A 72,089-nucleotide genomic window follows, 5' to 3' on the forward strand; every position below is an offset into this window, starting at 1 on the left:
ACTGTATGCTCAATAAACACAAATTGATTTTTATACCATCTCCAAGTCAGTTGGTTATAGAACCATTCTTAAAATGTCAATGTTTCTCTTTGTTTTGAATTTGGATTATGAAACAAATAAGTTATGTTCCCCTAATAACAGGTCACAGGATTTTGACATACCTGAAGCATGAATAGAATAACAGGTAGATGTTTGTGATTTACAGGATTTTCCTAAAAAGCAATTGAGTTCCTACTGATTACTTATATTCAAATCTTAAGGAATGACTAATATGGATAATAGCTTTAGTAATAAAATAAAACATAAATATTCTTCTGTTACATGTCTAAAATAAATTATTGTACACCAGTAAGCCACCTCTGTTGTTACCATGACAAATATTCAATACGGTAAAATTTTAAGTGAGAACAGCCTATGAATAACTACCACCCCTACTCCTCACATATCAACTCCTCCAATTGCTGGAAACATAGAGACTTTTACTCTTCCAGTTTTGCAAATTGAGTCAGAATTTTTTTTTTAAGAAATCCTTATGCATTTAATTATAAATTCAAACCTTAACTGGCCCATGAAAAAACCATAGTACATTACTAGGATTCAGATTTTAATCAAAAATAGTTCAGAACTGTGAATACCTTAGCTGACTGATTAATGTATAAATATTAATTTTTAAATATTAGAATAATCCAGAAAGAAACAAGTCTAGTTTATTATTGATTGCATCATCAACCCCTGATTACTCTAGAAAAATTACTTCCCAAATTATCAACAATGTCACTGCTCTACAGATTTGATGTCTCCTTCAGCAATCTTACTGATAGCTAATTCAACGCTTACTTATTTTTAACTGCACCTGTATCAGTTTACTTTGTATGCACAGAAGTCCCTTGAAACCTGAGCACTTAACCCTTCTCCTGTTTTCAATGCTAAAGTGAAAACTCTCCCTACAGAAGTTAGCATTTAGAGAAGTAGGCCAATTTGCTAACACCAAGTAACTATTCTTCATTATTTATTTTGGAGCATCTAAGTAAAAAGCAGTTCATTATTTGTCTTGAAGCATTGCTAACTACGAGATATTTGCCATACTCATTCAAATGTAAATACATAGACATAATGAAAAGTTCAAAGTATATTGTCCCAAACCAAACCTATCTTAACCTAGCAGCTTGTGAATTATATATTCAATTTTTTTAAAAAATCCAATTTCACTTACTTAGTACAAATCCTCCTGCAGTTTTTGCATTGAACACAGGAGAAATAATAGATAACCTCTTGTTTCAGAAGTAGTTTCGTTCTTAGTAAGTTAAGATTTGTCATATTCCTCTCCAGCTGAGTATTAGAGACAAGGCTTGGATTTAGGGAGGTAGAAAATGACAGCTTAATAAAATCAGAGTATCTAAAGTGAAACTCTTTAAGCAGTAGTTTGGACCAGAGAGGAAAAAAAGTATATCACTAATACAGGTACAACATATTAACACTTGTCTGTACATGAATCTGGGATCTGAGTAGGAAGAATTTTTCACGAAATAACTTATTCTAAACCTGAACTTCCATGGCTATGTATATCAGATTTATAAGACCTGTGGTGTTAAAACTAACAAATATATTTTTTTTCAAATATAATTTTATAATAAAAATAAGTTCAAAGCTGTTATAAAGACACCCAGTAGATGCATATGCAAATCCACTATAGAATAAAAATTATAAAACTATTTTTTTGTTTTCTAGAATATAAGCAGAAGTGTTTAAATAATGTCATTCATTACAGAAAAAACATTAAATGCCTGTGAATAAAATATAGCAAAATTTGTGCAAAACCTCTACCATAATAAATACAAAACACAATTAGGAGTTTTTAAAAAATTGTGGATAAACTTTCTTGAATTAGAAAACATTCAAATATTTGAAAACTCTGTATTTTAAAACTGTCCTATTAGTTCCAATGAAATCATGTTCAGAATCCTATAAAAGTTTATACATGTGTATAAAACCACAACTTCTTTTTAAAGTGTACATGGTAATTAAGTCCAGAAAAGTCAAAAAAAAAAAAAAAACCTAGAAAAAGAAACGCAAAGCTGAAGAAATTAAAGATTTAGATAATGAAAATCCATTATAACTATGTAGTATTTTAGAAGTTGTGGTATTTAGTATAAGAATAGACAACAAACAATAGAACATATATCATTGGTCTTCGGATAAATAACCACAGCAAGAAAAGGAGAAAGTTATCTCTTAAATGGTTTTAGTTTAACTAGACATACAGTATTTTAAAAAAGGGAATGATGACCCTTGATGATTATCATATGCAGAAGTCAATTACAGATAAATCATAGACTTAAAGGAGAAATATAAAACAATAAAGCTTTTAGATGAAAACATACTTATTACCCTGGAGCAGGCAAAGTTTTTAACAAAATACAATGTAAAAGGATATTTGATGAGTTAAATTCCATTATTAATTAAAATGCAATATTATGAAGGTGAAAAATCAAACCAAATAGTGTGAGAAGATGTAAACAATGCATATATTTAACAAAGACCTGTACCCACATAATATAAAAGCCCCCACAAATACCCAGAAGACAGCAGACAGGCCAATAAGCAATGTGTAGAAGGCTTGTACAGGATCTTCAGATGAGGATTTTCCAATGGTCAATATCCATATTAAGAAGTATTAGTATGTTTATTCATCAGAAATGAAAATTAGTTACTACACAGCCAAAAGAATGGTCAAAATAAAAATGACACACAGTACTAACGTTTAATGAGGGTGTAGATCAATGGGAATTTCCATGAACTTCAGTTGGTAGTATAAATCACTTTGAAAATTTGTCCTGCAAAGTCTACTAACATGAAATGTATATTTACTGGACCAATTGCCAAAAGGTAATTGCTCTTATTCCAGAAATGCATGCACATACACATGCATGGAGATACTTGTAATAGCACTACTTATAATGACCAAACACTGAAAAAATAAAAGCATCCACAAAAGAATGCCTAAGTACACTGCAGAATAAAGGGCATTGAACAAACTTCCCAACATACAACAAAAAAGGATAAAATCCCAGGCATAACTTGAAGAAATAAAGCTAGAGATAAAATAATATGTATGATTTTATATATAAGGTTTTAAAAATAGGCAATACAAAATGTAAGGTGTGAAAAAGCATACTCAATTGGTAAAACTATACCAAAAAGGAAGAAAATATTTATTTATCATTGCCATCAAAATAGTAGTTGTATCCAGTGGGGAAGAATTTTAACTGCAAAGAGTCATTCAGGGGCCACCTACAATGCTGGTAGTGTTTTACTTCTTGATCAGATGGGCAGTATTCAAGGGTGACTTTAGGATAATGTGTTGAAGGGTACATACCTTTTTGTGCACTCTATTTTTGCATATTATATATTTCATTGTGAAAACTTTAAAATTTAAAAAAATTACAAAATATGTGTGATTTATTAAGAGATGTTTCAGGTTAAGTGGGCTGTCTGATTCTTAGGGAAAGATTGACAGGTCCTGTGAAAATGACACATTGTGTCATGATATGTAAATTATGCCAATGTCAGTTTTGAAAAGCTTATTTCTAAGATCAATTGAAGGGATGTTAGCAAGGAAAACAGTTTAGTTTGAATTAGAACGACAAAATCGAAGTGGCATTTATAATAATTAAGATAATTATATTTAAAATTGGAGTCAAAGACATATTTCCCAAAGAGGATATCTCAAATATAGAGATAATATGATCTGCTTTTTGTCATTTGCTTATTACATTTGCTTATTATATGTTTGCTTATTACTCCCTAAGGATTTTTCACATATTTCTTCCACATTGAATATATCACAATTTACCTGCTTATTATTTATTTAAAATAGTTTAATCTTTGGGGCGCCTGGGTGGCTCAGTTGGTTAAGCATCTGCCTTTGGCTCAGGATGATCTCAGGGTCCTTGGATGGAGCAGCATCAGGCTCCCTGCTCAGCTGGCAGTCTGCTTCTCTCTCTGCCCTTCCACCCACCATGTTTGCATAAGCACTTTCTCTCAGATAAATCAAATCTTTAAAATATAGTTTAATCTTTTACATTTTTTTGCCTAGTTAAAATGTTTATATTTTCTCCTAATGTGATATCATTCAGTTCAAATGTCTGTAGTATTTTTTTTAAAGATTTATTTATTTATTTATGATAGACATAGAGAGAGAGAGAGAGAGAGAGGCAGAGACACAGGAGGAGGGAGAAGCAGGCTCCATGCCGGGAGCCTGACGTGAGATTCGATCCCGGGACTCGGGGATCGCGGCCTGGGCCAAAGGCAGGCGCTAAACTGCTAAGCCACCCAGGGATCCCCTGTCTGTAGTATTTGAGGACCTATTGACAAACATTTAAGCCTACCTTTTTTTTTTTAACCCAGGTAATATGATTGTGAAACAAGGAATTCAGAATGAAAACATTCTTCTTTTTTTTAATAACACTTTTGACAGATATTTAACTCAAAGGAGCACATTCCCCCTTAACTTTATAGATTAACCAGAAGAGCCCTAAAATCTTTATCACTTAATTTCACACATGCATATTCTCTAACTAAAACTCTTAGGATCAAAATAGCCCAGGAAGCACTGCTTTAATTATTTTTATTTTTTCAATAATTCTAAATAGTTCTTTCTTCTAACAGAGCCTTTCTGTGTTTTAGTTTGCTGATAGGTTAAGAAGCATGATATGAATTAAAAGTTCTGTGCTTATATGCTGTTTGACAAATTGAAAGAGATTTCTTGACTGTATGATTTCTCTTACTCTTTTATTTGCTACTACATACCAGGATTCTTAAAGAAAAAAAGTTCAAGTATATAAGACCATGACTCTTAAAGAAAAATTTTTTAGTATATAAGGCCAATACTTAAAAACTTTAAAGTATATAAGGTCTTTTCAAATGAGTACTTATTAGCCAGGATTTACAGACTATACATTGGTAAAGCTGAGCTCAGTTCTAGGTAGAAGCCGCAACAATCATTTCTACCATTTTGTGATGGATGTCATGAAACAAAGGATATTTTACCTATTACTTTTATTCACTTATCTGATTTACTTCCTTTAACTTTTTTAAGGCGTTCATTTATATTTTACAAAGATGTTGGCTTATCTGTTAGAATACTTCTCAAACTTATTTCATCTTGGTAACTGGGAGGTCATGTGTAAGAGAATTGAATTGTGAGAGTTTGGGATGAATATTTTACACTAAAATGAATATTTTACACTAAAGTTATCTTTTTCTTAGCCATGTGAAGTAGGCACAATTTTAAATCTGTTGGTCATAGAATCAGTGGTGGATTGGTAAATATTATACCTGTGAGTTTCCTAAGACTGCCAGTAAGATTAAGATTAAAACAGATAAGCTAAATTTGCATAAATATACTTTAGGTAGACAGCTATATTTCTGAAAGCACATATTCTGAGTCTTGGATCTGAGCCAAAGGCATAGAGTCACATTCAGTGCTTTGCACTGGATGTAGATGGTCCCGTAGGTTTACTTCAAAAATTTTTTGGAGGTTTATAGGATTGGATACTTTAAATGAAGAGATAATTTTTAAGACTGCTTAGTTTCTGTGGAAGAGTTTATTTAGTTTTATAAACTAGTACATGTCAGTTATGCACCAATTGACAGTTAAGAGAGTATTGAGATTTATTATGAGAGATGCTGTGTAATCAATTTTAAATTATAGGACACTAATATAATTAGATTTTTAACACATAAAAATTATAAGGAATATTTAGACACTTAATCGGAATTTTAAAAGCCAGCGATAACAAGTTAATAATTGTGACAACTAATAGAGTATCTATATAAATGTCACTATTTTTATTAATTGATATTTAATTTGCTCTAGCCTGCCTTGGTAAATGTTAATTAAATGCCAGAAAATTCCTTATAATTTTAACATATTAATAATCTTATAATTATGTCTTTATTGCTTACATAATTATGAGTTAATTACACAGCTACTAGATTTACTGTACCCTTTATAGAGAGCTCAAGACTACCCATTTTTCTCCACAGGTCAATAAACTTGATTGCCTGTTAACCACTTTCAGTCATAGAACATCAAAAGCTGTTTGTGAATAAATATACACTTCTATCCAACACAGTGAACATTATGTATCAAACTAAGAAAAATGATATAATGGAAATCTGCCATAATTCCTTTTATTAATCTATTGTTTTGTACCTTAGAAAGTTGTGTCAATTTAGGAAAACAGGGGAATTGTTTCCCAGACTTTTCTAAGATGATGTCTATAAAGAGTATTTCCTTTTAACATGCTTTTATATGTATAGTCTCAATTTATAGCTACAGTAGCTTCATAAAATTCATTTATCCTCCTTTGACCAGTAAGGAAACTGATGTAGAGATTAAGAAACTTTTCCTCTATAATCCCATATTATTATTGCTTAACCCACACATTGACCTTTGTCCCTCTCTATTCCTTTGCATTTTTACCACACCACCTTCCCTTCCACCTGACTGTCAACTTCCAATCTAGGAAGTTGTCAGTATCTTTTTAATCCCTATTGTTGGTAGATAACATATAAAGAAGAGAAGCATAAATATATAGATAGATAGATAGATAGATAGATAGATAGATAGATAGATAGATAATTGGTTCTTCAACGAATCCATGTTTCTAACTCAACTTTGTACCACTGTGGTCAAGCTTAGTGATGACGAGGCCCATGCTCTATTCACCTCTGGACTCCTAGTTGAGGCTCTATGTCAGAACATTTGACACAGATGTGTAAGTGAATTCAAAACTTTAAATCAACTTAAGTCCATTTCCTACTTCCCTTGAAGTTCAAATGGAACACCAACAATAATCCTCAGATTTTCAACCTGCTGCTTTCTGACCAGTGGAACAATATTTTCTGTTAGAGAGAGACCTTCTGTAATCACTTCCTCATAGCTGCCTCTCATTCTTAAATTTCAACTCATTCTCTGCTTATTCTTTCTTACTGCAGAAGCAGTGATTCTATTTTGTTTTGTTTTGTTTTTTGGGCAATTCCTCCATTTATGTTCTTGATCATCTCTATTTTTATCCAGTATTTATAGCCAACCACTGATTTCATAAAAAGTACAAATGAAACAGATATACCACTAATTAAGCAATAAACAGCATAATTTGCATGTCAAACATCAGTGAATAGAGGAGAAACCTCATTATTATGTACTTTATATTTACAGAAATATTTTATAGACAAATTTAGATTTAAAAAATTTTAATTACATGTCCTAAAATAAAGCAATTATAACTCAACACTCTAGAGATATTAATACATAGTATTAATCCTTTTTCAACATACTGCATCATGATGTAATAGGAAAAAATGAAACTGGATATTATGACATATGCTATTAAAATTGTGCACTGGAAAATAAGGTAAATGTATGGAAAGCTTTTTAGTCTTTTCTAATTCTAGATTTAAAATCAAGATATTCTACTGTACATAATACATTAAGTTTAGAATAGATTGTTTTTTTAAAATATATATTTTTAAAGATTTAATTTATTTATTCATGAGAGACACAGAGAGAGGGAGAGAGAGAGGCAGAGGGAGAAGTGGGCTCCATGCAGGGAGCCCAACGTGGGACTCGATCCCAGGTCTCCAGGATCATGCTCCTGGATCAAGGAGCGCTAAACTGCTGAGCCATCAGGGCTGCCCAGAATAGATTGTTAAATAAACAACAATAACTTATTCTATCTTCTCATTCTTGATAGTATAAAACAGCATTTTATTCATGATTATACAAGTTTTATCAAAGTGATTCATGTATCACATGAAATAGTCTGTATTTTCAGACAATGTAAGAGAAAAGTTTTACAGGAATCAGTACAGAATCTGCTACTTAGCTGATTACCAATTCCCTTCATAATTTGATATCACACTACTTACTCAATACACTTTCTCAGCTCTCTTCAACATGTAAGTAGTATTCTAATCTCATACTACCTCCATAATTTGCTATTCTACAGCTTTGGCCAAAAAGATTCTACTAACTTCTGAGGATTCAGATTATTCTTATTTTTAAAGAACCAACCAAGTCTTATATTTTATCATCTTTATGGCATATTATCAGACATTTTGGTCTTCACTAATCTTTAACACTAACATCCCTCAGTAAATAGTGTTCATTTATCGATCACCCCTTTTATTTTTTAAAGTTTATTTTTATTTTTGATTTGTTTATGATAGTCACAGAGATAGAGAGAGAGAGAGAGAGAGAGAGAGAGAGAGGCAGAGACATAGGCAGAGGGAGAAGCAGGCTCCATGCACCGGGAGCCCGATGTGGGGTTCGATCCCGGGTCTCCAGGATCGTGCCCTGGGCCAAAGGCAGGCGCTAAACCACTGCGCCACCCAGGGATCCCTGATCACCCCTTTTATATTGTTACTTTTTCATGTGCATTTTTAATTTTTCCCTAACTATATCATTAGTCTTTTTGCATTAATGACCAAGACTTCAGTTTCTGTTTTGTCTTTAACAGCCCCAGGTATTGTATTATCCATTCAGTAGGCAATAGGCATTGTTTAATTTTTATTGGAATTTTGTAAAGGGCAGCATTTTTTTAATTCTGCTGTTCTTTAGTGAAATGCAATGAATTACCTAGAAGCTTGTTGAAATAGAGACTCTACAGGCCTATCCTAGATCTGAGAATCATGGAGTAAGGCCCAATACTTTTCAAAAGGTGCCTCACTGATTCTTATGCATATTATAGACTGGGGCAACCGAGTTTGTATCTAGATTTTTAACATATAAACATTAGTTCTCACCTTATTTTAGTGTTGATGAACATCAAAGAGAAAAGGATACTGTATTTCTCAAACACTTTTTGAATCTTTAGACTAACTAGATATTATTAGGATGAGTACCTGTACTTCTGTTTCTACATATGCCTTCTTTTTAGGTAACATTTACTATATCGTAATAAGAAACTATGAAACACCAGTGAAAAAAGCATTTGAGGATCTTTTTAAAAAAGAACTTTAACAGTTATTTTATATTTAAAATCTTCATATATCATTTACCACTTATCATTGAAGGAATTTGAATAAAAAGTCATGCATTTATATTAATAGAAGCAGAGAAAGCACTTTATGAAATCTAAAGCAAATTCACTTAGAAAACAAGGAACAAATAAAAATAAAACCTCTTAACAGTGCATTGAAATCTAGTTTGTATAGTGAAAGAAACACTTCACATGCTGAACAAATTAATATTAAATCATTAAAAGTAGACCTATTCCAAAAAGGTAAATTATGAAAGAAAATTTAATGTATATCACTTTGTTCTCCCTAAAGATATATACCTTTCTTAAGAGAGAAAGAACTTACATAAAATGTAATTAAGAAAAAATGGAATTATCCTCTTTGTTTTCTTGTCCTTTTTTATGGGTAAGGGCCATGTTGAACATTTTATTAGGGAAAAAATTGTCTTAAAAGACTGCATAGGTGAAGTTCCATTCTAGGGTAAAAATTAAATCTTATAGGAAACTAATTTCTCAGAAGCTTTTCTGAAAATGATTGAAACTTGAAAATGATTTTTTCAAAAGCCCTAACCATTACCTTTAGTTTAATTCATCCAGCCACTAATCAATCCAGAGCTTCATGAACATTCTTTACAAAGGAAGTTGGTTCATAGATACAAACTTCAATTTTTAATTTATTGACTTTTACTGTATATATAGAGATAATATACTTTCTAGGTATGCATTTAATTTTTAATTTATACTTCTGCCATTCTGAAGGCCATTGGGTATCTTCCTCCTGCTACAAAGGCACCATTCCCAGAGGACTGGACATTTAGGCCCTGGAAATGAACAGCTGCACAGAGTAGTGGTTTCCAAGGCTCACATTAGTACCACGCTAATCCATGTATATTTGCAAATTGTTATGATCATTGCTCAGAAATGGCATCAGTTGCAGCTGCAGCATTCTCAAAATATTTCAGACTTGTGATGGCTGGAACAACAACACAGAAATTATAATCATCTGACATCCATCACCACCGCTTCTTCACTTGATTGCACCAGTCAACAAATCCTGGGCAGGAAGACAGTGAAATAAGGAACAGCACAAGCCCTGTCTATTAAAGAAATCTATATTTTTTTTTCCTCTGATTCTCACTATTCCAAATCTCTGCCATCGCCCTTCTTCCATTTCAAACAGTATTCAATACACAAATAGAAAAAAATATGATTTTTCAAAATGTCCATTAATGCGCTACTTCTTAAGAACTGAATCAACCACAAGCTTCTAAAAAAACCTACGCCCATGTAATGTGAGGTTGTTACTCAATATTATTCTCAATGTGATTTTATTTTCAATGTAAACATATTTATCTGCCTCTTTTTCTTTTCTTATTCTCCCTCTTTGTTTTCTTTTTTCTTCTTATTGGGTGACTAAGTATTCTCAATGTAAAGGATAGACAGGATTTCTTTTTCAATGCTGCTGTTTTATCTATTACCTCTTAATCCATTTACTACGGTTCAATAATTTTCTACTAAAGGCCATTCTAGGGCAGCCCTGGTGGTGCAGTGGTTTAACGCCGCCTGCAGCCTGGGGTGTGATCCTGGAGATCCGGGATGGATTCCCATGTCAGGCTTCCAGCATGGAGCCTGCTTCTCCCTCTGCCTGTGTCTCTGCCTCTTTCTCGCTCCCTCTGAATAAACAAGTAAATCTTAAAAAATGAAATAAAGGCCATTCTGATATTCGATGTCTATAAGATCACTTTAGACAATTTAACTTGTTACATTTTTAAAAGGCTCATTTATAACCAGAGTTACCTCTTTCTGTTTAATCTCTCAGACAAACTAAGCAACTTTATAAGGTCTAACACTGAATGAAGTCCTTTTACTTAATATATGCTAAATAAATGTTGTAGAATGGACTAATGGATGAATATATAAATATTCTGATGACTGTTATAAAAGTATATTTTGTCTTTTCAAATTAAGATTCAATTAGACAAAAGAAATATCCTAGTGTTGTAGCATGTAATACAAAATCTTTCATTTCCTAGACTTTTGCTTATTATCCCTGTTGCAAACTCCATCATTTACCACACCAGATATCATGATTATTTTTAAAGATTTTATTTATTTATTCATGAGAGACACACAGAGAGAGGCAGAGACATAAACAGAGGGAGAAGAAGGCTTCTCACAGGCAGCCCAATATGGGACTCGATCCCCGGACTCCAAGATCACACTCTGAGCTGAAGGCAGACACTTAACTGCTGAGCCACCCAGGCATCCCTACCACACCATATATTATACCTGAATAGCCTTAGATTTTAAGTGTAGTATCTCATGCTTTGTACATGAAATTTTCTCTGTGAGAAGTCTGTTCACTAATAACAAATCTCAATAGAAACTTTCTCCAGAAACCTATTTAAATCATACAATTCATTTTTTTAAATAAAATTACAGAGCTGGGCAAATATTACTAAAATCTAATATAGAACATTTTCATCACCTCAGTTTAGATTCTCTTAAGTATTCCTATAGATTTGTGATACTATTTTGTTCAACTCCATTCCATCTTTACTATCACCTTCCTGCTTTGTACTACTGTTGTACAGTATACCTATATAATATAATAAAATTACTTGTATACATACCTAAATAACACAATTATATACATATTATTATATTTAATTTTTAGTCAGTTAAGAGCAAGGAGCAAAAAAATGTAAGTTTTTTCTAACTCTATATGGTTTTTATATGAAATATATATATTAATTTTTTTACCAGAACTTATTTTTTGTTTGTGCCTTTGAACTTATATCTGCTGTTACCTGCTTTCAACCGATAGAATTTTCTTTCTTTACTTCTTATATCATAGATATAACAAATTGCTCAGCCAGTGAAGCATCTGCCTTTGGCTCAGGTCATGATCTCAGGGTCCTGGCATTGAGCCCTGCATCAGGCGCCCTGCCCAGAGAGGAGTCTGCTTCTCCCTCTGCCCCATACTCATGCTCTCTCTCTCTGAAATAAATAAATAAAATCTTTAAATAATATATTTTATTTATCTTTAATTTTCAATATTTAACTGTGCTGTTACCTGAGTATGGATCTCTTGGTATTTACCCTACTTGGGGTTCATTATAATTTTGGATGTATATATTAATATTTTTGTCAAATTTGGAATATTTGTATCCATTATTTTTCAAAAATTTTCTTCTGTTATTTTGTCTCTCTTCTCTCCTTTTGGAACTATGCATCTATTAGTGTTCTTAATGATGCCCCACATTTTTCTTTGCTTCACTTATTTTTATCTCTGTTCTTCATACTGATCATATCTATAATCTATCTTCAAGTTTTCTCATTCTTTGTTTTGCCTCCTTAAATCTATTGTTGAGTGTCTGGTGACTTTCATTTTTATTAACTGGTGACCTTCTCCCCTTTTTATTAAATCATAGCCCTATATAGGAAACTACAGGGAGAGGGAGCTTCCTTGTTTGCTACACCCACTAATAGAGTTTCCATAGACAGAGCTGAAGAATATCATGGGATTAGATTGTGCTTCAAATGCTATGACTCTTGCTATTCTCACTAAAGTGTAGAAGATTTCCTCAAGTGAATGTTTCTTTGTTTACTACATATCCTCAGGACAGTTTTCAGACAGTTTAATTACTATCATCATCATCATCATCATCATCATCATCATCAATACAACATGGCCAAGTGGGGCTTAATACAGTTATGTAAGCATTTCTTTTCACTAATGTGTCTATTAACATAATCCACTACATCATTAGACCAAAAAAAAAACTTTTTAAAATATTTTGTTTATTTGCAAGAGAGAGAGCATGAGCAGGGTGAGGAGCAGAGGGAGAAGCAAACTCCCCTCTAGGCAGGGAGTCCAACATGGGGCTTGATCCCAGGACTCTGAGATCATGACCTGACCTGAAGGCAGATGCTTAACCCAATGAGCCATCCAGGCACCTCTAGACCAAAATATTTTAAAACATATATGGCAATCTCCTTAGAATCTTAAAACTCAGTGATGAGATACACACTTCAAAAAAAGTCTCATTATTTTCTCATAAATATATTTTGCAAGCATAATTTTACTTATCTATATATTTACCTATTATTTCAGCCAAGAAACAACATAAAGGCTTCCTTTATCATCACAATGAATAAAAGTCTTCTAAGTGTATGTAAAAGAAATGAGGGATAGACATTAAGCAGGAGAAAGTAAAATTATTCTTACTTGTAGATGATAATTCATTTTATTTTGAATGCCCAAGAGAATTAGCTAAAACTACAAGTGATATGGTAATTCAATAAGGAGGTGGGTAGCAGCAACTAGTGAGGTAATAAAATTAATGAAACAAATTATTTTGTTTCAATAAAGAAAATACCTAGGAATCAATAAGAAACACAAGATCTATTGGAAGAACAATTTTAAATGCTACTAAAAGTCACAAAACAATACTGGCACAAACATAAAGGCATGGTTGTTTTATCTAAAGTTGCATGGCAGATAGAATGGAACTCTAAGCTGTGGATGATTATAGTTAACTGAATAGCCAATCTGTTTAGTGACCAGATATTTTCCCATAAGGGTTGAGTAGTTTTGTGACATCTTTATCACACTAATGCACCATTAGAATGCAGTCCTTGTTAGAGCAAACACAATAAAGAACAAGCATATTCTGAACTATGAAGACATATTAGAATTCTGTTGGAAGACAACTCCCTAAAAACTGAACTGCAGTTTTGGGGGTGGGTAACGTTTTTTAAACACCATTATTGAACTTCATAGATTCCTCACCACCAACAACAACCCAACCAGGAGTGTAATTATTGATGCATAATAATTCCTAGAATAAATTATACTCTAAGGCACTGGATTGTCTTCTAGGATAAGAGAGTATATATAGCCTAATCTTACAATGAAGTTTAGTGAACTCTATTTACTGTTGTTAAAAAAATATATATAAATATATATATTTATATTGACTTTTACTTGTAAGGTTAATTAACTGTATCTTAAAAAGGTATTCATCTTTCTATATAAATGATATCTGAATATAGTGCCTCCATGTTTGGGTAATGTTAATAAAGCATTTTCTTTTTCTGGAGTCCAGAATAGAAATGTTTCTGTGGTTCTGCTTTTACAGAGGAAATTTATTATATTAGGCCACAGCTGTAAATTTTCTCTCTCCAATCCTATAAATTTCTTCTAAATGTTTAATGGTTTATAACTGTAATTATTCTTGTGTGCCAACATTAAACTTTAAAAAGTTTAATTTGGAGACTATTCGGAGAAACTCATCTTTTTTACAGCCTCATAAATAGTTCTTTGATGAAATGAGCAGAGGCTCTGTGTCTGCCCGAGGTGAATACAAATGACACCACATAGACTATACTTATGGGGAAGAAACAAATGCATTGATGCCTAAAGTGATCAGCTGGTGTTCAACAGCAATGGGGAATGATATGTTCAATGATGGGAAATGACAGGGTTCTCAGCCTTAAGTCTGTCCTTCTCCTTGTCCCTGCATTTTCTCTTACACCTTATTTTCCTGAAATTTTAAAATTCCCAACTAGTTCTAATATACAGAAGATGGTGTAGGGGTAGTTCCCATGGGACATACAAATTCCTAATCCAGAATATATAGTTCATGGCTTCTATTTAGCCAATATATCTCAATGACACTTTTAAATACTATCTAATGGAGAGTGCAAGGCTGTATTATATATTGCTAAGAGTATATCTTCTTTGCAAAATTCAGTTGCTACATTGTACCAGTTCTGGAATTAGGGTGAATGAGAAGAACTTCTTTAGTTTCTAAGTAAGCTATGAAAATTTAGATAAATATTGGAAATTCTCAAGTGAGCAGTTATACACAGAATGCTTCCAAGTGTGAATTTATACACATTAGTGCTTTTAAGTTCAATTAAGATAGAATAACCAGTCAGTTTTCTTTAACTAAAGTCAAGGGACAAAAATTGAAAACTTTTCCTACCTAGAAATATATATAAAGATGTGGGCATACTTTGAATAATATTGAAATTTTAGTTTTCGATTTTCAATTATTAGATCATTATGTGTTAATCTATATTTTACCACAAAGCAGTGCATTTTTCATTCTGTAGAACTATTTGAATTGAACATATTCTCTAATTAATTTAGAATATATTAACATCCTACTTTAACCCAAAAAGTATTTAAGATGACAAATAATTATATATATATATCTTAATCTTTCTTCTTTTTTAAAGGGATTTTATTTATTTATTCATGAGAGATACACAGAGAGAAAGGCAGAGACACAGGCAGAGGGAGAAGCAGGCTCCATGCAGGGAGCCTGATTCAGGAACACCTAAAACGAAGGCAGACGCTTAACCACTGAGCCACCCAGTAGTCCCTTAATCTTTCTTCTATATATTAATATATACATATGTTTGTAGTATATACTTTTCCTAAATTTAAAACCAACACATAATTAAAGAATAAAAACATAGGGAAAATAGATTTAAGCACAACTAAAATAATCTATTTTCCTTTCCAAGAGAGTCAGTTCACCCTACAGGTATAATTCACATAGGATGAGAGTTGCTTAGCCCAATGAGACCTATGTCAGATTTCTGACTTACAGAAATGTCAGAGAATAAATTTGGTCTTTCAAACCACTAATTTTGTGGTAATTTATTATAGCAATAAAGAAAAATAATACAATAAAAATGCAGCATAGGTGTTACATATAAAGATAAAACATATGAAAAATGTAGCACAAAGGTTGAGAAGGGAGAAATAAGATAGCAAAACAGAGAGTTTTAGAGAATGAGCCAACCGAGGAAATAAAGTAGAATCATAAAAACATATAAAATAACCCAAAAAAGTTAGAAAAAGAGAAAAGGGGGACAAAATTGATAAGATCAATAGAAAACATACAGGAAGATGATAGATTTAAGGGTAAAGATGCTGATGATCACATTAAATGTAAATATACTCCAATTAAAAGTCAGATAATGTCATATTGAATAAAATACCAGACATATCTATATGCTATTTTCAAGAAATACACTTTAAACATAAACATAAGCATAAAATTTTAAAATTTGTATGGGAAAAAGAGATATAGTGTGGTTAACAGTAATCATAAAAGGATAGGTGTAGTCACACTACTATCAGACAAAATAGATTATAGAATATCACCAAAAGTAAAATGACTATTTTATGATAATAAGAGATCAATCATTCTAAAGTTATAACAGTCCTGAGCATTTACACATTTAACAGAACTTCCAATACATGAAGCAAAAATGATAGAATTGAAAGGAGAGAAAGCCAAATCCACAATTAAAAACACAGATTTTAAAACTCTTGTCTCAATAATAGACAGAGGAGACAGAAAATCAGTAAGGATATATAAGATTTAATCAATATTATCAACAAAATTAACCTAGTTGACGGAGATTCTCAATCATGAACAGAATACACATTCTTTCCCTAGACACATGAAACATTTGCCAAGATAGAATACATTCTGGGACATAAACAAGTCTCAGTTGTTTAAAAGGATTCAAAGCATAATTTTGTGACCAAAATGTAAATAAAGAGGAAATCAAAAACAAAAAGGTCTCTGGACAATCCAAACATAAGCATCAAAGTGAATATTTAAAAAACATTCTAAATTGAATGAGAATGAAATACATAATAAAATTTATGGGGTACTCTTAAGAACTAAAGTAATTAGTAGCAATAAAGGCTTATACTACAAAAAATATGTCTAAAACTAATGACCACAGTCTCCATGCTAAGATACTATAAGGATAAAATACAATTAAATGTAGATTGGCAGGGAAAAAAAACCCAAAGCAATCAGAATAGAAATATGAAATCAATTAAATAGGAAAAAAGAGAAAACCAATGTAACTAAAAGATGCTTCTTTAAGCATGTCAATTAAAAACCTTTCTAATTAGATGAATCAGAAAAAAAATAAAATGAGAGAAGACCAATATTTCCAAAATTATGAGAGACATGATATCATCAGATACTCTACAAATAATGTTCTTTTATTATGAACAACTTTACACCAATTTTTCGAATTACGAAATATTCGAATTCGAATTACGAAATATTATGAACAACTTTATGCCAATTTTTCAAACTAGGATAAAATGGAATGTTTGTTGACAGGTACAAACTGCTATAGAGCATTCAAAAGAATCTAAATCTGTCTATGAAAGGAATTGAATTTGCATCTAAAAACCATTCCATAAAGAAAATGCCAGATCAAAATTGCTTCCCTGGGGTATTCTACCAAACATTTCAGGAAAACATAATAACTAATATGTAAAACTCTTCTAGAAGATAGAAGAGAAGGTAATTTCGTATGAATTCTATGAAGCCAGTATTACCCTGATATCACAACCAGAAAAAAATAAATAAAAGGAAATAGAACTACAGTACTCTTCGTGAACATAGGTGCAAAAATTTTAAACAAAAATTTAGAAGAAAAAATATATCAATATATGAAATATACGTATTATTCATGAAAATACAGGATTCATCATTGTAATAAAGTGTTAGTTTAATATGCAAAATCAATCAAAACGTGATTCAACATATTTATGACTTTTTAAAGAAAAAAACGTGTGACTTACTTCACTCAGCATAATACCCTCCAGTTCCATCCACGTTGAAGCAAATGGTGGGTATTTGTCATTTCTAAAGCTGAGTAATATTTCGTTGTATACATAAACCACATCTTCTTTATCCACTCATCTTTCGAAGTAAGTCAGTCGGAGAAGGACAAACATTATATGTTCTCATTCATGTGGGGAATATAAATAATAGTGAAAGGGAATATAAGGGAAAGGAGAAGAAATGTGTGGGAAATATCAGAAAGGGAGACAGAACGTAAAGACTGCTAACTCTGGGAAACGAACTAGGGGTGGTAGAAGGGGAGGAGGGCGGGGGGTGGGAGTGATTGGGTGACAGGCACTGGGGGTTATTCTGTATGTTGGTAAATTGAACACCAATAAAAAAAAAATGTTAAAAAAAAAAAAAAGGAAAAAACGTGTGGACATCTAAACAGACATAGAAAAAAAAGTTTGCTTAATATTCAACATTTACCCAGATGAAGATATCTCGAACTGAGAATAGTCAGGAACTTTCTCAACCTGATAAAGGGCACCTAAAAAAGCCCTACAGCTAACATCATAATTAATGGTGAGAAACTCCATTTTTTTCTAAGATTGGTAACAAAAAAAATATTTCCTCTCCTACCCATCATTGTACTAGAAGTCCTCATCAGTGAAATAGGGAAACAAAGAAAATTAAAGTCATACAGGTTAGAAAGAAAGAAATAATATTCCCTAATTTCAGATAATGTGATTATGAAGAAAATCCCAGGTAATCTACAAAAGAATCACAAAGCTAGTAGGTGAGTTTAGTAAGGACACAGTATAAAAAGTCAACACTGGAAAAACCAATTGTATTTCTATTTACTAGCAATGGGCAATTGGGAACTAACTTTTTCATATAAAAAAAAATTCAATAGTTTCTTTCATCATTAAAAGTATCACACTATCTTTTAATTTCCCTGCCATAATTGTTTTTCCCATTGGCTGATGTTGTTCTGGCATACCTGATAGAAAAAGGAGGATTGTTTCATCTCTCTGACAGGAAGAACTATTTCCTTATTGGGATTCAATTGAAAGTATCTTTCCTGATCCTCTTTACTAGGGTTTTACCATCTATTTACATTCATCTGAATCAAATCAGTAATTAGAAATCACACAGTAGGTTAAACTGGGGAAGTATGAAATAAAGAACCACAAAACTCCTAAAGGACTGACTATAAGTGTAAGGAAACTCCATATGGTGCCAGAGGGATAAGAGATAGTATCCAAAGGAAGGAAAACCTTGGATTTCTGACGTTGTTGGAGAAGGTTTAATTTGGTCTACTGGTTAGCAGAGAAGTTTAGTGGTTTGTCCAAACCAGACCCGGGCTGCAGTCACTGGATAAGCAGGAAGCAACATCCCTATGCTGAGGGTGAAGCACCTTTCTGGCAACACTGTAAAAAGTAGCACAAGGTCCTGCCTGAGAAGCCATGTGTAGATACAGATGAGAAATCTCTTTAGAGCTGATTTTCATGTACAAGGCCTACCTACTGAAGGTTATTGCCAGGCCTAGCCTAGGCTACAATGTTGGAGCAGAGATCAACTGGATATTCTCACCTACATACAACTAGCCCACCAAACACCAAAAAGAAAATAGCTGTGAAAGCTGTTTCTAGACGCACTCCACCCCCACCCCACGCTCCGCCGCCTTGCCCCAGGTCTCTCTAACGCCCTCTACCGAGAAGCATAATATGATGCTCACCACGCAGAAGGGATGTTTAGAGTTTTGTTCATATGGGTCAGCATATATTGAAGGGCAATTTTGGAGTATAGGGGCAAAAATGGGTACTGGCATACCCTTTAGAAACCTACAGCCTGCACTTTACATAAATGAAATGGAAAGTGAATTATCCAACTGTGTGCTATATAGATAAATTTCCACAGTCATGATCGATAAGGAAATACAAATATAGATAAAAAAAGTCTTCTTAAAATTTTATCCATGTCTTTTAACCAACACATTTACGACTGCATTTGCTACATGCATACACTGTTCTTTCATTTCTTTTATATTTGTATTCTCATAATTTGTACAGCTTTTCCTTTTATTTAAGATTTTATTTATTTATTCATAAGTGACACAGAGAGGCAGAGATATAGGCAGAGAGAGAAGCAGGCTCCTTGCGGGGAGCCAGATGTGGGAGTAGATCCCAGGATCCCAGGATCACAACCTGAGCTGAAGGCAGATGCTCAACCACTGGGGATGCCACCCAGGCATCCCCAGCATTTCCTTTCTGTATGCAACCTCATCCCCTTTACCTTCTGGATTTTTTCATGACCTCATCATCTCTTAATTTTTAAAACAGAATTATTGAGGAATAACTGACATAAAAAAACGTACATATTTAAAGTGTACAATTTAATAAGTTTTGACATATGGATGTAACTGGAAAATCCTGACAATCAAGATAATGAACATAATCATCAACCCCAAAGTCAGTGCATGCTTCATTGTACTCCCTATTCTTGTTCCACCCACCTTTGTGGCTCATCTGGAAGAGCCACAGATTAGCTCTCTGTCATCATAGGATTTACTTATTATCTTTTTAATAGCTCTAGAATCTATAATGATATCATTTCTCTCATTTCTGATTTTGGTAATTTGTGGACACTCATCTTTTACTGATCAGTATGACTAGAGGTTTATCAATTTTATTGATCTTCTCAAAGAACTAAGTTTCAATTTCATCTCTTCTATTATTTTTCCTATTCCATTGGTTCCTGGTCTGATTTTTATTATATTATCTATTTAAATGTAATGTAATTGATTTTTTTATCTTGTAAAGTGAAAGATGGGATCATTGATTGAGATCCTTCTTCCTTTCTAATATATATCCATTTAATGATATTGTAAAAATTTTTATCAATTGTTAAAATTTTCATCATTATTTTATAGCTGAAGCATATCCCACAAATTATAGGTTGCATTTTTATTTTCATTTTGCTCAATATACTTTCCAATTACACTTTTGATTTCTTTCTTGATACACTGATTATTTGACAAATATGTTACTTAGTTTCTAAGTATTTTGGAATTTTTCAAAGATCTTTCTGTTACTGACACCTTCCATCTTATATATATATTCACACATTTGGCTCTTGAATTATTTGTGATATCATTTTCAAAATATTCCACTCTTGACAATATATCCTAACCACCATGTAATGATACAGCAGGATATTTTAAAATCAGTAAGAAGTCCAAGTAAAGTATATATAATAGACCATATAAAAGGAGGTAGAAAACACACACAAAAAATAGTTTGACTAAATTCCACATGGTATCCATTTAAAAGGAATTAATTTAAGCTCATGTTACACTCATTAATGTAAGTTCACATAACACTTGAGACAGACAGCTGACTAGTAAGCATGTCAATATTTAGTTCTTACACAGTTCAGGCCCCCAAAATCTGTTTGAATAATGATCATTTAATAACAACTCATGTATGTTATAACTAGATCTCCATGAAATTCCATTATATTTATTAAATAATATATTATTAACGTAAGGTATTTGTTGGGGACAACTACATACTGGCTATATTGCTTTATATACTCAAAAATGTCTTTTAAGAAATCATTAAAGTATGTATTTAACCTCAGTAATGATCCTATTAAATTTCAATTTAATGCCTAGTTAAGTATGTTTAGGGCAAATCATTCAGGCTATGCCCATAACAGACAAAGTGAACTAAGGAAGGAAAATAGATATCTGAATAATTTCAGCCAAAAGTAAATTTTAAGACCTACATTAACTAGGGGAAATGTACTCTTTGATGATTTATTTTATGTTTTTAAAGATTGATTGATTTATGGAAGTTTATGTTCCATTAAAATTATAACAGAGGCTCTTCAGGATAGTAATATTTTCTTTTGCTTCTATATTCTTTGCAATGACATAGATCAACTCTATCGGGATACATAGAGGCCATGTACAATAAATTCTTAATAAAAACTACTTAACCTGAATTAGAAACGCTAAATGGTATCTACATAGCAATATTTTTTGTGGATTATGGAATTGTATAGTTTTTTATTACAAGTTTTAAAAAATATTATTTTTTTAAGATTTTATTTATTTCTTCATGATAGAGAGAGAGGCAGAGGCAGAGGGAGAAGCAGGCTCCATGCAGGGATTCCAATGTGGGACTCGATCCTGGAACTTTAGGATCACACCCAGAGCCAAAGGCAGGCACTCAACCACTGAGCTACCCAGGCATCCCACAAAATATTATTATACCATAATTTTCTAAGTGTCATTAATGTAAAAATAATTCAAGAATTTACCCTAGTATTATCTGCAATTGTATAAGCAACCATTAAATACTTTAAAATTCTCTCAACTATATAACAAAGTATGTTATTAATTTATTTGACTATCTAAAATCATCAGTCATGGGCAGCCCTGGTGGCGCAGCGCAGCGCCTACAGCTCGGGGCGTGATCCTGGAGACCCCGGATCAAGTCCCACATCAGGCTCCCTGCATGGAGCCTGCTCCTCCCTCTGCCTGTGTCTCTGCCTCTCTCTCTCTAGCTGTGTCTCTATGAATAAATAAATAAAATCTTTAAAAAAAAATCATCAGTCATATGTTAAAAGATAAACTGAGGCATATTAATAATGTTAAGAGTTTATTCCATACTAGGGGTGGTTAGGAGCACACCTCAGATAGGAGCTAGGGGAAAGATACGTAGAGAAGTTTCAGAAGCAAAGAAAGGAAATTATTTGATTGGCTATAGCTTAAAACCTACTTAACTGTGATTAGTTTTCCTTAAGTTTGGATTTCTTAACATTGAAGCATTCACAGGTTTAGGTTTTGGTTTGCCTACTTAGGCCACCAAAATATTAAAACCACTGTAGTGTAGTGGCTTCCTTGTTTAGTTAATTTAACATATAATATTTATTTTCCATTTATTATGTAAACACAATTTTTCTGGATGCTGAATCATGTTTGAAGATTAAAAGTGTATAGAAATCTTTTTTTTATTTAAAAGGGGTAATACATATGCAAATAAGACCACTAAAAAGTACAAATATATTGTGATAAATGCAAAAAACATGTGTATAGTTGAATATCTTTGGGTGTTCAGGGAAATAGGCAATTATCTCTAAAGGAAAGAATGAAAGGAGGTTTTGTGATAGGAGCGGCATTTGAACATATTCTTGAGAAACTGGTAAAATTTGGAAAATACAGAAAACAGCAAATAAGGAACTGGAAATACTCCAAAAGAACTAAGTTATGGGATTGGAAACACTTTATATGAGTCCAAGACATATTTTCTGACAGAAAGAGATGATGTAAGAAGGGAAATAGTGCAGATCATTAGCTATTGTCACCATTGACTGGCACAGCGAGTGAAATGAATTTCCAGGTAAAGAGTTCAGGTATTGATGAGGTTAATTAAAATGAATATTTTATATTAATTTTTAAAGAACATATATATTTAATAGCCCAGATATTTCCACTGACTTTGTGTAACTCATATATTATTTGTTTAAACAAGCATGGGGCGCCTGAGTGGCGCAGGCAGTTAAGCATCTGAGTCTTGATTTCAACTCAAGCTCTAATAGGATAAGCCCCATGTCAGGGTCCATGCTCAACAAGGAGTCTGCTTGAGATTCTCTCTTCTGCTTGCCCCCCTCCCACTTGCACAACTGTACACTTTCTCTCTCTGTGTCTCTAAAGTAAATACATAAATATTTTTTTTGAAAAAAGCTTAAATATACTTTGGCAGGGAAAAGAATGAAAAGTAAAATGTTTATTTCAGAAAAAAAAAAAAACTAAGATTAAGAGGACCCCTGAGAACATTAATCTCGTGTCAAATTTTATTCCATAATCTTTTAAATAGCTATTTTAAAAAGACTTGTGATGTCCAATCAATGAAGAAAAACACAAAAAACAAAATGTATTTCTCTAAAAGTCTATGTCCAATTTTTTCCTTAACTCTTCTTCATACACTATTTCTGCCACATTATTCACCTCCAGTCCCCACTCTTTCTATGGTAAAATAAGTTCTCATAAAAAGTGATCTATAGGGCAGCCCCAGTGGCTCAGCGGTTTAGCGCCGCCTTCAGTCCAGGGTGTGATCCTGGAGACCCCGGGTCGAGTCCCACGTCGGGCTCCCTGCATGGAGCCTGCTTTTCCCTCTGCCTGTGTCTCTGCCTCTCTCTTTCTGTGTGCCTCTCATTATTAAATAAATAAAAATCTTTAAAAAAATGATCTATAATATCATTGAAATTGATGAATTAGTGAGTTAACATGTAAATCACCACCTTGGAAGAAGAGCAGGAAGAGTCCTAGGTAATTCCCCATAAGGATTAAATGCTAATACTGAACTTTTGGCATCAATAAAGTCAGTTGGTGTATTAGTTAGGACTCTGGTTTGCAAGTGGCATCAAATTAAGACCAAACAAGCTGGGCAGCCCCGGTGGCGCAGCGGTTTAGCGCCGCCTGCAGCCCGGGGTGTGATCCTGGAGACCCCGGATCGAGTCCCATGTCGGGCTCTCTGGATGGAGCCTGCTTCTCCCTCCGCCTGTGTCTCTGCCTCTCTCTTCGCTCTCTCTGAATGAATAAATAAATAAATATTAAAAAAAAAAACAAGCTTCAAGGGGGATTTATTGGTTGATATAACCATAATGTTAAGTGCAAGGTTCACCTAAGAGGCAATTAGATGGAGGCGCTCCAACAGTGTCTCATTACCACAGTATTTTCTTTCTTTCTTCTTTCTTTCTTTCTTTTCTTTCTTTCTTTCTTCTTTCTTTCTTTCTTTCTTTCTTTCTTTCTTTCTTTCTTTCTTTCTCTCTCTCTCTCTCTCTCTCTCTTTCTTTCTTTTTCTTCTTTCTTTTTTTTTTTCTACTCTTAGCCTCTCCTTTCTCCTGATTCACTCCATATTCAGGGGGATTTTCGGTCTTTCCAAGACACTCATAAACAGCTTTGGATCTGATATACCTCAGCTTGAATCAGGTGGTAAAATGTAGGTTTCTTTCCCAGAAATTCCATTAACAATATTAGTATTACCTTGTTTCATTGGTTCTGATTAACTCATAAGTGTCTGTCATGATGAATAGTGAACAGGATGCTCAAATAAGCCTGGGCCCAGGACATCTGCTCCATTTACCACCTGTGGGTTGAAGTGATTACAAGTAGGAGAAAAGGTATTTTCTGGAGTGAGGGGGATGGGAATTGTTGGTGCACCTTTCAGGAGAAGAGAATAAATGCCAAATAAACACCAAACAACACAACACACCTAAAACTTAACTGATCCCAAACTGACAGCTGAAAATTATTTTTTTCCATAACTTCATTGCTTTTGCAACAAAAGTTGAATGGTGTTTTGTCAAAACGTGAAGTTGACTTTGATTAAAATTTCATGACTTGTGAATTGTTTGTGCTTTCAATAATAGTGTCAGGTGTGGGCAATTTATGTGGCAGTATGAAATATTCGTGAGACTTCTTTCTCAACAAGAAAACTCATATTTTGTTCAGTGTCAAGTTTCAGATTTTATGAGAGGCTATACCTGCTATCCCATTTTATAATTCAGGCTGAGTCACTTTTACTTTATCTTTCCCTTTCACTGTTCTTCATTGGCACTATCAAATGAGGCCAATTGATTCCTGGTACAATTTCTGGACCCAGATACTTCCTTTCATTATCGAAATGTGTTATCTTTTGCAGTACACTTATTTTTGAGAGTAGTCACTTTTTTAAAAAGTATTTTTTAGAAGAACATTTGTAAAGGTCTTGATTGAGTTCCTACAAAAGAAGACTTCATAATATTTATTTTCACTGGAAATTACAAGAATCACTTCTCATCAAGTATTGTATTCAGGATTCTGAACCAGCTGCTTCAACCTTTTATACCTCAAATGTGTGGTCTCATCACACTGGAAACATCCCACCATATTATTAGTCAAAGAACTAGAGCAAGAGAATTTGACACCTCATTATGTACAGTACAGAATAAATGGAGAACCATATATACTTCTTAAAGTGGTCTAAAGATGTTGTTAAGCCTCCCTAAGTTTTCATACAGTATTTAATAAATCTGAACTGAATTTGTGTCACTGTATTGTTTTCTCATCATACTATTTATTTTTTAGAGACACACTAATATTTGAAATGTTTAGAAATGTTATAATGCTATTTTAGATCTGTTGGACTTTAAATTTGATCTCCATCAATAATGTTATCCTTTATCTTTTATGTTACTCTTTATCCTTTATGTTACTCAAGAGCTCTCCCAGATATGCTGCTTACATGATTCTTTGTTCAGGATCTCTTCTTACTGGAAACCCTTCTTTACCTTCATGGTAGTTATTACAAGGACTCCATTGATAGTTCTGTTTCTATACTCTTAATACCTTATATAATACTTCTATGTGAAATTCTGTGACCAGGCACAAGCAAACACTCACTAAAGGTCTCTGTTCTATTTAAACTAAATGTAAGACTTCAGGGAAAAAATGTCTGTTCTGTTATTGTTCATGTGTTTTCTCTCCTATGGGTTATCAGCAGGGAATCTACATATTCCAAAAATTTTTTCAAGCTTTATATAAATAGTTGTACTTTTTTTTGCTCATCTCCCATCTTTCTTCTACATGAACTTGAAAAATTTGGGATATTTATGTTGAAGTCATAATATATTGTCTCAAATTGATTATTGACTATAGTCTTTATTTTTTATTTTTTTTTTAATTTTTATTTATTTATGATAGTCACAGAGAGAGAGAGAGAGAGGCAGAGACACAGGCAGAGGGAGAAGCAGGCTCCATGCACCGGGAGCCCAACGTGGGATTCGTCCTGGGTCTCCAGGATCGTGCCCTGGGCCAAAGGCAGGCGCCAAACCGCTGCGCCACCCAGGGATCCCGACTATAGCCTTTAAAGCTGAAAAAAGTCAAAAGCAAAAAGCTATACACAATTCTATTTATTTATTAGAGAAATCTCAAAGACATAAAATAGAATGTTATATTTTTCTGCCAAATTTTTGTCTTTTTCCTACTAAGCACCAAAAATGGGGAAGATCATTTCAACTGAAGGGGAGCAGAAGTTGTCACCCCAAAATATTCCTCTGTGGCATAGGATTATTTTAAGCTCATTATTTTTAAGAAGCAGCAAACACAGAGCAGAAGCTCTGAAAATGAGAAATTAACCCTTTGTAAGAGAAATTTCCATTTATAAGGGAGATTTCCATTTATAAGGGCATCTTCCTCTCTCTACCAGGAAGAAAATGACCAAATTTCTATAAACACTTAGCAGTGAAGAAGGCATCAACTTAAATCTGGATAACGAACATGCTCTTGTTAATGTGCTTTCCCTGATGACTTCCCCATAACTCTTCTTGTTACTCAGTTTTTCTGACTATCTCATATGTACAACAGGAGATATACGTGTTATTCAATTCTGTGTTTTTTCCTCCTATTAATCTTTTATTACCAGCAGTGGTACAGGGCAGAAATGGGGAGGTCTCAGCAAGAAACCTAGAAAGGTAATGGGAAAATTATTTTTCCTCCCTTACACAATCCAACCAAGGACTGAGTTAATCTCAGATGGTGTTTCAGAATTTGTTAAGAGAATTGATCTGTCTGGATTGTCTATGACATCCACCAACTTCCCCCACCCCTTTTTTTGTGATGTGTTCCAGTTGGGTAGGGGCTGGTGGCTCAGATGGTGAAAGAATTCACTCAAGGAAGAACAAAGGAGATGGATTTGTTGTACACACTACAAGGGAGCAATGAGCTAAGGAGAGACTTCCATGAGGAGGTGCTGAGAGGCTATAGTTACAGGATCGAATGAGGAAGTATGGGAACATATGAAATTTTCCCTTTTTATTTTGGTAACCGTGTCTGGTTGTAAGTAGTCATTGGTTATTTAGGGCTTATGGACATCCTGAAGTGGGTTGCTTAAGGAAATTTTGTATTCAGCTTGGTGATCACTTTAGGCTTGCTGAAGTTTCCATTGCTCAAGCCTATTGCCCCAAAGCAGGCTCTACATTTATTTTATAAATACCAAACCCCCTTTTCCTCCTTATCTTGGTACTATGTAGCTACTGAAATTTCTGGTCAGCTTTTTAGCATTATATACAGGCTTTATGTTCCCCTGTTTTGTGTATTTTATGAATAACAAACAATTTTAGGAGAAAACTGGCATAGTATCAAGTGTATTTACTTAATCCTTTCTTACTTTTGTTTTTTTTGTGTATGTTGTATCCAATTCCTCGTTCCTGCAGCAGGCTGGAACTTTTTTTTTTTTTTTTTTTTCTCTATATGGCCCCATAAAATTGCTTAAAATTCTGGTAGTTACTTTTTTCTTGGTAGTTATCCTGTGGTGGACATCTTAGACTCTCGTTACATGAGCATAAAAAATCTGCAAATGCTCTGAGAGAAAAGTGGCAAATGCAATATTGGATTTGGGTCAGTGAACTCTTCTTCCTAGGATTTTGTCCTCTTTAATTTGACTGGCTTGAAGCTCATTAATGCTTATAAGTAAATGCTTATAAATTTCTTTCATATTTCATTCAGTTTTGTTAGGTTTTCTCAGTGAGGTATTAGTCTGCTAAGACTGATCCCATTATAGCCAGAAGAAGCCCCTTAATTTACTCTCAAGTATATGTTTTTGTTAAATATGTATAGTAGGTGTACACGTATGCCCACCTGTTGTGTTAAACCTATATATATGGCTTTTTACCATTTCTAATTCAATGTGTTTAGTAAAGACATACATAATTTTGGGAAGAAATACATCTTTTGGATTGCATGGATAAATGAACATTTATTTTTGGAGACATGCGTATGTTATGAGTAGATACAAACTTTTAAAAAGTGTTTCAGAGTATATAGTTTGTACCCTATGTGGCACAGACATCCAAATAATAGTACTGGCTGCTTCTCTCTGGAAAAAAAAGGGGGGTTAGGTAAAAGTTCTAATGATGCAGTAAACATCTTTGCTGCATACCCAGTAGCTACTTCCTCCCCACCACCTTCCACCTCCAGCTGGTGTTAGTAGAAGTGCAGAACCCCAATTTTGCTCAGTTACTGAGTATCTATGTATTTCAGCTGGCAACTTAGAGGGGTAAAATTTCATGTCTTAGCAACGCACAGTAGCCCTATTTCCCTTGCCAATGACTGGATTAGAAATAAGCCTTTAATGCAATTCTGGCTAAGGAGATTCACTGAAAATACTTTATAGCTTTAGGGTAAGTTTATCTTTTAAAGGGTATGTGAAGATTAGATGCTCTTCTAGCTCTCTTCTTGTCTTTGGGTAGTTATGTTGGAAAAGGTGATTTCTGGAGATTTCAGTAGAACTTACAAGCAGGAGCCCTAGAGTAAGAAATAAACCAGCAGGTGTGAGAATGCTAAATTGGAAGGAACCAACATCCATCAAAATTGAGATGAGTTATTGAAGTGACTTGGCCTAGAAAGGTCTATCATTGGACATCACAGTAAAGTAAGGTAGTGTGGCCAAGTTGCATAATTCACTTTAAATTATATCAAAGTAAAAAGTATTGTAATTTTAAAAAGGGCATCTAAGGATACCATATTACTGGTCTCATATTTAATTTTGATTCATTAAAAAACCAAGAGCAGTATCACAAAATCAGACTGTTGGCTTCAGCTGGATTCAGTATGATGGGTGAAAAATTGGGGTTGCCATTTTGCCTTTCAGGGGCTTCTATTTCCTTTGATCAATGAAAGCTGTATATGTTTTGATTTTTCTGATTATTGCTTTGTTTCCAGATGCTTTGTTTCTAGATGCATAACTTATGTCCCTGCTAATGCTTCTCTCTCACCTGTACCATGCTTTGTCCCCTCAACCTGCAAAAATGTCACTTTTGTTCAGTGTCTTCACCAAAATGAAGTCTTTTCTTACCTCTGCCAATAAAACTACTTTTTCTTCTGGATTTATCTAGCACATTTCTTTTTATACCTTTCTTATGCCTACTGTATATTTTGCTTTATATTTTACTCTGAGTTAACAATATGTAAAGTCAAAGACTACCTCATGTATACAGTGAGATTCTTGAAAGAGGTGGAGGTTTTTCATTCATCATTGTTTGGACAGGGCCTGGTACATGGTAAGTATCTAATAAGTATTGATAGATAGTAATGATATTAGAATACCTATTTAGAAATAAACAAATTTCTATCTGAGACTCTCTCTCAGCTCCTTAACTAGAAATATTCACATTGCACATGTCTCTGAGAGTGGTTACCCCTTTGGATCCAATTAATGTTTAGCTTTTGCTTGCAAGAACAATTCAGTCCTGAAAGTAGTATCAACCATAAAAATGAGATACAAAAATTAACTTTTTTTTTAAACAACTCATTTCCCCCATGGGAAGAAAACAGGTAGAAAAGTAAATGAAATTAGCATTCTTATCTTCTCTCCCAGCATAGATCTTAAGGCAGTCTGGATGAGTTTGCAAGATTAACGTGCTAGAATTTCATATAAGAATTGTTCGCAGCTCCATGGATGAGTTTAAATGTAATTCAGAAATATCATGAAGGAATTTAATTTCCTAAAAATGAGCACAGACATTGCAAGGATTAGAATGCAAAACACCACCAATTTTCAGTAAGCATTTGCTGGAATTTACCTTGCTGTATACAAATATTCTGTAATTCAGTAGATACTGGTTATTTTTCTATCAGAGGTAGTACTTGGTTTAATTTTTTTCTCTACACACTGAGAATCTGTGGTCTTTTAATTTAGAGAAGAAGGGCATGCTGCCTGGGGCCTCCCTCTTGAATAGCTTTATTCCAAAGGGGACACATTTCCTGTGCTTTGAAATTCACAGTCTTATTCCTACTTGCAGAAATAGATGAAATCCATGTCCAATAGAATCTAAGAAGAAAACAAATTGGGAGACTTTGTAGGTTGTTCAGCTTAGTTTTCTAATTCCTTTAATAATCATGATGTGGATATGAACTATTAACATTGCTGAGTGGTTACTATGTCTCAGGTATCATGCTTAGTACTTAACCTCCATTATTTCACTGAGGATTAGTAGACATCACCATGTACAGTAAGCTATGTACCTTTGCTTTTGTCATTCTTGAAAATGAACAAGAAAAAACGATCTAGAATCACTCAGTTGGCCTCTGGTCATTCTCTAGCTTACATCCTTTACTACAAATCATTTTGTAACTATAAAAATGTGTGCAAATTAGTCCATCACATTAATTTTACATTATATTTTAATTGGTGTGCCTAACTGATAGTATTGTAAGGACTTGAAATGTGGGTAAAATTCTTGAATAGAGTGTTTTTTTTTTTTCTAATTTATATATTCAGTGTCATCAAATCCCTACTAGGTATTTTCATTTATGTTATCCACAGGATTAACTAAATTGCTAGACTTCAGGAAAGAAAAGTAAATAAAATATCAGGGAAATAAGAATAAAACGTGAAAATGTTTTCATAAATGATAATGGGAACGAAATGAGCTGAACTGTTTGGTTTAGTCTTTGCAATGAGCTGGCTCATTGCAAAGAGTGTGGGTGGCTCTGAGCTTCAGCTTCCTCATCTGTAAAATGAAGAGGATTGAATTCCATTTTCTTTAATATCCATTAATTTAAAGTATTACATGGTACTAGGGAACAAAAAGAAACTAATTTTTCCTGAGACTTGAACAAAATTGAACAAGTCAGTTTGACATCTCCTGAATATTTTGACACAGGAAAGGAAAAATAATTTATCCAGAAATATTGAAAGACCAAACTTATGAATGATATGTAGACTTATGTTGATTCCTGCTACCTATAATTCAAGGATGATGCTGTAATAAACATTAGATAGGAAGTTCATTGGAGTTTTTATAAGATTGAAAAAACTTGGCTTTCTGCACAAAAGAATAGTCTATTCAGTCACTAAATATATGAATGTTGATGTCTTTGAGACTCACAACCAATACAAGAACCATTCACTTCAAGTATTTATGTATGACAGTGGAACAGCCTTGCACTGGGCTCTCTTTTCACATCCTTGGTTGAAAATTTTTACTTTCTACAGTATCTAAGGATGTGAAGTTATGCACTCAAAGGGCTTGCAAACCATTCTTCTTTTGGTTTTCTAAATTCTTTAATTTAAAAAATAATAAAATGGTAGAGGAGCTTAAGTGGCTCGGTGGGTTAAGTGTCCGACTCTTGATTTTGGCTCAGGTCTTGATCTCAGGGTTGTGAGATTGAACTTCGCATCAGGCTTTGCACTAGCTATGGAGCCTGTTTAAGATTCTCTTTCTCCCTCTCTGATTCCCTCCCCCCACTTAAAAATAAGAAGGTTAAAAAAATAAAGACTTTAAAAAATAAAATGGTATTTTTAAAGACAAAATTCACAATATATAATTACTTTATAGACACAGAACTCACAAACTTGTCATTTTTGGTCACTAAAACACCATTGGGGGAAAAAAACAGTAATAAGCAAAATGTTTTTGAGCCACAAAGAGATAGTACGGAAAATGCATACATTAATACCGAGTCTGACAAAAAAAAACCACCCTAGGTTTTCATTTCAGACGTTAAAAATAATAGCATAGAAATGACAGCTAGAGACAGATTGTTTTATATATCATCAGTATATAAACACTTATTGAGCACTTACTACTTGGCATTTATTATCCTAGGTGTTATATCACCATAATGAAATATAATTATTTCATAAATTATTACCATGAATTATTATTTATTTCTGCATCATAGATGATAAACATGATGCTCAGTAAGATGATGTAACTTACCCCAAGTCACACGGCTACAAATGATATTGCCAGGATTTAATTTCAGTCAATTATAGTATAGGACTCATACATGATGCCATGACATTTTATCAGTTTGATAATATGTAATTTAAAAATAGAGATGACATAAGGAAATTTTAAAAACCCACTGATTATGGAAGGGACAAATTTAAAGATGAACTAAGATTTATCTATTAACATATTTACTGTAGTTATGCATTAATTATTCCAGCAAATTATTTTACACTTGGATTTCTATAATTTGTGGATGGCTGGAAAAATTTTCTTAATTTACTGACTGCAGTTTTTCTCATATATAAAATTGGGTTGTTTTCATTGTGGGAAATGCTATGATAAATAAGTGTTTGTAAAGGATCTAGTACAATGATCTGGAATATCTGAACATGCAATACATGGTGGCTATGACTAGTAGTCATTAGTGACAATGTACTATAGCATGCGCTCAGATTCTGGTTCTTAGATTCAAATGGATCATACCACATATTTTGCTTGATGCTTATGTCAATCAAAGTATTTATAATGTACTTTGCAATTGTTTTATATATAAATGAAGGACACCAATGGTAATACAAGAAAAAATTGAAAGCACTAATGTTTTAGAAAAAGTTTGCACAGATATTTTTATCCCTCCCAATATATTTGAGGATAAAACAAAATCATAATCTGTTTCCAAGACTAAGATAAGTGATTATTAGTTTAAAAGCATCATCAATACATAGTCAGTTGTTTAAGGTCATATTCTAAAAGGTGATGCATTGTAAATGCTCACATTAAACGTAAATTGCCCATGTCAGAGACAAACCTTTTATATGGCACATAATCACAGATAGTATTGCTTATTTTACAACCCCTTGGTAAAATGTTATAAATATTGAATCTATCTAGAAAAAGATACTTTTTTTTCTATGCCAGTTCATTCTGAAAAAAATGTCCCTTCTTTAATCTTGAAGTGTTGAACCCTATAATAAATAGATAAGCTATTTTTTCAATAGTGAATGCTATTCATTGTGGCTACATTTATTTTCATCTAGTTGAGAGAAATGCCTAAAGTGCCAGATAAATATAAAAACATTTATTTTAACATATGGCTGATCTGTTGAATACAAAGAAAAAATTTTGATGACAATAACAGAAGTAAGCATCATAGCTGGAATTTGCCCTAAAGGTATTTGGTGATAGCTTTAGTTGATTAAGACCTGAATATATTTAAAAGTATTTCTGAATAGCAGGGACAGAACAGAGCCTGAAACTATATCAGAATGACCTATTAAAAATAATATACTTATGCATAACCTACGACTCACAAGAGGCAACATGGTCAGTAAAAGAAATACCTATATATCCCCCTGTGAAATCTATGAAGGGAGACTATAAAGATACATACTCCTCTTGGTCCAGGGTTGCTCTGATAATTTTACCCAGAATACTGCACAAATGAGGATTAAAGTTACTTAAACGCCCTTCCCAGGGACACCTGGGTGGCTCAGTAGTTGAGCACCTGCCTTAAGCACGGGCGTGATCCTGGAGTCCCAGGATTGAGTCCTGCATCAGGCTCCCGGAGGAGCCTTCTTCTCCTTCTGCCTATGTTTCTGCCTTTCTCTCTTTGTCTTTCATGAATAAATAAATAAAATCTTAAAAAAAAAAAAAAGCTCTTCCCAGAGTGTAGTGTTTCCAAGAGTTTGGCAAAGGGATCACAAGCCTACTATAGAGAAACTCACTTTAAATCCACATCTCAAAAGCTTTCCACAGAGAAAGTGCCAAAGACTATGGCTCACATTCAAAACTTACTAAAACCATAAGAAAAATAAGTCATCATGAATCAATAGGAAAATACAATTCAAAAATCAGAACTGCCAAGCTCATAAACGTCAGAGTATCAGGAACAAAGGCAATATATAAAAATTATATCTAACATATAATTTAACATCAGAGAAGAAGGTTGAATTAATCAAGCTCCTCAGTTTATGGTATTTCCACAACACTCTCTCTGAAGTCCTTTTCTTGTGTCATTTATTTCCCTTTAACCACATCCTTGGCTCCTTTTTATATTCTTATAGGCAGTGCTTGATGTATGTGGCTATATGTTGTTAAATTGGTATGTATTATTATAAATATGTAGGAAGGTTTTGGGATCTGTATTTTTTATTTACATGCATGCTTTAGTTTTACATAATTTACTCTGTGCTATATTTTTAAAATCTATGTTGTTTGTTTCCGTGCAGTTTGTTTTAATGCCTTCCATATTGTAATTCCAGTTTATGTAACTATTTTCTCTAGTTTATGCATACACTTCATGATGAACATCCTACCTGTTCCCTTATAGGACTTTATGAAAATTTGAAAGAGAGAAAGAGAGAGAATGAGAGAGAGAGAGAGAGAGAGAGAGAGAATATGAGTCAGGAGAGAAATGCTTGCTCCTAGGTACTTACTGAATCTGAGTAAGTTACTTTTAAGAAGGCTGCTTTATGTCTTCTGTTTCCTCCATCTGACTTTATACTAGTAATTAGGATTCTACAGTTCATTGTGTTTGAACAGTAATGGCAAGCTCGTAACTTATCGTTGAAAGTTTAGGGTTTGCTTAAAAGTCTTTAATCAAGGTTGCCAAAAAGGAAGTTCCATATTATCCTTATTACACAAAGTCTAGGGACTTGTTCGGTGGCTTTTCAGTATATGATACTTACATACTTAATACTCATTTTAGTATCATTATATATAAGAGCCACAGAATTTCATTTCTGACCTAAACCTTATCTCTTTGTCTACAGTTGTGTAGCTCTATAGCATTGAGCTGATGCCTTAACTTAGGAGCTTTGATTTTATGATCTGTAGTGGGAATAAATACTTGTTTTAAATAATTATTATGACTCGTAGAAATCACATACATAAAATGTCTGTCAGAGTAATCCTGAAATGCAAATTCCATTCCTCCTTTCCACCTTCCATAATGCTTAGCTAGTGGCTCTTCATAGTTTTAGAGCATTGAGTACTTTGAAAAGTAAGCAAAGTGATCCACTTTTTATTAAAGAAAAATGTATACATATTTAATACAAAATATTATTCAAAATATCAAGGTGATTATGGACCTCTTCTAGAAGCCAAATAAGTTTTTAAAAATATTTTTAAAGTTTCTGCAGAGCTTCTGGCATTTACCAGAAATATGGTCCATTTACCAAGGAGTACGGTCCTAAAATATGAATTGGATTCACAGCTGCCATGATTGGAATGAAGAATTGTTCATTGGAAACTGACAGAACTAGCCCAGTAGCAGCACTCCAACCCAGCAGAACTCTTTCTGCTCCATTTCTGTGTCAGGAGATAAGGAATGAGAGCTTTCTGCATACTTTTTACAAATTATACTTTGCTTTATTTAGAACCTTCATTAATGGCTTTTGTTTTCTTGTCCTGAGGCACACATCTCTGTCTATGCCTTTGGTAAATGGTTTCATTTTCTGGCATTATTTATTATTTGTCCTTGTCAGATTTTTAATTGTATAATTAAGATGCCATTGGTCTTCACTAATAAGAAATATCACTAAAGTGTTGTGACAGAGTTGTACCAAATACATTCTGAGGTCACAGAATATAAAAGGAAATTTAAGGATTCTAATGTTCCAGTTATGTAACGTATTTCTCTCAGGGGCAAACTTAATCTAGGAAATAACCAGTTCTGCTAATAGCGATTATAACACAGATAATTATCGGGTTCTGTATTGTTCAATGAAATGACATTAGACCACTGACCAATGTTTGAAAAGGAGAACTTTGGGAAATCAAAAATTAGGGGCAAACAAGTAGACATTTTTTTCCCAGTTCCTCTCTATGAAAACAGCAATATTGAAAAAATACGTAAAACCAGTTTAGAACTACAGGAGTTTTCCTTGAGATAAGGAAACTAAAGTCTAGAAAGTTTATGTAATTTGCATAAGGTCGGGTACTGATTGGGTTTTCTCCATTTCATTCTCATTCCAGTCAAATTTGCTGGTAAGTTTTTGTTTTTGTTTTTTCCTTTATCTTTTAGTTTCTTTCCTCCCTAGCATGCTTTGGGCATGCTACTGGTTGGACCTACTAGTAACATTAATAGTTTATAGACACCCTTACCTATAGGATATGGAGGGTTGGAGAGTATAGGAAAAAAACATTTATAGCAAATTCCATAGGGCTATATATCTTTTTTAGTGAAGTAGATTTTCTTCCAAATGAATATTGATGTATACAAATCCAAACTGATTATTAAAAAAACAAATGCATATAGACTATCATCACTTAAACATATGCTCATAGGTACTATATAGATGGAACTATATAGTGTACACTATTTGATCATGCATTATTTTTATCTTTAAGATTTTTTTTTCTCTTGGAGAAATTATTTCTGAGTCTTGTTTCTCTTCTCATGGTTATGAAATGAGGCTTTTTAAAGAATGCCTTTATACTTTTTCTAGTACATGAATTGTATCATACAACCAGCTTTTTGGCCTTTTTCTTCTTTTAATGTGAATAACTCTGAGACAGATGAGTACTGGAACAAAGCACTCCCAATTCTCTCTGCGAGAAATCTGCTGACACCTGATCTGGCTTCTATTGGAATTTGTTTTTGGCTGATCTTTACATGACCTTTGAAATCCTGGCATCTGACCTACCTCAGGCTTGGACTCTATGGCTCTAAGCCTAGCTGCTTCAGGGACTTTGTCTTCGCAATCTCTAATTTTCTGGACCTCTCCGTCTGTCTTAACCCTATGGAAGCCAAGATGAGAGTAGCTAGTATTTTCTGGACCACTTTGCCAGCCTTTACCCTGTGAAAGATTAGCTATGTAAAGCAAAATACCACACATAATTTCTTAGTGGCTGTTGTGTCCCCCAAAGAGTGTACCAGGGCTGGAAGCTATGCTCATTGAGGGGAAACCATGAGCAACACTTGAAAATACAAGATACTGGAAAACCTTTAGTATTGTGTTTAAAAAAAAGGGGGGGGAGACCTCAGCCAGATGATTCAATATTTTACTTCAAGAGTTTTTGATGAGAGATGGCTAAAGTTAAGAGATAGCTAGTTGAAATTTTAGAAAGTGTCCAGGACCATGAGTCCAAAAATAATATTTTTAATAATACATTCTTTCACACTCGGATGCACTTCTGGGTTCTGGCTTGGGCTATTGACAGATGTGCCAACATTCTCTTGGGGAAAAAATGGAGTCCTCACAGGGCTTCTGCCCAACTGGAAAAGGGAAATTCCAGCCATCTCTTAATAAAGCATGTGCTCCAGAGATTTGCAACTCAATTTTGTAGACCTAATGAGTTTGAAGATGATTGGAATAAACACTGAAACTTTGGTAACAGCTTAGCCAAATTCTGGCTAATCTCTATGTCCTCTGTGGTTTGCCCTTCACAGATGCAAACTCCTCACAGCTATTGCTAACCAAGATTATTAGTGCCATACAAAGCCAATTGAAAACAAGTCGAGTGACAATCCTTGTTGTGTATCTTTAATTTACAAAGGGAAATTCTCTGGGCAGTTTTCATTAGCTTCTAGCAAGTTTAATTGGATGAAAACATTGCTTTCATGATCTTTGATACCATGTGTTGGTACAAATTAAAGCATAGCAGCTTCTAGTCACGGAATTTTGCTTCTCAAATGCCTCCAGAGGGTTAGACTAGACAAAGGAGGGTCCTTAGCAGAATTATTACAAACCTCCAAGGGTGCAAATTGATACTTGTGAATATCAAGATTCAGTACCAAACAAAAGAACAAAAGTTCAGATAAACACATGCATAATCAAACATCCTGAGAAACATATGTGTTCAAGACAGATACTACATTTCAGGGTTCTGTATTACATGAAATAGTGATGAGCACTTTTATGGAAAGATTTGTTTTAATGTATCACAGTATATGAATCTTGTCTATGTGTTATCATAACACATTGACAGTTTTCTGACTAATTTGAATTTGCATAATCATGATGGCCTATTTACTGAATTTGGTCAATAGGAAGCATTCAACCCTGGTTATTTTGTTGATGATTACATTCATTACCCTGATGAAGTAATCTTTTGGCCTGAAAGTTAAATTAATGTTCTGCAGTTAAGGCAGAAGAACTAAGATTTAATATATTTTTCTAATATAATCATAGGAATAATCATGTTCAGATCTTCTGGTTGAAAAACACCATTATGTTGATACTTCTGAGGTGGTCAGTCCCTGAAAGGCAGACCCTTCCTAACCAAAATTACAACTTCTAAAGCAGTGCCAATTACAAAATATGCCAGCTTCACAGACCAGAATACTTAGATTGGCTCCCCTGCCAAAGGAAGTCATACATCCCCTTGTGAATTCCTTAAAGAAAAGAGCAAGGGAAAATCCTGAGGGAAGTGTCACAGTCATGATAGTACACATTATCCACTTACCCTATCTGGGACTCTTATCTGCCAAACAGAATGAATGTTCCTGTCATCTACTAACCTTTCTTGGTATTAACATATTCAGACTTGTTTTATCTTCCCTTGACTAAATTCCACTGGGTAGATCTCAGAACATGCCTTCATTTTCTGAAAAAGGTTATCACCTCAAACAAACAAACCAAAAAACCTCCTTAATGAAGTGAGTCTATGGATACATTTTAAAACATAACAAATAAATATCAAGGATGTCTCCACTCCCTATTCCAGTGGTGAGGATGGCAGCATCACAGCATGGTGATCTAGGCATATGGAAACCTTGATGAGAGTGCTTTAGGCTACCACTCTCAGCCCATGAGGATGAGTACAAGCATAGAAAAGTTTAGGTCTTACTCTATGACGAGTTTGGGAAAGCATGCTGGTCTTATTAGGAAAATATATCCAAAAAATCTCTATGAGAATCATCTCCTTATAAATGACAAGCCCATGTCATAATTCTTAGTAATTTGAGATTCTGATAGTAATACTTTCAGGCTTGTCCCTGGTTCCAGTGTATGTGTTCTATTTAGATAATGCAGTTTTGTATTTTACAATAATAGGTTCAACCAGACAATGGCCAAGTTAGCAGAAAAATTTAAAAGTTTGGAAGCATTCAGTGATGTCTAGAAATATTTTAACCTTTTTAATATAAATTATGCATGCAATTAAAATATTACTAATAATTCATTTGCTTGAATAGTCAGAAACTTTAAATATGATATGTAGCTATTTGATTCTACTCCATTTTTTAATTAGAAAAAAATGAAATCATTTTTAGCATTAAAAATCTTTAATAATGTTTTAAACGAAAGATCATGCCAGTGGTTGTAAAGAACTAATTCTAATTTTGAGACTAAATCAGCAAAACACATTTTTACTGTTTAGAAAATGTTTCCCAAAAGAAAAAAAAAAGGAGCATTTGTATGCAAGCACATGCTTCCCCTTCTTATGCAAATCTCAAAAATGTTTTAATTTTCCTGAACACTTAATTGACATTTTACATAGCAGTGAAGGATTCATACAAAATCACGTTTATGTGAAAGCAAAGGTTCCTGTTGAGCAGTGCAGACTTAAAAGCCAAACCAAGAAATTATAATAAGAAACTAAGTAAACATTTAAGCAAAACGTGTGCTACAATGATGGTGGTGTAATGGGGTGATTCTTAGTGGATACATAGGATATAGATGACAAGAAAAATTGCTGCTTGAATGCTGTAGTGCTGAATTTACCTTCTTATTATCCCCAAATGTTCATAATAGACGACGGAATATTTCCTCCATCTCCTCCAATTCTATGTCTGGCCAAGGAAAGAGAACAATTTATTATCTCCCGTAATTCTCTGAGTCAAATCACTTGCAGAATGCTCCCCAGATACCTATGGACCTCAGCTGGCTGGGAATGGGAAGGTGGGCATGGAAGGCTCTAGGCATTACAGTGAGGCATGCCAGTGGAACTTTCTCTTCATACTTACTGAAACTGATTCATTGGATGTCACTTTTCCCTCTGAACCCAATGGGGCAGAGCTTAATAGATTTCAGATCTTGCGCCTATGTGGTTTTAATTCTTGTAATTCACGAAAGGCAAGATTTAATTCTCCCTTTAACTGTAAAATTAAACTGGATTCCCTAGGATCCAGCCAGAAAGTTTTTCTATTATCACACTTTGTGCAGAACTATTAGCCTTTCTAATTAATCCTAATTTCAGGTTCTCAAATTCGACACAAAACTCCCCAATTTATCTCTACTGTATAGCCCTGCCTTTCTAGAACACCATCTTCTTGATGGATCTGGACAGACCTATTTGAAGGCCTTAATGAATCATCGTCTTTTATATTTGTGCCCATATCCTCTTCATTGAGACTTCACATTGTGAGATGGCTTAGACACATAAAAGGTAAAGAGGGATCCAGTGAGCATATTTTTATATCACCTTGATCTCAAGAAGCACAGACTGAGGCAGAATGTACAGTAAGGAAAGCACAGGTCTAGAACTGGATCCTCTGGGTTTGAATCCTGACCGCTACATGCTGGCTACGCAGCCTCAGCAAGTAATTTAACCTCTCTCTCTGTGCCTATAAACTCTCATCTGCAAAAAAAGCATAAATATTCTAGGGTTATTGAGAGGGATAAATGTATTAATACATGTAAAACACTTGGACATGTGCCTGGCATTTAGTAAAACACAGTGTAGGTATTTCCTACTCTTACTTAAAAACTAAAACTTAATGGAAAACTTAATAGATTTCAGATCATGCCCCTATGTGATTTTAATTCTTCTAATTCACAAATGGCAAGTTTTAATTCCCAAGATGAATACAATTAAATCACCCAGTGCTCTATCATCTATGTATCTCTCTATCTTTTGAGAGAATATATAGATTTATATATACTATATATGATATATATATACACATATAGAAGAATGGTATGCTTTACATATATAAATATATACACATATGTAATTTTTTATATATTTAAATACTTATATATAAATTGAAGTATTACACAATATTGCACATGCTTTAAATTTCTAACTAAATGTCACCATACTATGTATATTCTTTGGCTACTCACTGTTACCCTCAGCATTATACTATGAGATTTATTCTTATTGATACTGGTGGCTCCAATTAATTCATTTCTAATGGACTCATTTAAGTATTCTAGTATTTGAATATACCACAGTTTTATCGATCCTCTTGTTAACAAACGTTTTTGTTACTTTCAGTTTTTGCTCTGAAGACACAGCTGCTATGAATATTCTTTAGATGCCCTTTTCTTTCCGTGCATCACGTTTTTTGTAGTGTACATACACAAAGGAATGGAAATGCTGTGTCTTAGAATATATAGCTTTTCTATTTTTTTAGATAACAGCAAATTGTTCTTCAAAGCTGTTAAGCTAACTTGCGCTTTGGATAGCTATGTTTAAGACTTTCCGTTGCATCACACACCAGAAACCAATACTTAGCATTTTAATGTCCAGTATTTTTGTGAATGTCATGGTGAGAGTGCTTCTTCGTTATGTATGTTTTGAAATACTTTTATTCTTGTCCAATTCAGCATTTTTACTTAGGTCTACTGACTATTCAGATTTTCTCTTTTGTGAATGTTATTTGCCCACATTTGGTGTTGTCTTGTTCTTGATTTTGTAGAATATTTCGTATACCAGCAACTTGTTGTTTATGTATTTCAAATATCTTGGACAATTTCTTATGTTTTCATGATGTTTTTAGTGATAGGATACACACAACTTTAACATTTTAATATAATCACCAATTTTGGTACTTTTTAATAATTTAGGATTTTGGAATTTTGTCTAATAAGTATTAAGTTTATGCCAAGGGCAATAAAACAAAATACAACATATATATATATATATATATATATATATATATATATATATATATAACATGATGTCATTTATCTTGATAATATGCATGGAAAAAGTTTGAAGTAGAAATTTGATGTGAATGTTGGAAATACTGCTATAGACTGAATGCCTGTGTCTCCCAAATATTCTTATGTTGAAATCCTAACCCCTAAGGTGATTTTATTAGAAGGTAAATCCTTTGGTAGGTGATTCGACCATGAAGGTGAAGCCCTCATGAGTGGACTAGTATTCTTATAAATGACCTGCCCATCCACCATCTGAGGACACGAAGGCAGACGTCTATGATTCAGGAAGTGAGCTCTCACCAGATGCCACATCTGCTGGCACCTTGATCTAATAACTTCCAAACTCCAGAACTATGAGAAGTGAATGTTCATAGTCTATAAGCCACTCAGTCTTTGGTATTTTGTTCTAGCAGCTTAAACCAATGAAGTCAAGTGGCTTCTACCACGTAATGTTATTTTAGGCAATTTTTTTCATCCTTTTTATGTTGCTCTTCACAAAAATTCTATTATTTTAAAACTATTCTGCCAGAAATTCCCTAAGTAATAATAAAAGTTTAAGGGACTATGAGTTGTTCTACAGGCACAAACACAAGTACACACTCACATGCACTCAGGGCAGCAATCTAATTGTCAAGATGGAGGGCACTGGGAAGAAAATAAGATCCATGGAGTGTGACTTCCTCTTCACTTGGAATCCCGTGGGGATCATACTTGCTGAAGATCCTCTGCTGATTAAAATGGCAATCTCTTTAGAATCAGTATGCAAAACATACCTTACAGCCTTCATCCAGATTCTTCAAGTGTTTTGATAAATAACGTCCTCTGATTGAGTGTGTTTTGAAAGGGGAGCTAACTGGGAATTGAGAGCAGAATGGTGACTAACCTAGGAAGAAGAGGACAATTATCAAACAGCAAGCAACCTCCATATAAGTAATGTGTGTCTTTCTATGACCCATGCCTTGGCAGCTGCTTGATGCTTCACTCCAGCAAGCTGAGGTCTCTCCTCCTGATTAGGTCACCTCCCTTGATGATCATAATTCTTAGTGTCACAACAACACAGAAACAACAATAAAGCGATGATAACAACAAAGCCTTCTGGGCATTGACATTGCTTTCATCTCTGCGACTTGCATGGTTTTGTAAATTGTCTCCACTTTGTAAATGTGCAGAGGCAGACTACTGAGTTTCTTTTCAAACTGGAGCTTTTATCTAACAAATGATGCCATCAAAATCAGACAGTAGTAGGGGATCCTTTACCCCTCTCCTGGCAAAGCACTTTTATCATTATTCTCCAACTGATAAGTTTGAACTGTTTGCTCCAGAGGGATTAGACAGGCTATAGTTCATTTTTAAGGATGCTCTGTTGGTGCATTGTGGAGTGTGGAAATTCTCTAGTGAGTCTGGACAGGTAAGTAGTTCATAACGATAATTCAAAGCCTCTCCTTCCTGAAACGAAATACATTCATCTCAGTTACTCAGTTTGGAATAAAACATAGATGCAATTTCTATGGAGCCTTATAGTTTCCTAAACTTTCCCGCTGCTCTAACATCCCACCCTTCAACATATTCCTTGTAGGTTCTTCTCCATTTTTGGCTGTGTATGGAAAGCGTCTCTCCAGTCCTTCCTTTGATGCCTCTGGGAACCAAACACTCAGGCCATTTCTTTTGCAGGGAAACAGATAGATATATAGGAAATTACAAACTTGGGATGTTAAAAAATGTTCCAGACATGCTCCTTGGTTAACAGTCCCTGACTCCCTTCTGAGATGGTAACTAGACACTGTATTGTTTTTATGGCTCCAAGAAGACCAATTCTTCCCCAGTGTAGACTGAGGAGACAATCCAAGGGAGAAATATAAATGTCTACTTTTCTCATTTGGGCAGTTCCCATGTCTAGGGATTTACACTGGATTATTCATTTTCTTAAGCCTCCACACCTCACTGAAAACCCTTTAAACATTTCTTACCTATCCAGAGAATCAAGTAGATTCTTTGTGTTCCCCATCTGTTACCTAAATGTTTTATGTTGAGTGAAATGTGTTATTGGTATCTTGGAAAATTCTTCATTGTTTTTATTTAGGACAAAATAGAATTTGTAACTTAACAAAAACAGGTGCTCCCCTAAACTCTGCCTCCTACACACACACACACACACACACACACACACACACACACACACAATTTTGTATGAATGTAGACCTAATCATAATACACTATAAAAGCAACAAAAATTTATAGATATTATATCATCATTATTATAGCTGCTATATTCCTCAGTTTCTTTATACAGCTTTGTTTTAAATATTTAAAGTGTGTGGGAACAGAGCTTCTGATTTTATTAATCTGAATTTAAATGTTTCAGGTAACACTTTTTTGTTTGTCATAAATTTAATACTCATTATTTCTGGTGAGATCTGCTATCATTTATGATAATATTAAAATTAAGAATCATTTTTTTGAGCTGTTAAATTTTGAAATTGAAAATTAACCAGGGAACCTTCAGGTAGTAGTTCATTCATCCTACTCACTCGTGTTAGCTTTCTGTTACTCGTCAAAATTATTTATTCAGATTGCATGATGTGTTCAAAAGCAAAACTAAGTAAGCACAAAAAGTTATATGTATTGTTTAAATATCAATTTTCCTGGATTCAGAGGCTATTCAACTTAAATTGGGTCTTAGAGAAATTAATGTTCAAATTACACATTAAAAAAAACAATACTCCAGAACTTCAAAGACTTTGTACAGACCTATAATAAAAACTCTGGCTTCTGAATTTCTAGTCATCAGGACTATAAATCTAGCAATTGATGGAAGCATCATTTCTGCCACTAGCAAGTTGGCCAAGTCATAGAATATTTTCTACCTTCTGTTGTCATATCTGAATTACAAATATGGAGGCCAGTTAGATACTTTCTAAAGTAATACTTGTCTTAATATTTTGGTCTTAGTATTCTGTGATTGCATTAATACCTATTCTACCAAGCCTGCTTCCCTCTAGTTTTGATTTGTAGATTAAGAGCTCTCATCCCCCAGAAGAAATAGTTCTGCACTTAGAATTGGGGATTCTATACTAGTGGAGAATAGTTACCATATGAGCTTTCAGATAAAAAAAAAAAATAGTGTTCTAACTTGTGTGTTCGTATTGCATATGGCACAAATTTCAGGTGTAGAAATATATAATTCCTCTAGTTTCCTCTCCAGAGTTGAGGAGTAAGCAGTCTTTCTGTGGAATATTAAAAATGCAGTATTGATTTTTGGCTAAGTAATTTGATCATTTAGACACATTAATCAATGCAGTTTTCAGAGTGCCTTGAATAACTGGTGATCAGTGATATGGCAAGCATATTCAGTCAATGGTCAAGACATGCAGCAAGATGGGCAGAAAGAGGTCTAGAAATCTGAAAGTAGTGTGATATCCCTAAGATATTCTATTACCATTGAACGAATAAAAGAAATGACTAAGGTGAAAATGGCATACAGGGTGAATGTTTAAGCCTTTCTACTTTAGGGAAGGCATATCCATTTCTGACTACTTCAGAGATTTTTAGGAAAGGCATTCAGAAACTAGTTTATTCCTGTAGTTGACACATAGCAGAGTTACATCAAACAAACCCTTTGTGATACATAAAATGAGACAGAGTATTCAGTTTCTATATCTTTCTACTAAAAATGTGATCCGTTGATGAGCTACATGGCAACATGAGTGTTTGTTAGAAATGCAGAATCCTAGGTACCCTTATCTCCAAAATACTAAATGAGAATCTTCTTTTAACAAGGTGTATATACAGTTTAAAGTTTGTGAGGCACTTGTGTGGAACCTTTGAAATTTTAAATATTATATTCTCCAAAGTTAGGCCAGAATAACTAATAATTAGCATCCATTTGGGGAAGAATAATATGACAAGTTTCTTTAGCATGGAGGACAATAACCTCTGAAGAGTTACTTCCTCCATCTCCTTTCCCCTGGAGACCAGAGACCAGAGGCCACCAGGCAAGTGATATTGTCACCAGGAGCTGCTGCTCTGTCCCCCATATCTGGCCCTGTTTCCTACTCTGAGGTTTGCATTTGAGAGTTTCCTTTGGGAGAGAAACAAAGCTACAAGCTTCATTATTTTTCACCTCAAGAACTTTAATGTCAAATCCTATCAACAGGCAGTCCCTACATCAGTGAAAATTTCAAATTTTTAAGAAAATAAGATGTGGTAATTTTCCATGAAGAGGTCAGTGATACTTGGGGGATTTTGTTTTTGTTTTTGTTATTTTTCTCTTGATTGAAAAAAAATCCTTTACTTCTTGTCAACATCTGTGACTCAATCACAGAAGCTTCTCTTTCCCTGACCAAAATGCCTTTTTATTTCTGGGCTTGAGACAAATTCTTTTCCCTTTATTATACAGACTAAATCAGATTCATTTTCATTGTTTTTGTTGAATCTCAGAGAACCATGATCCTTTTTATAGTGCTCATCTGAATGTATAATATAGCCTTACTTGTGACACTGATTATTACTATCTTGCCACTAGAAAGCAGCAAGTGTGTCTCATTTCTGTGTATTCCTTTTGCTTAGCACAATGCCTGACCCACAAGAAGGATTTAATAGTATTTGCTGATTAAATGAACAAAGGAATATGAGACTCAAAGAGGTTAAGTAATTGCTTAAAATGTCACACAGACATGAGATGTTTCTAACTATAAATTCTGTGCTGCTTCCTCTACATCAATGTTTTTCTTTCTTTTTTTTTTTTTTTCTAACTTGGCTGCATCCCAAACCAATTAAATCAGAATCTCTGGATATGGAATCTTCATATTGGTATTGTTAAGGTCTTCCAAATATTCTAAGTGCAAAGAGGGCTGAGAACCACATTCTATACTTTGCATTCTTGTCTAATATAATGGTATAAAATCTCCTAGTGTAATAAAGAACAGTAATTGAGGAAGTCAAAATAAACTTGCAAATTAGTAGGAAAACACAAGGAATGAAAAATGTTTAGTCTCAAGTAATGAAATCTCAAAGGGAACTTGCTACCTGTCTTTAACTATTTGAAAGTTGGTTTGGTTTTCTTTTATAGTGGGATTATATTTATCCTATGTATTCTCAGGAGGGAGAACTCAATCATATATGATCAAATTGCAGAAAGGCAGTTTGGGGGTTCTCTATGAGGAAACAGCTTTTGAGAATTCAACACTGAAAATATATTGGACACATTTGGAGGTGATGTCCTCATCATATGTTGTTGTAGATGTTTTGGTAAATCTTGCTGGGTGGCCTGGTAAGGTACAAATGCTGAATTAGGTTACTTAGAACCCAGCTGCATGAGACCGTATGATTTTATATGTCTCAGAATATCTATAATTCTTATATTAAAAATTCAGTAGTAATAATACTAAAAACGATGTTATTGAATATTTTTTGGAAGTTTATTGTGGACCCAGCACTATCTTAAAAAAATCATATTACCATATTACCTGTGATAAGCCTAAAAATAAATGAATCTTGCTGATATAATCAATAATCCCATTTTAACATGGAGGAAACATAGACGCAGAGAGATTAGTAAACTTGCATAAGGTAATTAGCCAGAAATATTGAAGCAGGAACTCAAACTCAAGCAGTCTAAACTTGAAGCCAGAATTCTAGGTCATTTAGTTCCAATCATCCATGTAGATTGTCAGTATTTATCAAACAAGTGAATACTACCTCCTGTTACTTTTATAGACACACATAAATTCAATCTATGTGCTTTCAGATACAAAAATAAAATCATTAGGGAAGATGAAATTAAATTTAGTTTGTCTCTTAAAAATTGAGAGACTGTGACTATATATTTGAAACAATAAAGGACGAAACTCTGTTTTGTTGGCTTCAAAATGGGGCCATATAACTTCCCAACTTAATTCCTAGTGGGGTCGTGAAGATAAAAGTGAATTTATATATATTCAAATGCCATGAAAACTATCATTTACTATTTGCACTTATCACAGTTTGTCATCCCCCTTTTTATTATTTAGTTGTCTATCACTTTTAAGTTGCTCTTATGTTTTGAGTCTCCAGAAATAAGTAAAAAATATGTCTTGCGTGCCTGGATGGTATAGTCGGATAAGCATATGGCTTAGGCCATGATCTCAGGGTTGTGAGATCAAAGTCTGCATTGGGCTCATTGCTCAATAGGGAGTCTGCCTTGGATTCTTTGTCTCCTCTCTGCCCCTCCCTCCCACCTTCTCTTTCTTTCTCTCAAATAAATAAATAAATGGAATTTTTTTTAATGTGTCTACTCTGTTGAAGGCACTGTACAAATATTACTAAGAAAAAACTTCATAAGTTTTAATACATACCAAAGTTTTCCCAGGCAGATAAATACTAGGTAGTGCTAAAGAATATTGCTGTAGTATTGCCATATACCTCCCATTCAGATCTGTTCTCATCACAATGCCAGTATTAAGTGGCAATAGAGGTCACTGTACAGTGAAAGAAATTCTCTCTTCTCCCCTGCTTAGTCCTGGTTGGGTTTAAGTTCCCTTTTGACATTGTCTATAGAAGCTCAGTATTTCTACTAGTATCAGGAAAATTGATCCCTTTCTCTTCTTATTCAAGCTTATTAAGGCCAAGCCCTTTCAATTATTTTTCATCATAAATATCTACTTCATCTTCATGCACACATTATTTTGATTCAGTTTGAAACTTTTACTACAATGATGAATTACTTGTGTTTGCATTTTTCTTTACTAGAAATGCATGAAGAGGAAAGATGCAGCTTCAGTGTGAAGTTAGGCCAATGGCTCTGATAGAACACTGTAGAATAAAGGCGATTTTCCCTCAAATAAATCATGTTTGCATTCACCTGATAGTGACAAAGATACAGAAAAACTATGTTGGACAAAGCATATTTATTATTATGAAGTTTTCAATAAATAAAACAAAGAACAGGCTGTGATGAATTATGTTTTATTTAGGAGTACATTTACCAAATTGTTAATAAAAGGAATATTGACTTCAAATAAAAGGCACAGTACCTGGTTATTTTTTATATACATCATCAAGGAGAAAATAACTACAAAGAGGTTTTACCCTAATACTTTAGGCTAGCAGAAATAATGGACTTAACTTTTCTAAAGAGTGAATTCTCATGTGACCAATTTAATGAAACTGAGTAAAACATCATCATAGGCCAAAATACTAGTTTGTTGAAAATATCCTTCTGTACATGATTTTTTAAAACTTAAAAAAAAATCTATCAGCTGGAATGCGCAGCTTATAAGAACAAAGGTATCATTTGTTTACCGCAGAGGAAAAAAATAGCTACATATTTTCTGGCAACAAGGATCATTTCCTTGGCGTTAGGAGTAGGAAGAAAAGGGTTTTGTCCTGCAAATTTGGAAAGCACACTGTAGAAGTGTAAAACTTCTGCTGAGTGTCCAATTTTATATTTTTCAACTATCCAGATCCTCATATTGAGAGCCCATTTATACACAGACTGATTTGTTTAGGCCAGAGAAGCTGGCTTTCCCACTAAAAATCATTCAAAATCATCAGGAATTTTAAACCTTAGCCAAGAGTAAACTTCAGTTCCACAAATATCTACAGTTTAAAACTGACGACTTCTTCAGAAATACTCAGGGATATTTAGGAAGAGATTTCATCCAGAAATCATGCTGATAATTTTCTCCCCTAAACAGAATATAGATTGGTGGTGATTTTCTATCTCCCTGATGCTATTTCAAAGGTAGTTTTTTACATCTTTGTTATAACAGTTGGTGATTTATACTGAGATTCATCTGTTTGTTTAGGAGTTTGTATCGTTTTGTTGTTTTGTTTTTAGGTTTCTTTCTTTTTCCTTTCTTTTTCTCCAAGTTTTGTTTGTTCTGTAGCAAAGCAGTGTCACACTGAAAAGGTCAGGGCCTTTAGGGTCAGTTAGAACTGAGTTCCAGTTATTCTACTACCCTATGTGATTCTTAACAAGCTCTCTAGACTTTCTGAATCTCAACATTCTTTTTCTGTAACTAGGGTAATAAAATCTATCTTACGATGCTAGAGATAAAAGTCAGCATAATACCTGACACCCAGCCAGTGCTTTAATATTATTATCTGAGCAAATGAAATGAAGACCAACACTGACAAGAATTCATCAAGACGTTCTATTTTTGAGACATGAGGGATGATTAATGAGATGTCTATATTTTTCAAATTCAAAGAATGTTTTCCAGATCCCTAAAATATTCACTGATGCTTTGGATTATTACAATAAAATTTAGAACAATAGATTAAAAAAATGAGCATTTATTTATCCCACAGGATCCTACTGTTTTTCTTAAGAATTTCATAAACTGTTCTATTTAAACTTTTCTGAAACTTTTATTCCTTGTCCCACATTTTTTTTTTTTTCCCTTCAGAGCATCCTTATATCAAGCAAGTGAAAGACAATTTATCCAGAATCATTCTAGCATGTCACAGTTCTATTTAGCGTTGTAGTGAATAAAATGACAGCTCACAAATCCCTGCCCTGTTTTTGGTCAGGGTTTTCGGTCCACGGTTCAAATGAAACTTCAGCATTTTCCTTAATGTCCAAAGTAATTTGGCAAACAGAATTTGGAAAGGAACATTTTTTGCTTCTGCTATGCAAGGCCCGTATGCTCCATAAATATTATTTAGCATCGCCATGGTGCATTCTGTGTGCACTCTGCTTTATAATCATTGCTATGGCCATTAGCATAAAAATGCCTTTCTCCAGTCTTTTTTTCCATGCTTTAGCTTTGAAATTTTATCCTTATTCATAGTTCAAGAACTTTGCAAACAAATAAGATGCTGCACAGAATACTTTAGGCAGCTTCCATCTCAGTACTAATCTGTACTTTGTAGCATGAAACGAAAGTTAAGCAAGCATATGGCCCAAGACTATAGCAAAAATAATATTATGCCACAAGACATAAGAACAGAAATGTTTATTAGGATCACTAACTCTAAAATTATTATCTGTTTCTCTTACAAAATTTAATTCCTGTAATAAAAATAAGCATATTTGTCCTATTTCTGTATGTGTATTATATATAATATATACATAAAATAATATGCATATTGTATTATATATGTATATGTGTGTACATATGCATAGTATACATTTGCCTCATCATATATGTTTTACTTACTATATATGAATTTAGTTAAGTGTATACAAATATTTAATTATATATATACATATATATACACATATATATATTTAGCCTAGTGTGTGTGTGTATATATAAAATAGTATCATTACAAATGCATGTATATATACTTCTTGTGTTTCTTTTTTTTTACTTTTATATTGATCATATATTTTATATAAAATGTTAATAGAAATATATGCAGGAAATTGCAAAGTAAAGGCAAGGATGGGATTAGTTTGGAGAAATGTATACATAGAGTCCTTTGTAGTTTATAAATGTGAACTAAACATTTGTTGGGAAACAAAGCAAATAGGGAGGCACAGTCTATCACAGAAGCCACAGTACTCACAGGAGAAGACCAAGTAAATTGGTCAGCGCAGATTTTTCTGATTCTGAGACTTGAGGGAAGCTTTTCCTGTGAATTATAAAGAAATATAAATGATGAAGTAGACACAGAGAATAAGATTTTTTTATAGTTTTTGATCATTGAAATTATACAAAAAATATATAACTTCTAACCTGTGGGCTGCTTTTTCTCATATGGGTCTCTTATGCAAAATACAAGAAAATGCAAATCTTTGAGTCAAGTTTTCCTCTATAGAATATTACCACATTTGGAAGTGGCGTATATCTTAATAGAGGCATTCTTATTTCACATAACAGATATACTTTTAAAGAGTTGAGTGAGAGTCAAATTATGTTAAGAGAGGACCTCTATTTTAAATAATAAAGTGTTTTTATTTGTAATATTACAATTGAGCCCTTTGAGAAACAGAAATTCTCAATTTTAATGAAGTTCACAAAAAGGAAGCAGGGGAAAGAGGCAACCAACTCACTAAAAAAAAAAAAAAAAAACTGTTACTTTATCAAAAGTGGCAACCAAATAGCCACTAAACCTGTCAATATGTTCTCAATATGTTCTCAATATCATCAGTGGTCAGGAATTGCAAATAATGCAAACCATTAGATATAACTACACATCCATCATAATGACTAAAACAAACAGAAAGTCACACATGCATTTATTAAAAGAAATATATTCAAGAATATTAATAGCAGTATTTATCATACTGCCTGCGAAATAGAAACCATCCAAATGTCCAACCACAATGTGATGGATAAATGTGTGGTGGTATATTCAGTCCATGAAATTTGGTATCAAAATAAAAATTTCCCAAACCCTAGCTACATAAGACCATGGATTACCCTCACAAACATGACGTTAACAAAAGTCACACCTACAAAAGGACAATCTACATGATCCCTTTTATATGAAGTTCAAAAATAGGCATCACTAAGCTATGGGGAGAAAAGAAGAGGAAGTACCTTTAGGTGGTGATTAGGACATACTAAGAGGAGCATGAGGGAGGTTTCAGGGTGCGAGCAACCTCCGACTCATGGCTGTGCTGATAGGAAACGTCATCTAGCTGTATACTTATCATTTGTGCATGCTTTGGTCGTTCAACAAAGGCTCTTGCAGATTTGAAAATTAAAGTGACTTCCTATATAGAATAAATCAAATTCATTAATAAAGCAAAAATGAAGCATAGAGAATAAAACCTCAAAAATGTATGCATCTTTGCTGTGTAACACAATTTCTCACAATTACTCTGATAGCTGTCCTTTTTTTTTTTTCTTTTAAAGATTTTATTTATTCATTCATGAGAGACACACAGAGACACAGACAGAGGGAGAAACAGGCTCCATGCAGGGAGCCCGATGCGGGACTCAATCCCCAGACTCCAGGATCACACCCTGGGCCAGAGGTAGGTGCTAAACCGCTGAGCCATCCAGGGATCCTCGAAAGCTGTCCTTTACATTCACCTCTCTTACAGCACGTATTCCACTGTGTTGTATTTATCTGTTACATGTTTGTCACTTTGATTATTCTGGAAATTTCTTTTGAGAAAGGAAAACGGTTTTACAATAGGAATATAGAAAATATAGGAATAATATAGGACACTGTTGGTTTTCTGTGCTGTACTCTAGTAAGGGGCAGCCTTCTAGCAAGGCCTGGCTTTCCTGTGGTTGTGCTAGAACCTCTCTATCAAGCCCCAGCCTCGTGGTATGAGCAACTACCACTGAACCCACTGGCAAGGAGGTCTGTGCTCCATGACTGTGCCTTTAAGCCCACCCACTCCTACCACCATCAAGATGAGCAAGATGTGGACCTTAAAGCCAATTAGATTATCTCTCTTGGAATTTTGTGAAGTGTGTTCAAGACTGGAAATCAATTATCTTTTTGCCTTTTTTTTTTCTGATAATGAGAGAAATGTGTATTTTCTAAGCTAATAAAACCCTTATTCTATTAGGTGCACAGTGCAATAGAAAGGCTAGTAAGCATATAGAATTAAAAGTGAAATAAGAATGAAGATGAGAGCACAATACCTTGAGAGCTGGAGAAAAGTAGCTTCCTTTGTTTATGACTTTATTTTTCCTTCTAACTCCAAACTACACTTCCTTTTTTTACCTGATACCATTGTTGTTTTTTAAAGATTTTATTTATTTATTCATGAGAGACACTGAGAGAGAGGCAGAGACCTAGGCAGAGGGAAAAGCAGGCTCCCTGTGGGGAGACCAATGCGGGACTTGACCCCAGGACCCAGAGATCACAACGTGAGCCCTAGGCAGCAGCTCAACTGCTGAGTCACCCAGGCGTCCCCTTCTCTTACCAACAAATGCATCATTTTAATTTAATGCAGCTTTGCCATCTTCTATTACTTGCAAAACCAAGCAAACTAACCCCAAGTCTTCACCTTAAAACATACATATAGTTTCAATACTTTTCTGAGGTTTGGAAATTTGTTCGGAATATGCACATTTATTTTTAAAATTCATACTGTATTGATTTAGTTTTTCTGAATTTAAGTAAAGTTGAATGTCTTACCTCCCTTAGACTTACCACAGAATAAAATCTGGTTTATTAAAAGAATAGGTTCCTGAAAGCAGCTTTTATTTTTCTTTTATTCCCAATATTTAGTAGGGCTTGATATAAGGAAAACTTCCAAATTAATGTTGACTAGATGAATGAATAAATAACACTGACATGCAGAAAGTCTACCCGACTTGTGTGATGGTGGCGTTGGCTGTTATAAGGGAAGAATTGAGGATAAAACCTTGGAGATTTGTTAAAAGGTAAGGTAAACTTTAACAGGAATAAAGAGAGAGCAGCCTGGGTGATTTTCTTCTGCTGAGCAACTGGCTCCATAGCTCCAAAAATAATATCAATTTTGAAAAGTTTATTTGATGTACAAATACTGGCCAACTTTTTTTAAACTTTTGTGGACTCAGAGAACAAAATGTGGCCATTAAAGGAAGCTGTTTGGAAGTTTACAGTTGAAAAACAAATTTCCTCTCTTATTTCTGCTTACGTTTGTTCCAGAATGCCTAATTTGAAGGCTCATGATTGCTGAGGTAATGCAGCAGACCGAGCTGTACATACAGCTGCATGTTTATGTCTGAACTACAGACAGGAGGATGTGTCCATAAAACATAAGAATATGATTATCAAAACTGTGAAATGAACAACACTCTGTGAGCAGGCACAGATTGGCTATGCTGGACCTAATCATGGACCCTGGATATCAGAAATAGTGCAAAAAATCAATTTCAATTTTAATCTCCAGAGGGATTAATTGATTTAAAACTAATAAATAGTTGCTATTTATTATTTACTCCACCTTTACACAAATCTCATCTTTCACTTAAACCCCATTGTTTCCTTAAGATAAGGAAAGTCTGTGCAAAAAAACAAATGAATAAATGAATGAATGAGGCATACACTCTTACATGGTCAAAAAAGAGTATCTTCCTTCTATTCTAATTGCATTTTCTTGTTGTTGTCATTGTTTATTGAAAGGAAAAATATAGATGGGTTTAAGAGACAGGGAAATAGTATGGAAGAGAATAAGACAGGGATCTCTACTGTAGGATCCAAAGCACACTGATGCATCACAATCATTGCTGAGGTGACGATAATGACAATATTCGAGATTATATTCAATTTAGTGAAAATTTTATACAATTTCCTTTTTAAAATGAATTCTCTACTTTGTATAAAGTTATATTTATGTGATGCTCTTCTAATTAACTTTCATTTTTCAAACCATCTTTGAGAGAAGCTGAAGTTGTGGTTAGGTTTCCAGGTAAGGGTAAGGTGCTGGGAATAGTCACATTATATTGAAAGTGAACTTCATCCCTTATTTATCTGGCAAAAGATAAAATGTTTTAAGTAACTGAAAGTAAAGGTTTTAGAATATTACTAGTGTCATTCTTCATGTCTAAACAAATCCTGAAAGTCTGTCTCAGGCATGTTTCATTTGCTCTCAAAAGATTATTGGCTGAGGGATCCCTGGGTGGCGCAGCAGTTTAGCGCCTGCCTTTGGCCCAGGGTGCGATCCTACATCGGGCTCCCGGTGCATGGAGCCTGCTTCTCCCTCTGCCTATGTCTCTGCCTTTCTCTCTCTTTCTCTCTGTGACTATCATAAATAAATAAAAAATTTTTTAAATGTTTAAAAAAAGATTATTGGCTGAAATCAAGTTGACATGTCCAGTTTTTGGGAGAAAAGTAGAGTTTGGGAATGACCAGGTTATATACAAATTTCTGGTGTAATTTAATTAAACTCAGATCTTCTAAGAAAATTGCTAAGAGTCTTCAAAAGGGACACCTGGGTGTCTCAGTCAGCTTGACAGCTGACTTCAGTTCAGGTCATGATCTCAGGGTCCTGAGATCTAGCCCTGTGTCCAGTTCTCTGTTCAGTGGGGAGTCTGCTTGTCCCTCTGTCCCTCTCCCCCATTCATATTCTCTCTCTCAAATAAATAAATGAAATTTTTATTTAAAAATGGGTCTTCAGGAAATGTAGGGACTTTAGAATTTGAAGGCATTGCCAATTGAGGATGGGGGACAGGGATGATGAGGATAGAAAAAAAAGCTTAAGCTGCCTTTTCCCTCTGTACTGAAGGATCTGGTCTACATGAGGTATAAATGCTTTATGTGGCATAAGTGATAGAGAATATGACACTGTGAAAGTTTTTTGGTCATTTTTGCTTTTGATTTTCTAAATACTCCAAAAATGATTGGACCCAAGTTTTGTGTCTTTCTTGTAGGAGGAGTCATGTATTTAGCACACAGATATTGTAACCCAAAACATCGATATGTAATCTGAAAAGAGATTATCGTTGTTCTGCTATTGTTGTTCTTTTTGCTATATCTCAGTGCAAGAGACAGTTTATGTTAGAAGGTAATGTTTAGAAGTTTAGATACCATCTAGAAGTTTAGATGAATTTTCCAGTGTTCGTGATTTGTGAGGCCAATACAAAGGAATGTTTCATATCAAAACTGTCCCAAAATTCAGAACCTCTGTTGATTAGGAAATACTTTAAATATAAGTATTGCTTAGAAGATGCCAAATTCTTTAAGTGGATATGGTTGAGTTGACTTCCTTTTCTACAGTTCAGCTTATGATAATTGTATAATTTTATAGTTTTGGTTTTGAAGACAGGTTTCAGTGATTGGTTTTGGAAGTAAAATGGTATAATGATTATGGAGTCTAGAGTTAGATTTTAATCCTACTTACTAAATGGGTCAGGAAATCTTTTAGTATTTCAATACCTTGGTCTAAATAAGGATACCATAAGCAATTCATAAAGTTTATGATGATAAATAAACTCTATAAAGTGTTTAAACTCTCTGGAATATAGTAAGTGATCAATAAATATTTGTGTTTTCCTCATATTAGAAAAATAATACCTTTATAATTTCACACATAAACATGAATGAATGTACTAGTATTAGGTAATAAGACCTAATAATTATTAACAATTTTTACAGTAAGAAAAGCATTTAGTGGAGATTTCTCACAAGATCCTTACCATAACCTTGTAAATGCTACTTTTCTACCCACCCTATAGAAGATTATAATGAGGAAAAAAAGTCATTGTATGCATTTTTTGAATCATTCCTGGTGGGTATTTTTGTGTTTTTGAAGTGTGTGTGTGTGTGTGTGTGGGGGGGGGGTTAATTTTTCCTTTCCTTCAATATGGTATCATTTTACTTCAGCAAACAAAAAAAATATCCTTTAACATTTATCATAGTTTAGCTCTGTTGATGGCAGATGTACCCATCTCTTGTTTATCTATACATGTTGCAGCAGGAAGAATTTTGTTCCCACACAATTCATACATTAAGAGTCCTAACCCCCAGTACTTTCAAATGAGATCTTATTTGGAATAGGGCTGCCACAGATGTAATTGGCTGAGATGTAGTCATATTGGAATTGGATGACTTGTGTCCATAGGAAAGAATGTCATGTGAAGAGATGTGCACACACAGGAAGAACACCATGGAATGATGAAGGCACAAATTCAGGTGATTTTTCTACAGCCAATGAATACTGAAAATTTCTAGCAAACCACCAGACCTAAGGGGTCTCTAAGAGAATCTTACTTTTTTTCAGGTTTTGGAGACCATCTGTATTCCTTAGCTCCTATGCACTTTTCCCATCTTCATATCCAGCAAGGTAGCATGGTTGTTTCCTTTTGAGTCTTCTGTTTCCCTGTTTCACCTAAAAGGTCTTGATGATAACATGGGGGCTCACCCAGATAGTCCAGAATAACCGTCCCATCTCAAATTCCTTAGCTTTATCACATCTGCAAAGTCCCTTTTGCCCTATAAGATAACATGTTCACTGGTTCTGCAGATTAGGACATTTATGTGTTTGTAGGACCTACCTACCACACTGAGTCATATGGTAACTCCATGTTTAATTTTTTAGGCACTGCCTATTTTCCAAAGTGGTTGTTCCATTCAACATCTGTACCAGCAATATAATGGTTTTAATTTATCCACATTCTCACCAACACTTGTTTATGGCCCATCTTTTTGGTAATAGCCATTGTGAAGTGTTATCTTTTTGTGATTTTAATTTGCATTTTCCTAATGTCTAATGATGTTGATAATCCAGTAATGTGTTTTTATGGGCTTTTATTTATTTTATAGAGAAATGATGTTTGTATCCTCTGTTCATGTTTTAATTGTGTTGTTTTATTTTTGAATTATAAGAGTGATTCCTAGGGATGCCTGGGTGGCTCAGTCAATTAAGAATGTTTCATAAATTTGGATATAAGGTCCTTACCAGAGATAATTTGCAAATATATCTCCTACTATTCAGTTTATATTTTCACTTACTTGATGGTATTGTTTGTAGCACTTATTTTTTTTAAATTTTGAGCAAGTCAAATTTATTCAATTTTCTTTTGTAACTTATTCTTGTAATGTTCTATTTAAGAAACCATTAGGTGATGCAGATCCACAAAAATTTACTCCTGTATTGCCTGCAGTTCTTTGAACATATTTTTCTTTAGTTACTTGAATGTGTTTATTATAATTTCTTTAAAATCTTTGTCTTTTCAATCTAGTATTTTGCCATCTTGGATCATTGGTTATTATTGACCTTTTTTTTTTTTTTTTTCCTGGAGTATAGGCCACATTTTTCTGTTTCTGTTTTTCCTAAATTTTGATTATGTGCTAATCCTGCTAATAATACATTACAGAGGCTCTTGGTTTGGTTATATTCCCGGGAAGATTTTAATTTTGCCTAGTTATCCTTTTACTGATTGATCACTTTTCATTTTTATAGACCGGATATTTTGGATTAATAAGGTTATTTCTGGAAAACCCAAACAGTTTTTAGGACCTTCTAACTTGGAGATACTAAATACTCAAGCTTTGATTTCTATTTGGTACTGGGGGCTGCTTTTAGGCTTTATTTGGTTAGGTCCAAAAAGAGTCTTTTTCTACAATATTGTTTTTATTCCCAAAGGTTGGCCTTTCTGGTGTCTCAGATAAATAACCAAGGCATAATGAAGATCTAAGTAAATCTTTCTACTTTAATGGAACTGAGCCACTGATGCTACCCTCTACTGCTTGAAACCTTTTATCTCTGTTCCCATTTTCAATTCTGCAGGAGATACTTTTGGAAACTTCATGTAACCTTATCCTGTATATGCATAGCCCAGTTGTAAACTGGGGAATTGCAAGGGAGCCCACATAAACTTCTGGCACCTCCCCATCCACATATCTTTGAGTCCTTCCCAGTTCTTTCAACTACTTCAAATTCAGAACTCTTCTTCCTTAGCTTAGTGGGAATTTGGGTTCTGCTTAGATTCTCTCTGTACAGTAGTTGGAAAATGGTCCCAGGTAAAGAACAAACGCAATTACAGAGATGGCTCAAAATTTCCTTCTTCTCGGGAATTATACTATTCTAGTGCCTTTTGTTCAATGTTGGAAAATTTTTTGTCTCATGTATTTTACCCAGGACTATAACTACTTACAACTAGAGGACTCATCCACTATCAGTTACTTTGTCATAACTGGAAGTAAGACAGAAGCTTTTGATAAGTATTTTAAATAATAGTGATCCCAACATTTCTGAACATTGGAAATCCTTTAAATTTTTCTAAGATATATTATAATTTCTATTGATTTAAATTTTATTGTCTGATGTATTTTAGGTAGTCAATGTCATGGCAATATTCACAGTGAACATAGCAGAACATTTTAAATACTTAGGTGACAAATTGGGATCCAAATCGAAGTTAAAATATAATCACGTGTACTTGTAACAATGCAAATACAGTATATAATATGGCAAAATCTGTATCTGTGTGTATGCAATTAAATAAAAAGTAATTCACAAGTTCTCTCTTGGTCTAGGGTTGATATCTTTGGAAATGAATTTTAAAAACATTTCAATCTCTGGGGTACCTGGGTGGCACAGTCAGTTAAGTGATCACTCTTGGTTTCAGCTCAGATCCTTATCTCAGGTCATGAGATTGAACCGTCAGGTCAAGCTCTGGACTCATCATGGAGTCTGCTTAAGACTCTCTCTTGCTGGGACATCTGGGTGCCTCAGTGGTTGGGCATCTGCCTTTGGCTCGGGTCATGATCCTGGGGTCCTGGGATAGTGTCCTCCTTGCAGGAGGTGCAGGAGGTCTTGCTTCTCCTTTTGCCTATGTCTTTGCCTCTCTCTGTGTATCTCTCATGAATAAGTAAATAAAATATTGGGGAAAAAATGATGCTCTCTCATTCTCCTTGCCCCTCCCACTGTTATCTCTCTCAATATCTCTTTCTCTCTCTAAAATAAATAAATAAATCTTTAAAAAATAACATTCCAATGTCATTAAATTAGGACAGGGGGATGTGAAATAAATGTCTTATTGAATCTAGGAAATTATATAACTAGTATTTTCTAGAAAGAGATCATACTATAAATTACCAATTTGACTCCTTTCTTACTTAAGTGTTATTAGACACCTTTGTATGTCAGCATTAGATAATAATATCTAATAATATTATTTTTGAAATAATAATAATATTTTTGTTGAAAGATTCATAAAACTGCATTGTATTAATATACCATGAAAACCTGATCAAATTCTCTTTTGATATACATTTAGACTACTTCCATTTTTTCCTATTCTAGTTATCCAAAAAATGAAATACCTACATCTGTGTGTACCATATGTACACTTCAGAAAGAACATTTCCAGAAATTAAATCATAGAAACATTAATCATATTTTAAAATATGAAACAGAATGACATGCTGACCTTTAAAAAATGTGTAGTGATTTACATCCCCACAATGTTTATATAACAATAAACATTTAGATATTATTAAGTAAAATTTGTCAAAAATAAATTAGAGTGCCTGCCTCCAAAGGCAAACAGAATTTGATATATTTTTCCTTTTTCCAATTTGTTAGAGGAGATGGAGGACTTAAGACTATCTTTTTATATTGCTGTAATTATTTCTAATTTTGCTTAATTTCTATGGTTAGCATTTTGTTTTCATTCTAATAATTTACTTTTATGTTTTGCATTTATATTTTTATATACATGGACTTTATCTTTTGTATGATATGCATGTGTATATACGTATGTGTAAGGACAAACTTAGATATTTAATTTTCATTTTATAATCTCAGTCATCCAAAGTCTGAATTTTTTAAACTTTTTTTCTCTGCTTGTATACATAAACAAACAATATAACTATAATTATGCTAATTTTTAAACATATGCTAATATCTGATACAACTACTTCCCCATTACTCTTTATTTTAGAATTTTACTATATTATTATGTGTAGTTTTCTCCCAAAGAGGCATTTAAATAATCTCCTCAAGCTCCGAAAAGTATTTTAAAGTTTTGTTTGAAGCTGTATTTTGAACGTAGATTAGAGAGAAATAATGTTTATGCTCTTGAGTTATCTGATCTGAGAAAAAGTTTTATCTTTTAGTTGTTTTTTATTTAGTATTTAATATCCTCTTGATATATATATATATATATATAATAAATATTACTTCTACATTTCCTCCCAAATTTTTCACTATTTTTGGCTTGTCAATAAAATTAATACTTTAAAATTATAGCAATAAACTCACTACCATCTATCATTAGAAAAGAGTATCATTTTATGTAATTTTCACAACTGCCACAATACTCACATTTTTTACATTTATTATAATTTTATTTCTTAAGGTTTCCAAATATATAGTCAAGTCTTTCAGTTACAATAACATATTCCACTTCCTAGTATCCTTTTTTTTTTTTTTAATTTTTATTTATGATAGTCACAGAGAGAGAGAGAGGCAGAGACACAGGCAGAGGGAGAAGCAGGTTCCATGCACCGGGAGCCCAATGTGGGATTCGATCCCGGGTCTCCAGGATCGCGCCCTGGGCCAAAGGCAGGCGCCAAACCGCCACGCCACCCAGGGATCCCTCCTAGTATCCTTTTTATAAAGATAGCACATATATTTACTAGCAGTCTGCTAAGATATTAATAAGGCATAGATGCTTGATTTTATTAAGTAAATTGTCAGCATCAAGCCTATGACTATATGTTCCTTTGATCTATTAATTTGATGTATTTTATTAATATATTTCCCCAAATTGGCATAGCTTTACAGTCTTTTAAAGGAAGCCTGCTTTTCATGTCATTGCTAGATATTGACACATCTACTCTTCTTTCTTGATTCTGTCTTTAATATGTAGGGACATTCATATCTAATGTATTCTCTCTCTGGAGATTTGGAGACATTCCAAACTGTATTAGTCAATTGTACTTTGGACGTAGAGTCCTTATTCTTCACGTGTGTCTCTTCACCTTTCCTTTCTTTTTGGTAGTAACCAGGCAGGGCAATTGTGCTTTCTTTCTGTTTGTTACTCCTCCTTGAATGAACTTCATTCTTTGTACTTCCTTTCGAATTCTCTTTTATTCTGCTCCCCATCTAGCTATGCTGTGTTTCCACTAGACATTCATAGAAAAACTGGATTTTGATTGTTCAAAATATCTTTTGCTTTGGGGTTAAGAAATGAGAGGAATGTACTGGAGTACCCAAAGTCTCCATTTAGATATGTTATCTCAAGACACCTTTCTGCAAAATACAATGAGTTCTTTGTTTGTACCTCTCTCAGTATTTAATAGATTCTTCTTGATTGGAGACAAATACTGAGGCTTGAATTGAACACCTATTTCACATGGATCTTTTGTTTGGCTATTTGCTGTTTATTTGAGTTTGCTATATATCTCTGCAAAATGGAGTGGAATATGTACTTCTCTCTTTCTCCCATATGTCTTGACAAGCCTCTAAAATGCCTATTTAGGTAGCTAGTTGTGGTGGCAGAAGGTGAGAGGAGGGGAGGAAAAGAAACAGAAAGGTGGGTTTGCCCCCTCTGGGGTAAGAAAAGAAGGTAGGTGACCTAACTTAATCTACTTGTCAACTGAATCTCTTTATATAGTGGGAATTGTTTTTCAGCTTTTATTTAAATTCCAGTTAGTTAATATACAGTGTAATATTAGTTTCAGGCATACAATATAGTGATTCAGCACTCCCATATATCACCCTATGCTCATCACCAGTGTTTCCTTAGCCCTTATCACCTATTTAACCCACCCCCCTTACCCACCTCCCCTTGGGTTACCATCACTTTGTTCTCTATAGTTAAGAGTCTGTTTCTTGATTTGCTTCTCTCTCTCTCTTTTTCCCCTAGGCTCATTTGTTTTGTTTCTTAAATTCCACATGAGTGAAATCATAGGGCATTTATCTTTCCCTGACTTATTTCACATAGCATAATACTATATTCATATCTTAATCCATATCTTTGCAAATGTCAGGATTCCATTCTTTTTATGGTTTAGTAATATTCTCTTATATATATACACATCTTCTTTATCCAGTAACCGTCGATGGACACTTGAACTGATTCCATAATTTGGCTATTGTAAATAATGCTGCTATAAACACTGAGGGGCATGTATCCCTTTAAATGAGTATTTTTGTATTCTTTGGGTAAGTATCTAGAAGTGGAGTTGCTGGATTGTAGGGTAGCTCTATTTTTAACTTTTTGAGGAACCTCCACACTGCTTTCCAGAGAGGCTGTACCAGTTTGCATTCCCACCAATAGTGTAGGAGAGTTCCCCTTTCTCCACTGGGAATTATTTAGTAAACATGATACTATGTAGGATCACTGGTTGTGAACATCTAATTTAACAATCTGGTCCTATACGTTAATCTTCATTTTTCTCCTTTGTGGAATCTACATTAATCTCAAATCTCTCTTATTCTGTTCAGTGCATGATGATATTTCCTTTCTAAAAATAAAACAAAAATTAGATAGTACAAATCTGCTATTCTTCATTGGAAGTGAGATGGGACTTACTCTTGTCTCCAAATCTCTTTCCTCTCTCTGTTACATTCCTAACAAGAGCCATGTTATAATGGAAATGTAATGGACAAAGGAATTAATATGGCATGATTGGCACTTGGGGTATCTGCAGGATCCAACAAAAATGTAAATAAGAGAAATAGAAAACCAGAGAGTGAGAGAAAAACTTAACCCTTCAGAAATTAGTAGGAGAATTGCCTGGCTAATAACTTAGATTTGTATTTGAAATGAAAATATTTATTGAGTGCTTATTTGGTGCCAGAAATTGTACCAAAGACACACTTTATAATTTCCCTATAAAGATAACTTTATAATATATTTCTAAGTAGGCTGATTGAAAGATGTATGGTTGGCTGAGCCAAGCCTTTTCTAATGGCACAAAATTCTTTTGATGCCAATAAACAGTGTAACTAAACTGCTGCAAGTTAGAATATTCATCCAACTATCCCCTTTTTAATAATCAAATATTTATTGAATATCTCCTATGTGGCACACATGAGATTTTGTATATTGGAGAATAAATAGACATTGCTTATATCTTCAAAAAGTTTATAGTCTAAGAGTTAAAAAACATAAGCATACAAATACGTGTATAATTAGTAGTCATAAATACTCTAAAGGAAGAAAGTGCAGGCTTTCAGTTGTTTCTGTTGATAGTGGAAGAAAGATATCATTCAAGATAAAACTGTGCCATTATAGTCATACTATGTTAATTAGTGAAAAGAAGGACAAGAGCCTCAGACTTCCAGTGAAAACCAGAGAGAAAGATTCAGTCATGAAAAATATCCCTAAATTAAGTTCATCATCAAAAATTATAAAAAAGAAACTTTATCACAAGATGTTAAAATATTTGGCTATGCTTGGTCAAACTGCTTTTGTGCTTAGAAACAGCATTTTATCTCATAGTTCCTTTATACTGTAGCTCCTGTGAGAAGTTATAATGCTGATGCAATTCAAAATATTGTAACAAATTCAAGTGCTGAACAATAGTGCAACATATTCTTTATGACTTTAAAAGAAAGCACTGAGGAAGAATAAAAAAAGCTCCATGAATAACCCAAATGTGTGGCAGAGAGAAGGAGCTAACCCCTTCCAATATTTTAAGTGATGGAATGTCCTTATAACACCAGTTGAAAAGGAATCAATGAATGCCACAATATTTAAGTGGCAGGTGTAAGAGTATATATTTGTATTTATTATTTCAACAATGGCAGAAAAACCATAGTAAGTTTATGGATAATTTTTCTTTGCCAGATTTTTGCCAATAGCCCACAAATGGCATTTCTTGCTATTTAGTGAAAAAGGAAACTATGATACATTCCCAATTAGTATATTTAGCTAAGGTATTTTTTTCTAGTTGTATTGATATATAATTGACATATAACATCGTATTAGTTGAAAGTACACAACATAATGATTTAATGTATGTACATATTGCAAAATGATACCACAGTAACTTTAGATAACATGCATCACCTTATATAGTTATAATTTTTTTCTTGTGCTGAGTAAATCAATAATTTACTCTCCTACCATCTCTCAAATATACAATAAAGTATTATTAACTGTCATCACCATGCTGTGCATTACATTCCCAGGACTAATTTAGCCTAAAACTGAAGGGTGGTACCTTTTTGAAAATCTTCATCTACCTTTTGAACATTTCCCTCACCTCCAACCCCCCTACCTCTGACAACCATCATGTTCTCTGATTCTATGAGATGTGTGTTTGTTCATTTGTTTTGTATTCCACATATAAGTGAGATCATACATTTGTCTTCTCTGTCTCACATTATTATTTCTTTATTTAAAAGATTTTATTTATTTTTTTTATTCATGGGAGAAACAAGGAGAGAGGCAGAGACATCGGCAGAGGGAGAAGCAGGCTCCCCATGGGGAGCACAGTATGGGACTTTATCCCAGGACCCTAGGGTCATGACCTTAGATAATGGCAGATGCTAAACCACTGAGCCACCCAGGTGCCCTGACATTATTATTTCTGAGTGACAAAGATATGATTGTGGTACAAAGGGAGGAAAAAAAGGGAAATATCCTGGGAACCAATTGCATGTCCTCAGTTAACACATTTAGAAATAATCCAAAGAGATCTTAAGTTTGGTTGCATGTAATTTATGCATTATGCTAATGGAATTAAAAAACAAAGCACATTTCAAAGATGCATGCAACTTCTAAAACAAAAATGCTGGCAAAAGGTATAACCTAAATATATAATCAAAATGAAAATGGATACAGCTCTATGACACATTGACTGTCTTCCAAGGAATCGTCATCCTCCTTGCTCATCTTTCTCTCTCATAGGATATAAAGCATATTGAGAAATTATTCATGCAAGATAAAGAATGTCTTTATTTTTTCTTACTTTGGAACAGCATGGAAGGTGTGGCAGGGACACTCATGGAAACATAGCATGACTAGATGTCTTAGTGAAGTTTCAGAATGTTTAAACATTTAAGATTTGAGACCTCCTTGGTATGAGAGTCTAATTCATTTTGGCAGTTGACAGTTTGTTGGCATTTTACACTCGGTAAGTGCACCTGACTCTGTCAGTCTGTTTTCACGAGTTACCTACCTGTCACATTGTGAGTGGCCTTCCTACCACTTTCACAAAGGCTGTCTTTTTTATATTCTTTTCCTCATGGAGATTTAAAGTGACTCTGTGGTGAAAGGCCACATAATCAGTCTTTGTGATGACACCATGCCTGTACTCAAGATATCAAAATATCGTAAATATAATAGTAAGAAGAGATACGGGTTCAGAAATTGTTGTTTAAGTCACTCTGGTGCTGAATGAACATTGAACCTAAGGCATATGTTAGCAATTTGTGATTTTATGTTTGTTTGTTTGTTTGTTAACCTAGAATCTATTATTCCACAATAAAGTAACAAAGCACCATGGAATACATAAAAGATGAAAAGATATAAGGAGGAATGATTATTTATTATCCTAGAAGTAGATATATTATTAACCCTTCCAAGCACTTCTGTGAAAGGGCATTTGTATGACCCTGAGATCTGTTATGTGATAAAGACAGCAATGCACAAGGAAAGTATTGATGTCCTTATGATGACATTGCTAGCAAAATTGCAATTCAGTGACTCCAAATGCAGGCTAGATTATGAAGGCTGATACAACACTGTGAAAGAAAAGGTTCAGAGAAGAAAGGCAAAGGGTTAGAAAGCTTTTGGATCATTATAGAAGAGGTTTGGTTCCTTGACAATAAAGCCTGAAAATGCACTGGAATAGTTTCATGCTGTACAGGGCAGCTGTACTATTTGGGGAGTGGAAGTAAACACAAGCATCAAAATGAGCAATACATGTTGCACCCCATAAGAGCTGAGAGGTGTAGCAAGAGTGAAGGAGCAAGGTTTCACCTCAGCATTCACCTCAAAAAGAATTAATTTTGTATGAACGTAACTTCTCAGCCTTGATAAATCTAATAAGTCTTCTCTGAAAGCTTTTAAAATGCCTAGCCTAGCATATAATCAGAGAAGTAGGATTGGAAATACGATTTTCATATCACCAGCAAGTAGAATTCCTAAGTTGTCTTTCAGAAGTTAAGGTCGTTAGTAGAGAACTTAGGAGCATAGTGCATTCATATTTTCAAAATCATGAGAAATGAAAATTAAAACAAAAGGATGGGGATCCCCGGGGGGCGTAGCGGTTTGGCGCCTGCTTTTGGCCCAGGGCGCGATCCAGGAGACCTGGGATCGAATCCCACGTCGGGCTCCCTGCATGGAGCCTGCTTCTCCCTCTGCCTGTGTCTCTGCCTCTCTCTCTCTCTGTGACTATCATAAATAAATAAAAATTTTAAAAAATAAATAAAATAAAACAAAAAGATGTCCGATGGCTAAAAATTGGTGTTTAACCAAGCCGTTGCATAAAAAATAAATTGGCATACTCGTGATCAGAAGTTAATATTAAAATTAGAGTAGTATATAAGCATTCAACAGACCAGGTAACATTTATCTGGTAATACCAAGTGACTCCCATGTTATCAACTATATGCGAGGCATGAGAAGAGTTACTTTCAGAAAAAATTTAGGGGTTGGTGGGTGACTCAGTAGGTTAAGTGTCTGCTTTGGTTCAGGTCATGATCCTGGGGTCCCGCAATCCAGCCACATTGGGCTTCCTGCTCTACAGGGAATCTGCCTCTCCCTCTGCTCCCTCGCTACCCCCCCTGCTCACGTTCTCTCTCTCTCTCATACTCTCTCTCTCTCTCTCAAATACATATATAAGATCTTTAATTAAAAAAAATAATATTAAACAAACAAAACTGAAACACATTATTAATCACATCAGAAATTATTAGGATTAGATATGTTTAATCTGAGAAGAGAACAGAAAGATAGAGATTTTAGTGTTTAACAACTGAATTATTAGTCCACAGCTAAGTATTAAAAATAAAACTAACACTGACTCTTATCAATAAATAATTCATTATTGCCAAGAGAAATTTTATTAAAATTGAAATTGAGGATTATCAAAAGAACAATGATAAAGACTATGTATGAAGAAGTGTTTTATTGTAAAGATTAAAAGCCATGGTAAGAGAAGAGATAATTTAGTTTGTTTCAACACACAAAAAAAGGATTAGAAACAAAAAGCCACTCTCGTTTGAAAAGTAAAAGTCTGAGAATTACTTCAAGCAGGCAATAAAAACTGCAAGCAAATTTTTATTAAAAGTAAGGAAGAAGATGAAAGGAGAAATTAAGAATGCAAGCACAAATCACAACACATCAGTTATTTGAATGTGAATGCTGGCAAGGAGATGGAAGTCTTTCTGGACCCCTATTATTAACAAAATATTAGATATATTCATTTGAAAAGCCTATATCAGAGAGGGTGAAATAAGTCAGAGAAAGACAAATACCATGATTTCTCTTACATGTAGAATATAGGGGAAAAAAGTTCACAGATACAAATGAGTGGGAAGTGTGAGGGGGAATTAAGAGAAATGGGTAAACTGTTTATATTGTTTGCTTACTTGTTTAGTTTGGCTTAAATAATTTTCTTTAAGTGAGCCAGGGGTTGAGTTGTAAGTCATGTGAATTATATTTTAAAGTTATATTTTTAAATGTGGGAAAAAAACTTGAAAGATTTCACAAAAGAGGAAAACTGGCCAATAAATATATGAAAATGTGCTCAATGTCACTAATCATCAGGGAAATGCAAACTAAAACCATAATGAGATATGACCTACCAGAAGGGCTACAATTAAAAAATACTGATAATATCATGTGTTAGTGACAGGTAGAGCAATTAAACTTCTCATGCTTTGCCAGCAGGAAGATAAAACTGATAATCTTTACCAAAGCTGAATGTTTGCATCCTATGACCTACCAGTCCCTCTCTTCTGAGTAAGTGTATATGCTGGCTGTATGATAAGAATGAGAATAGTTATAGCAGTTTCATCTGTAATAGCTTCAAATTGAAATAATCTAAATGCCTATTGAGAGTAGAATAGATAAACTGTGACATATTCTGTGATGGGGTACTACATAGCATTAAAAAAGAAAACTAAAAACTGATACACATAACATGAATGAGTCAAATCAAAATAATGAGCTTAAAAGGCCAAACACAAAAGGATGCATACTATAGGATTTCACTTTTATGAAGTATTGGAATAGGCAAAAACAATCTAATAAGATAGATGTCAGACTAGTGGTTACTTTAGGGGAGTACGAATTGGAAAGGGTCATGAGGGTACTTTTGGAGTACAATTTAGAAATATATAGTGACTTGAGTGGCTATTACATGAGTAAATCAATCTGTTTAAAATTTATGTACTTACCAGGACACTTGAGTGGCTCATTGGTTGAGCGTCTGCCTTTGGCTCAGGTCATGATGCCAGGGTCCTGGGATTGAGTCCCACATCAGGCTTCTCACAGGGCCTACTTCTCCCTCTGCCTATGTCCCTGCCCTCTCTGTGTCTCTCATGAATGAATAAATAAAATCTTTAAAAAATAAAATAAAAATAAAATTTATATATTTACCAAATATATGTTCTACCTCAATAAAAACTTTAGATAAGCAAGTAAACAAAATTACCTCCTTGTGCTCCATGATGGCACAAACCATATCTTATTTACCTATTTGCACCTTGCAAGGCCTAATGCAATGCCTGGCTCAGTGTTTGTTGAATTTAATTAGATTGGCCAAGTAGTTCCACCTATATGATCTTAACTAGATGATTTTAGTACAGTATGTCTGAGTTGTCAATAGAACAATAGCTGTGCACTTCCTACAAATGCCTTTTAAATTCCTAATGCTTTCATATTTAAAATATCTGCCTTTTTTTTCCAAAAAAGGAAATTGAACATTTGCATATTGAAACATAACACCATTTTCAAAATTTAAAAAGATTCACATTTAAAAAGGAGATTTGCATATGCTTTGAGGATTCTGATAGATTGTTTTATTATATGATAAAGTCTAAAGTTTTGCCCTTCTTTTGTTCTTTAAGATACCATTTTTTCAAGAACTCCTTCATGGTATATGCAGAGCACAAAATGTTATTTATACATACTGAATCTACAGTCCATGCTGGGATTACAGTAATTCACATCACATATCTTACAGTAGATAATGGAAGATTAAGGTTAAGGAGTATAGAAGAAAGAAGGACAAGGACCATAAGGAAAATTTAACTGAGAGAGGGAAATTTAAATTTTCTATAGCCAGTGATTTAGGCAAGTCTTTTAAGTAATCTATATAGTAAACCATCAAGATGTAATATAGATGTATATTTTTAATTTTTTATTTAAATTCAATTTGCCAACATATAGTATAACACCCAGTGCTCATCAAGTGCCCTCCTTAGTGCCCGTCATCCAGTTACCCCATCCCCCATTCCCCTCCCCTTCCACAACCCTTTATTTGTTTCCCAGAATTAGGAGTCTCTCATGGTTTGTCTTCTCTAATTTTTTCCACTCAGTTCCTCTCCTTTCCCTTATAATCCCTTTCACTATTTCTTATATTCCACATATGAGTGAAACCATATGATGATTGTGTTTCTCCAACTGAACTTATTTCACTCTGCATAATACCCTCCAGTTCCATTCATATCAATATAAATGGTGGGTATTCATCCTTTCTGATGGCTGAGTAATATTCCATTGTATATATATATATATATATATATATATATATATATATACACCCCAGATCTTCTTTATCCAGTCATCTGTTGAAGGACATCATGGCTCCTTCCGTAGTGTGCCTATTGTGGACATTGCTGCTATGAACATTGGGGTGCAGGTGTCTGCACTGTTGGCTGTATAGATATTTGGCAAAGACTTTGTTAAAGTAGAAGTATAAAATATCTTAGACTGAATTTTTTTAAGACTTTTTACATTTATTTATTCATGAGAGACACACAGAGAGAGGCAGAGACATAGGCAGAGGGAGAAGCAGGCTGCCTGCGGGGAGCCTGATGCAGAATTTGATGCCAGGACCCCAGGATCACGCCCAGAGTCAAATGCAGATGCTCAACCACTGAGCCACCCATGCCCCCTTTATATTAACTGTTTACAGGGAACTGGATATAAGAAACTTATGATTGGAAGATCCCTTGATCCCTAAATAACTTTTAATTTCATATCCAACTTCTCTAATTCTTATCTTCTCTGATTTCATACCTAACACCTAATAAAAGTAGCAACCCTTCTCACGAAATTCATAGGTGATTGTTCAGTTTCTGGTTAAACTAATTTACTTGTCAGCTACTTATGACAAGATTTGAAAATTTTAGCTACTGGCATTTTTAGAAAATTAAACCTTAATTTGGTTAAGATATATGTCTTCTTGTAACTTTCCACATGTTTTATTTTGAGCTACAAAAATATAATCATTCTCACGTGCATACTTTAAATTTTTGAAAGTATATTTGTCCTTTTCTTATTGACATCTGGTTATTTTCTATAGTT

The sequence above is a fragment of the Canis lupus genome, chromosome 11 (genome assembly GCF_011100685.1).
Source record: "Canis lupus familiaris isolate Mischka breed German Shepherd chromosome 11, alternate assembly UU_Cfam_GSD_1.0, whole genome shotgun sequence".
Classification (NCBI taxonomy): Eukaryota; Metazoa; Chordata; class Mammalia; order Carnivora; family Canidae; genus Canis; species Canis lupus.